The sequence below is a fragment of the Leptosomus discolor genome, chromosome 16 (genome assembly GCF_034619465.1).
Source record: "Leptosomus discolor isolate bLepDis1 chromosome 16, bLepDis1.hap2, whole genome shotgun sequence".
Taxonomy (NCBI): Eukaryota; Metazoa; Chordata; class Aves; order Leptosomiformes; family Leptosomidae; genus Leptosomus; species Leptosomus discolor.
In genome coordinates this window covers 18,089,674-18,159,944 of record NC_141406.1, presented here as the reverse complement: position 1 = coordinate 18,159,944, position 70,271 = coordinate 18,089,674, and positions in this window count along the sequence as shown.

The following is a 70,271-nucleotide window of genomic DNA, read 5'->3' as shown; positions in this document are numbered from 1 at the left end:
TGTTGGGCTCTACATCAGTGTTTAGCTTACTTTCACCTCTACGTCGGGACATGTGTTGGGCTCTACGTCGGGACGTGTGTTGGGCTCTACGTCCGGACGTGTGTTGGGCTCTACGTCGGGACGTGTGTTGGGCTCTACGTCGGGACGTGTGTTGGGCTCTACGTCGGGACGTGTGTTGTGCTCGACATCAGGATTTAGCTTACTTTCAGCTCTACTTCAGGACGTGTGTTGGGCTCTACATCGGGACGTGTGTTGGGCTCTTCGTCGGGACATCTGTTCGGCTCTACGTCGGGATGTAGCTTACTTTCAGCTCTATGTCGGGACGTGTGTTGGGCTCTATGTCGGGACGTGTGTTGGGCTCTACGTCGCGACGTGTGTTGGGCTCTACGTCGCGACGTGTGTTGGGCTCTATGTCGAGACGTATGTTGGGCTCTACATCAGGGTTTACCTTACTTTCAGCTCTACGTCGGGACGTGAGTTTGTGTCTACGTCGGGACGTGTGCTGGGCTCTACGTCGGGACGTGTGCTGGGCTCTACGTCGGGACGTGTTTTGGGCTCTACGTCGCGACTTGTGTTGGAGTCTGGCCCGGGACGTGTGTTGGGCTCTACGTCGGGACGTGTGTTGGGCTCTACGTCGGGACGTCGGTTGGCTCTACGTCGGGACGTGTGATGGGCTCTACGTCGGGACGTGGGTTGGGCTCTACGTCGGGACGTGGGTTGGGCTCTACGTCGGGACGTCTGTCGGGCCCTACGTCGGGACGTGGGTTGGGCTCTACGTCGGGACGTCTGTCGGGCTCTACGTCGGGACATCTGTTGGGCTCTACGTCGTGACATCTGTTGGTCTCTGCGTCGGGACGTGTGTTGGTCTCTACGTCAGGATTTAGCTTACTTTCAGCTCTATGTCGGGACGTGTGTTGGGCTCTTCATCGGGACGTGTGTTGGGCTCTACGTCGGGACGTGTGTTGGGCTCTACATCAGGATTTAGCTTACTTTTAGCTCTACGTCGGGACGTGTGTTGGGCTCTACGTCGGGACATGCGTTGGGCTCTACGTCGGGACGTGTGTTGGGCTCTACGTCGGGACGTGTGTTGGGCTCTACGTCGGGACGTGTGTTGGGCTCTACATCAGGACTTAGCTTACTTTCGGCTCTACGTCGGGACGTGCGTTGGGCTCTACGTCGGGACGTGCGTTGGGCTCTACGTCGGGACGTGTGTTGGGTTCTACGTCTGTAATTAGCTAACGTTCAGCTCTACATCGAGACGTGTGTTGGGCTCTACGTCTGTAGTTAGCTGACTTTCAGCTGTACGTCGGGACGTGTGTTGGGCTCTACATCAGGATTTAGCTTACTTTCAGCTCTACGTCGGGACGTGCGTTGGGCTCTACGTCGGGACGTGCGTTGGGCCCTTCGTCGGGACGTGTGTTGGGTTCTACGTCTGTAGTTAGCTAACGTTCAGCTCTACATCGAGACGTGTGTTGGGCTCTACGTCTGTAGTTAGCTGACTTTCAGCTGTACGTCGGGACGTGTGTTGGGCTCTACATCAGGATTTAGCTTACTTTCAGCTCTACGTCGGGAAGTGTGTTGGGCTCGACATCAGGATTCAGCTTGTTTTCAGCTCTACGTCGGGACGTGTGTTGGGCTCTACGTCGGGACGTGTGTTGGGCTCTACGTCGGGACGTGTGTTGGGCTCTACATCAGGTTTAGCTTTTATTGAGCTCTACGTCGGGACGTGTGTTGGGCTCTACGTCGGGACGTGTGTTGGGCTCTACATCAGTGTTTAGCTTACTTTCACCTCTACGTCGGGACATGTGTTGGGCTCTACGTCGGGACGTGTGTTGGGCTCTACGTCCGGACGTGTGTTGGGCTCTACGTCGGGACGTGTGTTGGGCTCTACGTCGGGACGTGTGTTGGGCTCGACATCAGGATTTAGCTTACTTTCAGCTCTACTTCGGGACGTGTGTTGGGCTCTACGTCGGGACGTGTGTTGGGCTCTTCGTCGGGACATCTGTTCGGCTCTACGTCGGGATGTAGCTTACTTTCAGCTCTATGTCGGGACGTGTGTTGGGCTCTATGTCGGGACGTGTGTTGGGCTCTATGTCCGGACGTGTGTTGGGCTCTACGTCGCGACGTGTGTTGGGCTCTACGTCGAGACGTATGTTGGGCTCTACATCAGGGTTTATCTTACTTTCAGCTCTACGTCGGGACGTGAGTTTGTGTCTACGTCGGGACGTGTGTTGGGCTCTACGTCGGGACGTGTGTTGGGCTCTACGTCGGGACGTCGGTTGGCTCTACATCGGGACGTGTGATGGGCTCTACGTCGGGACGTGGGTTGGGCTCTACGTCGGGACGTGGGTTGGGCTCTACGTCGGGACGTCTGTCGGCCCCTACGTCGGGACGTGGGTTGGGCTCTACGTCGGGACGTCTGTCGGGCTCTACGTCGGGACATCTGTTGGGCTCTACTTCGTGACATGTGTTGGGCTCTGCGTCGGGACGTGTGTTGGTCTCTACGTCAGGATTTAGCTTACTTTCAGCTCTATGTCGGGACGTGTGTTGGGCTCTTCATCGGGACGTGTGTTGGGCTCTACGTCGGGACGTGTGTTGGGCTCTACATCAGGATTTAGCTTACTTTTAGCTCTACGTCGGGACGTGTGTTGGGCTCTACGTCGGGACATGCGTTGGGCTCTACGTCGGGACGTGTGTTGGGCTCTACGTCGGGACGTGTGTTGGGCTCTACGTCGGGACGTGTGTTGGGCTCTACATCAGGACTTAGCTTACTTTCGGCTCTACGTCGGGACGTGCGTTGGGCTCTACGTCGGGACGTGCGTTGGGCTCTACGTCGGGACGTGTGTTGGGTTCTACGTCTGTAGTTAGCTAACGTTCAGCTCTACATCGAGACGTGTGTTGGGCTCTACGTCTGTAGTTAGCTGACTTTCAGCTGTACGTCGGGACGTGTGTTGGGCTCTACATCAGGATTTAGCTTACTTTCAGCTCTACGTCGGGACGTGCGTTGGGCTCTACGTCGGGACGTGCGTTGGGCCCTACGTCGGGACGTGTGTTGGGTTCTACGTCTGTAGTTAGCTAACGTTCAGCTCTACATCGAGACGTGTGTTGGGCTCTACGTCTGTAGTTAGCTGACTTTCAGCTGTACGTCGGGACGTGTGTTGGGCTCTACATCAGGATTTAGCTTACTTTCAGCTCTACGTCGGGAAGTGTGTTGGGCTCGACATCAGGATTTAGCTTGTTTTCAGCTCTACGTCGGGACGTGTGTTGGGCTCTACGTCGGGACGTGTGTTGGGCTCTACGTCGGGACGTGTGTTGGGCTCTACATCAGGTTTAGCTTATATTGAGCTCTACGTCGGGACGTGTGTTGGGCTCTACGTCGGGACGTGTGTTGGGCTCTACATCAGTGTTTAGCTTACTTTCACCTCTACGTCGGGACATGTGTTGGGCTCTACGTCGGGACGTGTGTTGGGCTCTACGTCCGAACGTGTGTTGGGCTCTACGTCGGGACGTGTGTTGGGCTCTACGTCGGGACGTGTGTTGGGCTCTACGTCGGGACGTGTGTTGTGCTCGACATCAGGATTTAGCTTACTTTCAGCTCTACTTCAGGACGTGTGTTGGGCTCTACGTCGGGACGTGTGTTGGGCTCTTCGTCGGGACATCTGTTCGGCTCTACGTCGGGATGTAGCTTACTTTCAGCTCTATGTCGGGACGTGTGTTGGGCTCTATGTCGGGACGTGTGTTGGGCTCTACGTCGCGACGTGTGTTGGGCTCTACGTCGAGACGTATGTTGGGCTCTACATCAGGGTTTACCTTACTTTCAGCTCTACGTCGGGACGTGAGTTTGTGTCTACGTCGGGACGTGTGCTGGGCTCTACGTCGGGACGTGTGCTGGGCTCTACGTCGGGACGTGTTTTGGGCTCTACGTCGCGACTTGTGTTGGAGTCTGGCCCGGGACGTGTGTTGGGCTCTACGTCGGGACGTGTGTTGGGCTCTACGTAGGGACGTCGGTTGGCTCTACGTCGGGACGTGTGATGGGCTCTACGTTGGGACGTGGGTTGGGCTCTACGTCGGGACGTGGGTTGGGCTCTACGTCGGGACGTCTGTCGGGCCCTACGTCGGGACGTGGGTTGGGCTCTACGTCGGGACGTCTGTCGGGCTCTACGTCGGGACATCTGTTGGGCTCTACGTCGTGACATGTGTTGGGCTCTGCGTCGGGACGTGTGTTGGTCTCTACGTCAGGATTTAGCTTACTTTCAGCTCTATGTCGGGACGTGTGTTGGGCTCTTCATCGGGACGTGTGTTGGGCTCTACGTCGGGACGTGTGTTGGGCTCTACATCAGGATTTAGCTTACTTTTAGCTCTACGTCGGGACGTGTGTTGGGCTCTACGTCGGGACATGCATTGGGCTCTACGTCGGGACGTGTGTTGGGCTCTACGTCGGGACGTGTGTTGGGCTCTACGTCGGGACGTGTGTTGGGCTCTACATCAGGACTTAGCTTACTTTCGGCTCTACGTCGGGACGTGCGTTGGGCTCTACGTCGGGACGTGCGTTGGGCTCTACGTCGGGACGTGTGTTGGGCTCTACGTCGGGACGTGCGTTGGGCCCTACGTCGGGACGTGTGTTGGGTTCTACGTCTGTAGTTAGCTAACGTTCAGCTCTACATCGAGACGTGTGTTGGGCTCTACGTCTCTACTTAGCTGACTTTCAGCTGTACGTCGGGACGTGTGTTGGGCTCTACATCAGGATTTAGCTTACTTTCAGCTCTACGTCGGGAAGTGTGTTGGGCTCGACATCAGGATTTAGCTTGTTTTCAGCTCTACGTCGGGACGTGTGTTGGGCTCTACGTCGGGACGTGTGTTGGGCTCTACGTCGGGACGTGTGTTGGGCTCTACATCAGGTTTAGCTTATATTGAGCTCTACGTCGGGGCGTGTGTTGGGCTCTACGTCGGGACGTGTGTTGGGCTCTACATCAGTGTTTAGCTTACTTTCACCTCTACGTCGGGACATGTGTTGGGCTCTACGTCGGGACGTGTGTTGGGCTCTACGTCCGGACGTGTGTTGGGCTCTACGTCGGGACGTGTGTTGGGCTCTACGTCGGGACGTGTGTTGTGCTCGACATCAGGATTTAGCTTACTTTCAGCTCTACTTCAGGACGTGTGTTGGGCTCTACGTCGGGACGTGTGTTGGGCTCTTCGTCGGGACATCTGTTCGGCTCTACGTCGGGATGTAGCTTACTTTCAGCTCTATGTCGGGACGTGTGTTGGGCTCTATGTCGGGACGTGTGTTGGGCTCTACGTCGCGACGTGTGTTGGGCTCTACGTCGCGACGTGTGTTGGGCTCTACGTCGAGACGTATGTTGGGCTCTACATCAGGGTTTACCTTACTTTCAGCTCTACGTCGGGACGTGAGTTTGTGTCTACGTCGGGACGTGTGCTGGGCTCTACGTCGGGACGTGTGCTGGGCTCTACGTCGGGACGTGTTTTGGGCTCTACGTCGCGACTTGTGTTGGAGTCTGGCCCGGGACGTGTGTTGGGCTCTACGTCGGGACGTGTGTTGGGCTCTACGTCGGGACGTCGGTTGGCTCTACGTCGGGACGTGTGATGGGCTCTACGTCGGGACGTGGGTTGGGCTCTACGTCGGGACGTGGGTTGGGCTCTACGTCGGGACGTCTGTCGGGCCCTACGTCGGGACGTGGGTTGGGCTCTACGTCGGGACGTCTGTCGGGCTCTACGTCGGGACATCTGTTGGGCTCTACGTCGTGACATGTGTTGGGCTCTGGGTCGGGACGTGTGTTGGTCTCTACGTCAGGATTTAGCTTACTTTCAGCTCTATGTCGGGACGTGTGTTCGGCTCTTCATCGGGACGTGTGTTGGGCTCTACGTCGGGACGTGTGTTGGGCTCTACATCAGGATTTAACTTACTTTTAGCTCTACGTCGGGACGTGTGTTGGGCTCTACGTCGGGACATGCAGTGGGCTCTACGTCGGGACGTGTGTTGGGCTCTACGTCGGGACGTGTGTTGGGCTCTACGTCGGGACGTGTGTTGGGCTCTACATCAGGACTTAGCGTACTTTCGGCTCTACGTCGGGACGTGCGTTGGGCTCTACGTCGGGACGTGCGTTGGGCTCTACGTCGGGACGTGCGTTGGGCTCTACGTCGGGACGTGCGTTGGGCCCTACGTCGGGACGTGTGTTGGGTTCTACGTCTGTAGTTAGCTAACGTTCAGCACTACATCGAGACGTGTGTTGGGCTCTACGTCTGTAGTTAGCTGACTTTCAGCTGTACGTCGGGACGTGTGTTGGGCTCTACGTCGGGACGTGTGTTGGGCTCTACGTCGGGATGTGTGTTGGGCTCTACATCAGGTTTAGCTTATATTGAGCTCTACGTCGGGACGTGTGTTGGGCTCTACGTCGGGACGTGTGTTGGGCTCTACATCAGTGTTTAGCTTACTTTCACCTCTACGTCGGGACATGTGTTGGGCTCTCCGTCGGGACGTGTGTTGGGCTCTCCGTCGGGACGTGTGTTGGGCTCTACGTGGGGATTTAGCTTACTTCCAGCTCTACGTCGGGACGTGTGTTGGACTCTACGTCGGGACGTGTGTTGGGCTCTACATCGGAACGTGTGTTGGGCTCTACGTCGGGACGTGGGTTGGGCTCTACGTCGGGACGTGTGTTGGGCTCTACGTCGGGACGTCTGTCGGGCCCTACGTCGGGACGTGGGTTGGGCTCTACGTCGGGACGTCTGTCGGGCTCTACGTCGGGACATCTGTTGGGCTCTACGTCGTGACATGTGTTGGGCTCTGCGTCGGGACGTGTGTTGGTCTCTACGTCAGGATTTAGCTTACTTTCAGCTCTATGTCGGGACGTGTGTTGGGCTCTTCATCGGGACGTGTGTTGGGCTCTACGTCGGGACGTGTGTTGGGCTCTACGTCGGGACGTGTGTTGGGCTGTACGTTGGGACGTGTGTTGGGCTCTGCGTCGCGACGAGTGTTGGACTCTGCGTCGGGACGTGTGTTGGGCTCTACGTCAGGACGTGTGTTGGTCTCTACGTCGGGACGTGTGTTGGGCTCTACGTCGGGACTTGTGTTGGTCTCTACGTCGGGACGTGTGTTGTGCTCTACGTCGGGACTTGTGTTGGGCTCTACGTCAGGACGTGTGTTGGGCTCTACTTCGGGACGTGTGTTGGGCTCTACATCAGGATTTAGCTTTTTTTCAGCTCTACGTGGGGACGTGTGTTGGGCTCGACATCAGGGTTTACCTTACTTTCACCTCTACGTCGGGACGTGTGTTGGGTTCTACGTCGGGACGTATGTGGGGCTCTACGTCGGGACGTGTGTTGGGCTCTACATCAGGATTTAGCTTACTTTCAGCTCTACGTCGGGACGTGTGTTGGGCTCTACATCAGGATTTAAATTACTTTCAGCTCTACGTCGGGACGTGTGTTGGGCTCTACATCAGGATTTAGATTACTTTCAGCTCTAAGTCGGAACGTGTGTTGGGCTCTACGTCGGGACGTGTGTTGGGCTCTACATCAGGATTTAGCGTACTTACAGCTCTACGTCGGGACGTGCGTTGGGCTCTACGTCGGGACGTGCGTTGGGCTCTACGTCGGGACGTGTATTGGGCTCTACATCTAGATTTAGCTTATTTTCAGCTCTACGTCGGGACGTGTGTTGGGCTCTACGTCGCGACGTGTGTTGGTCTCTGCTTCGGGACGTGCGTTGGGCTCTACGTCGGGACGTGCGTTGGGCTCTACATCAGGATTTAGCTTACTTTCAGCTCTACGTGGGGACGTGTGTTTGGCTCTACGTCGGGACGTGTGTTGGGCTCTATATCGGGACATGTGTTGGGCTCTACGTCGGGACGTCTGTTGGGATCTACGTCGGGACGTGTGTTGGGGTCTACGTCGGGACGTTTGTTGGGCTCTACGTCGGGACGTGGGTTGGGCTCTACGTCGGGATGTGTGTTGGGCTCTACGTCGGGACGTGGGTTGGGCTCTACGTCGTGACGTGGGTTGGGCTCTTCGTCGGGACGTCTGTTGGGCTCTACGTCGGGATTTACCTTACTTTCAGCTCTACGTCGGGACGTGTGCTGGGCTCTACGTCGCGACGTGTGTTGGGCTCTACGTCGGGATGTGCGTTGGGCTCTACGTCGGGACGTGCGTTGGGCTCTACGTCGGGACGTGTGTTGGGCTCTATGTCGGGACGTGTGTTGGACTCTACGTCGGGATGTGTGTTGGGCTCTACATCAGGATTTAGCTTACTTTCAGCTCTACGTGGGGACGTGTGTTTGGCTCGATATCAGGATTTAGCGTACTTTCAGCTCTACGTCGGGACGTGTGTTGGGCTCTACGTCGGGATGTGTGTTGGGCTCTACATCAGGATTTAGCTTAATTTCAGCTCTACGTGGGGACGTGCGTTTGGCTCGACATTAGGACTTAGCTTACTTTCAGCTCTACTTCGGGACGTGTCTTGGGCTCTACGTCGGGACCTGTGCTGTGCTCTACGTGGGGACGTGTGCTGGGCTCTACGTCGGGACGTGTGCTGGCCTCTACGTCGGGACATGTGTTGGGCTCTTCGTCGGGACGTCTGTTGGGCTCTACGTCGGGACGTGTGTTGGGGTCTACGTCGGGACGTTTGTTGGGCTCTACGTCGGGACGTGGGTTGGGCTCTACGTCGGGATGTGTGTTGGGCTCTACGTCGGGACGTGGGTTGGGCTCTACGTCGTGACGTGGGTTGGGCTCTTCGTCGGGACGTCTGTTGGGCTCTACGTCGGGATTTACCTTACTTTCAGCTCTACGTCGGGACGTGTGCTGGGCTCTACGTCGCGACGTGTGTTGGGCTCTACGTCGGGATGTGCGTTGGGCTCTACGTCGGGACGTGCGTTGGGCTCTACGTCGGGACGTGTGTTGGGCTCTATGTCGGGACGTGTGTTGGACTCTACGTCGGGATGTGTGTTGGGCTCTACATCAGGATTTAGCTTACTTTCAGCTCTACGTGGGGACGTGTGTTTGGCTCGATATCAGGATTTAGCGTACTTTCAGCTCTACGTCGGGACGTGTGTTGGGCTCTACGTCGGGATGTGTGTTGGGCTCTACATCAGGATTTAGCTTAATTTCAGCTCTACGTGGGGACGTGCGTTTGGCTCGACATTAGGACTTAGCTTACTTTCAGCTCTACTTCGGGACGTGTCTTGGGCTCTACGTCGGGACCTGTGCTGTGCTCTACGTGGGGACGTGTGCTGGGCTCTACGTCGGGACGTGTGCTGGCCTCTACGTCGGGACATGTGTTGGGCTCTTCGTCGGGACGTCTGTTGGGCTCTACGTCGGGTTTTAGCTTCCTTTCAGCTCTACGTCGGGACGTGTGTTGGGCTCTATATCAGGATTTAGCTTACTTTCAGCTCTACGTCGGGACGTGTGTTGGGCTCTACATCAGGATTTAGCTTGTTTTCAGCTCTACGTAGGGAGGTGTGTTGGGCTCTACGTCGGGACGTGTGTTGGGCTCTACCTCGGGACGTGTGTTGGGCTCTACGTCGGGACGTGTGTTGGGCTCTAGATCAGGATTTAGCTTACTTTCAGCTCTACGAGGGGATGTGTGTTGGGCTCGACATTAGGATTTAGCTTATTATCAGCTGTACGTTGGGACGCGTGTTGGGCTCTACATCGGGAAGTGTGTTGGGCTCTAGATCAGGATTTAGCTTACTTTCAGCTCTACGAGGGGACGTGTGTTGGGCTCGACATCAGGATTTAGCTTACTTTCAGCTCTACGTCGGGACATATGTTGGGCTCTACATCGGGACGTATGTCACGCTCTACGTCGGGACGTGTGTTGGGCTCTACGTCTGGACCAGTGTTGGGCTCTACGTCGGGACGAGTGTTGGGCCCTACGTCGGGACGAGTGTTGGGCTCTACGTCGGGAGGAGTGTTGGGCTCTACATAACCATTTAGCTTACTTTCAGCTGTACGTCGGGATGTGTGTTGGGCTCTACGTCGGGACGTGTGTTGGGCTCTACGTCGGGACGTGTGTTGGGCTCTACATCAGGATCTAGCTTGTTTTCAGCTCTACTTCGGGACACGTGTTATGCTCTAAGTTGGGACGTGTGTTGGGCTCTAATTCGGGACGTGTGTTGGGCTCTACGTCGGGACGTATGTTGGGCTCTACATCAGGATCTAGCATACTTTCAGTTCTACGTCGGGACACGTGTTATGCTCTAAGTCGGGACGTGTGTTGGGCTCTACATCAGATTTAGCTTCCTTTCAGCTGTACGTTGGGACGTGTGTTGGGCTCTACGTCGGAATGTGTGTTGGGCTCGACATCAGGATTTAGCTTACTTTCAGCTCTACGTCGGGACGTGTGTTGGGCTCTACGTCGGGACGTGTGTTGGGCTCTACATCAGGATTTAGCGTACTTTCAGCTCTACTTCGGGACGTGTGTTGGGCTCTACGTCGGGACGTGTGTTGGGCTCTATGTTGGGACGTGTGTTGGGCTCTACGTCGGGATTTAGCTTACTTTGAGCTCTACGTCGGGACGTGTGTTGGGCTCTATGTCGGGACGTGTGTTGGGCTCTACGTCGCGACGTGTGTTGGGCTCTACGTCGAGACGTATGTTGGGCTCTACATCAGGGTTCAGCTTACTTTCAGGTCTACGTCGGGACGTGAGTTCGGGTCTACGTCGGGACGTGTGCTGGGCTCCACGTCGGGACTTCTGTTGGGTTCTACGTTGCACTGTGTGTTGGGCTCTACGTCGAGACGTATGTTGGGCTCTACATCAGGATTTAGCGTACTTTCAGCTCTACTTCTGGACGTGTGTTGGGCTCTACGTTGGGACGTGTGTTGGGCTCTACATCAGGATTTAGCTTACTTTCAGCTCTACGTCGGGACATGTGTTGGGCTCTACGTTGGGACGTGTGTTGGGCTCTACATCAGGATTTAGCTTACTTTCAGCTCTACGTCTGGGCGAGTGTTGGGCTCTAAGTCAGGACGTTTGTTGGGCTCTACATCAGGATTTAGCTTACTTTCAGCTCTACGTGGGGACGTGTGTTTGGCTCTACGTCGGGACGTCTGTTGGGCTCTACGTTGGGACGTGTGTTGGGCTCTACGTCGGGACGTTTGTTGGGCTCTACGTCGGGACTTGTGTTGGCCTCTACGTCGGGACGTGTGTTGGGCTCTACGTCAGGACGTGGGTTGGGCTCTACGTCGGGACGTGGGTTGGGCTCTACGTCGGGACGTGGGTTGGGCTCTACGTCGGGACGTGGGTTGGGTTCTACGTCGGGACGTGTGTTGGGCTCTGCGTCGGGACGTGTGTTGAGCTCTACGTTGGGACGTCTGTTGGGCTCTACGTCGGGACGTTTGTTGGGCTCTATGTGGGGGTTTAGCATACATTCAGCTCTACGTCGGGACGTGTGTTGGGCTCCACGTCGGGACGTGTGTTGGGCTCCATGTCGGGACGTGTGTTGGGCTCTACGTCGGAACGTGTGTTGGGCTCTATGTCTGTAGTTAGCTAACTTTCATCTCTACGTCGGGACGTGTGTTGGGCTCTACGTCGGGACGTGTGTTGGGCTCTACGTCGGGACGTTTGTTGGGCTCTACGTGGGGGTTTAGCATACATTCAGCTCTACGTCGGGACGTGTGTTGGGCTCCACGTCGGGACGTGTGTTGGGCTCCATGTCGGGACGTGTGTTGGGCTCCATGTCGGGACGTGTGTTGGGCTCTATGTCTGTAGTTAGCTAACTTTCATCTCTACGTCGGGACTTGTGTTGGGCTCTACGTCGGGACGTGTGTTGGGCTCTACGTCGGGACGTGTGTTTGGCTCTACGTCGCGACGTGTGTTGGGCTCTACATCAGGATTTAGCTTCCTTTCAGCTCTACGTCGGGACGTGTGTTGGGCTCTACGTCGGGACGTGTGTTGGGCTCCACGTCGGGACGTGCGTTGGGCTCTACCTCGGGACGTGTGTTGGGCTCTACGTCGGGACGTGTGTTGGGCTCTACGTCGGGACGTGTATCGGGCTCTGCGTCTGTAGTTAGCTAAATTTCAACTCTACGTCGGGACGTGCGTTGGGCTCTACGTCGGGACGTGCGTTGGTCTCTACGTCGGGACGTGCGTTGGGCTCTCCGTCGGGACGTGTGTTGGGCTCTATATCAGGATTTAGCTTACTTTCGGCTCTACGTCGGGACGTGTGTTGGGCTCTACGTCGGGAAGTGTGTTGGGCTCTACGTCGGGAAGTGTGTTGGGCTCTACATCGGGAAGTGTGTTGGGCTCTAAGTCGGGACATGTGTTGGGCTCCACATCAGGATTTAGCTTACTTTCAGCTCTACGTCGGGACGTGTGTTGGGCTCTACGTCGGGACGTGTGTTGGGCTCTACATCAGGATTTAGCTTACTTTCAGCTCTACGTCGGGACGTGTGTTGGGCTCTACGTCGGGAAGTGTGTTGGGCTCTACGTCGGGACGTGTGTTGGGCTCCACGTCGGGACGTGCGTTGGGCTCTACCTCGGGACGTGTGTTGGGCTCTACGTCGAGACGTGTGTTGGGCTCTACGTCGGGACGTGTGTTGGGCTCTACGTCGGGACGTGTGTTGGGCTCTACATCAGGATTTAGCTTACTTTCAGCTCTACGTCGGGACGTGTGTTGGGCTCTACGTCGGGACATGTGTTGGGCTCTACGTCGGGACGTGTGTTGGGCTATACGTCGGGACATGTGTTGGGCTCTACATCAGGATTTAGCATACTTTCAGCTCTACGTCGGGACGTGTGCTGGGCTCTACGTCGGGACGTGTGCTGGGCTCTACGTCGGGACGTGTGCTGGGGTCTACGTCGGGGTTTAGCTTACATTCAGCGCTACGTCGGGACGTGTGTTGGGCTCTGCGTCGGGACGTGTGTTGAGCTCTACGTTGGGACGTCTGTCGGGCTCTACGTCGGGACGTTTGTTGGGCTCTACGTGGTGGTTTAGCATACATTCAGCTCTACGTCGGGACGTGTGTTGGGCTCCATGTCGGGACGTGTGTTGGGCTCTACGTCGGAACGTGTGTTGGGCTCTATGTCTGTAGTTAGCTAACTTTCATCTCTACGTCGGGACGTGTGTTGGGCTCTACGTCGGGACGTGTGTTGGGCTCTACGTCGGGACATGTGTTGGGCTATACGTCGGGACGTGTGTGGGGCTCTACATCACGATTTAGCTTACTTTCTGCTCTACGTCGGGACGTGGGTTCGGTTCCACGTAGGGACGTGTGTTGGGCTCTACGTCGGGACGTGTGTTGGGCTCTACTTCGGGACTTGTGTTGGGCTCTACATCAGGATTTAGCTTACTTTCTGCTCTACGTCGGGACGTGGGTTGGGTTCTACGTAGGGACGTGTGTTGGGCTCTACGTCGGGACGTGTGTTGGGCTCTACGTCGGGAAGTGTGTTGGGCTCTACGTCGGGAAGTGTGTTGGGCTCTACGTCGGGAAGTCTGTTGGGCTCTACTTCAGGATTTAGCTTCCTTTCAGCTCTACGTCGGGACGTGTGTTGGGCTCTACGTCGGGACGTGTGTTGGGCTCTACTTCGGGACTTGTGTTGGGCTCTACATCACGATTTAGCTTACTTTCTACTCTACGTTGGGACGTGGGTTCGGTTCCACGTAGGGACGTGTGTTGGGCTCTACGTCGGGACGTGTGTTGGGCTCTACTTCGGGACTTGTGTTGGGCTCTACATCAGGATTTAGCTTACTTTCTGCTCTACGTTGGGACGTGGGTTGGGTTCTACGTAGGGACGTGTGTTGGGCTCTACGTCGGGACGTGTGTTGGGCTCTACGTCGGGAAGTGTGTTGGGCTCTACGTCGGGAAGTGTGTTGGGCTCTACATCAAGATTTAGCTTCCTTTCAGCTCTACGTCGGGACGTGTGTTGGGCTCCACGTCGGGACGTGTGTTGGGCTCTACGTTGGGACGTGTGTTGGGCTCTACGTCTAGACGTGTGTTGGGCTCTACATCAGGATTTAGCTTACTTTGAGCTCTATGTCGGGACGTGTGTTGGGCTCTACGTCGGGACGTGCGTTGGGCTCTACGTCGGGACGTGCGTTGGGCTCTACGTCGGGATTTAGCTTACTTTCAGCTCTACGTCGGGACGTGCGTTGGGCTCTACGTCGGGACGTGCGTTGGGCTCTACGTCGGGACGTGCGTTGGGCTCTACGTCTGTAGTTAGCTAACTTTCGGCTCTACGTCGGGACGTGCGTTGGGCTCTACGTCGGGACATGTGTTTCTAAGCAGAGAATAGAAACGCTTCCGCAAGTCTATTAAGATTCCTGATAAGATGGTAAAAGGAAAAGCAAAGAAAGAAGTCTGTCTTATTTGATGGGGACAGGAAATAACACCGTATTACATAACCCATTAAATGTTCCAAGCTTTACTTCACACTAAAGCTCAATGCCAATGGTTTTATATATGTGTGTGTGTGTTTTTGTAAAAACCTGTGTAGCTGTTCTGGCAGATCTGCACTGATCCATTGCCATAATTTTTTTTTCCCAGTGGTTCAAATCTCTGACACCAACCCAGTGCTCTAGTACAAAAATACTAGAGTACAATAGTTCAATTTCTAGTGCTAAGGTCTAAATTGTTTTCCCTGTGGTTTGAGAGTGAAAATTTGGCACATCAAACAGGCCACAAGATCATCCAAATTAAACTTCATCCAAACAATTGAACCCACTCCTGTAAACACAGTAAGCAAATTTATATCCAAGCATTTGGCTTTACATTGTTTCGAATTATTTGCTAGCATATATGGAATGTGATAAAACAGGTGATTACTCAATCACTGGCATAAAATGCACCAAAAATAAATATAAGCTAATATTAGTTGGCAAGTTCTGAATGATCCAGAGGTTCCCTTTAACATGCGCATTTGAGCTTCAGATTTGGGAAAGAAAAAGTTTTCTTTTAGTCTTGAGTGTTCACGGATTACGTCCACTGCATAGTAAACTGCTTTTCATGGTATTTTAATAGCACTGTGGTGTTAAAAATACGCGCGTAACTATAGTATCATTTTGCCAGAATGCATTTAAAGAGTATGCTGAAAGATGTATTTCAATGGCAAATGGTGACAGAACAAGAATATATTGGGGGTGCTTTCTTTGGAGATTTAATGGGTCACTTCTTAAATATACATGAAGTGGTAAAGCCGCAAAGGACCGGCTACATTGAATGAGGGTCTCACTCCAAAATCACTGAGGGAATTTTTTAACACTTTGGATCTGATCTAAATGTTCACTTGGTGTAAACATCTGGAAGATGTTTACTTTCTACAGTTACAGCCCAGGCCAACCGAGGAGAGAGGAGTGATGGCCTGTAGTGAGTTATGTGCTCAGCATTGTTGCCCAAAGGCCAGTGTAGTTGAAGGGACACCGGCCTAACTGCATCTGTGCTGAGGAGTAGCCAGAGAAGGCGTGCCGTTTAAGTAGGTCTTTAATTTGAAGGAGCCCAACTGAAAGGCATCCTGTCTCTGGATGCAGCCATTGACTGTTCCCTGCTGCAAGGCATTGGCATACACATGCATGGCCCTGTTACACAGTCTGACGCATGGCTTCTCATAGGATAGGACCCAGAAATGCTTGAGCTGCCTGCCTTTTCTCAAAGGGGCTCTACGCACACAGATGCTAGCATACCTCCATGGAGCTCCCCCTAAGAAGTCTGTGGCAATGCTGCATACAGCAATTGCCTGTGATTTTCTCGTGGTTCTTCCCTTTAGTTGCAAAAGGATTTGAGCAAAGCTAGTTTGTTCCTTCCAGCATGGGCCACGTTCTCTGTGCAGGTGCACCACTGTAATTAAAACTGGAGTAACTCTAATGACTCCCATTTACTCAGGTTACTGCAAGCTGGTCCTGAGATGAAGCATAGATCTTGCTGCCTCCTCCTCCTAACATAATTGTTAAGGACATAAACTACAACTGCGTTCACTGTGACTACTGAACTAGAGGGTAAACAGGCTTAGCACAGTAATATAGAGGATTTAAAGTCATGGGTTCTTATGCCTGTTAACAGTCTAGTTCCAAAGATCTGATCCAGGTTCTGTTTATCTGTGGTGTAAATCTAGACTAATTCGATGTGCTCAGTGGAATTGTGGCTGTATAAAGCTGAATGAGAAGAGAATCAGCATGTAGGTATCAAACGTGGTGGACAGATGTCCCCTTCAGGATTCTTCTGTTTCAGTGGTAGGGGATATCACCTCCAGCTTTTCTTCAGTCACCTGCAACAATCTGGCAAACTCGACTGCAGAAAAAGCAGTCTTTCTGCTACCTAGGAGAGATATTCTACCGTTATACTTCAACCCTGTGTGAAGAAGGGACATCCGTTCATTGCTTGAAAATAGGACTTGGAGGCAGCTCCTCAGTAAAATTTAAGCCAAATATAGTTTCTGCCCTTCTGAAATATTTTGAAGGGAAGGAAAGAAGCGGAGGACTGTCATACTAAGAACTTCTACCTTCATGTTTTTATAAAACTCGTGGGTCACTGCCCTTGTTTTTCACCTGGACAGCTGCATCTAAAGGCCTGTAAGGCTCGAGAGATTAAATGCATTGCAAGTATAAGAGCGGAAAGACACCTAAAGACAGCATAACCTGGATTCCATCTTTCAGTTTTTAAGAAATGCTGAATTTTGGTAATGACATTACATAAGGTAAATTAGGAGTTATTTTTTGGTATCCATCCAAACCTTCCTGGGTAAGATGTGATTTGACCTAAAGAGGAGACAGGCTCAAGAAGAAAACCAGACATGCAAAATTGTTTGGCTGTTCTTGCTTGCTCTGATAAATACCACGGCCGGAGCTAGGGTAGCTTCTCTGAAAAGATGACTGTATTTATCATGCTATCAGATGTTTACTAAAAAGAATTATGCTCTTACTCAGTGGTATTGTAATAGAGGACATAAATTAACACAGTGTTTTGGAACTATGCATATTTTTTTCAGCCAAACATTTGGCCTGCGGCCCAGATAACAATGAGGTTTAGGGCAAAGCTGTGCACTCTGAGTAACCCATGGGATCAACAGCTCCCTTTCCCAACACACATTTTATTTTTACCTTTCCATTCTGTCTCTTCCTTCCCAATTGGAAAAGCAAAATTGAGACAGTAATGAAAACAATGAGACACAATACATTGATTCAAGGATTCCAAGTGCTCCTTGCCCATATACATCTTCCGTGTCCTTTTTGGTCATCAAAATGCCTTTGAATTAAGGAGGAACTTAGAGCAATGCTCTCAGGCAAGAGAAAGAGAGACCATGTGAGGTGGAAAGATGGGTCTGCAAGACAGGGACAACTTGGAAAGCCATACTCTAAGACTGCAAAACCTCTTTCTTCAGTGAAAAGATACATACTGATCATTTCCTCATTGGTTACTGCCATCACACACAAGGCAACTCGCTTCTCCTGTTCCGGCGTAAAACTGGCCAGTTTTTTTTTCCTTCTCTTTTAGGGCTCAAACTGGCAAAGTGCATGTTAGGGTTCAAGGCCTTGAGAAACTCTGGAGCAACTGGAAAGTTCTCCTGGGTTATAGTATCATTTACTGATAGAGCTTTACCTCTGCTGATGCCCCTATTACTGTCCACAAAGTCAGACTCCTCTGCTTACGGATTTGTTAAGAGCAGTCTTCTAAAGGACACACTCCCTTGGCCTTTAGGGACCAGCATAAAACTCGCATACAGTGCCCGTGTTTTCAGGAGACTAAGACTCTGGCTGGTTGCCAACACAAGTGAGAAAAGGATAATGGATCTTATCCCTTTGAAGAACAGACACAATATAGCAGCCTTTCTCCTCCATCCCCTTTGAAGTACACGACAACACAGAGGAGACAATGAAAAAGACGGAAATTTAATGTGAATGCACCTAGGAGTAATCAAAAAAAGATCCTCTTCTGCAATTTGACCAGAAAAGCACACCCTTCTCGAAGGAAGGAACTCCCATCTAAAAGGAAGTTCATTCAGAGTGAGGGAGGTCATGAATGTGCAGCATACGGCATATGCTACACCTGTTCCTTATACAGACACTCATGGGGTTAAGAGAGATGATATGGTTGATCTAATCTAATGGTACACTGTGGCCAAGACGGAAAGCCAAGTCTCCTGTTACCATCCTCACTCCCACTGTTTGTGTCATGCCATTTCTGGGTTCATCAGAACACTTCATGAGGCAATTCAATCATTCAACCCAACAGAAAACCAGTCCAAGCAAAAAAGAAATGGATTTGCCCTCTTCTGGGCTAGTAAGCTCAGTCAGCAACGGACAGAGCAGGAAAGAACTGGTAGCACTGAGAGTGACACTGAGAGTGGCGACTGGAAAGGAAGAAGACCACTCTCACTGGGCAGCAGTGTGTGGCTAGTCTGGTTCTTGGCATGCAGTAAGACTACCCTTGAATGGAATCAGTTCCTCAGTCTCACTCTTCACAAAGCATGCTGATTAATTAGTGCACAGCAAATTTGTATCATACCTTATTGCGCAGTAACTTCCAATGGCAGACATAGCTCTTCTCACGCTGGCAAAGCTTCATAAACCAATAGGGCAGCAGGGATCAATGCCAGCAGGGAAGCTGTCTCTGCTTTGACAGGGAAAAAAAAAAATCTAAGAAGAGATGCTTTCCTTCCAGAAAGGCAGTGAGACACAACTGCTGTATTCTCTCATAGGTACCCACTGGGGTGGAAAATGTTTTCCCTGTGGGAATGCTGCTTTCAGCAAGGTGTCAGAGAACAATGCTGTCACCAGCCCCAGCCACATATGATTTCCATGTCTCTTTCTATCTTTTCTTCTCACATAGTTACTTGTGCGCTTTATCTGGCTGGAGCAGGGCCATTTATCTCCTATGGTACATTGCTTCCCAGGTCAAGTCTGCCTCTCCCTTCCCCCTTCTCTCCTCAACAGCTTGAAAAACATACCTTAAATTCTGTAAAGTAATCGAAGGCCTTGTTCTCTGCCATCAAAAGAGTCTAAAGGGCTTGCTGTGAAAGATGCTGGACAGTTCTGGTACTGGCAACCTCCGTACTCCTGCCAGCCAAAATTCTGCTCGTGACGAGACTAAGACTATATCTCTCCACTACCGCTCTCTTCTGCCACTGCCAAAAGAGGAGTGAGAATAAAGCAGGATCCTCAGGGTCTCTGTACTGAAAGCAACTAAGGAGCAAAGAAGTGAGAATAGAAGCTGAAATGAAGGACTGAAGAGCACGCAGTAGGAAGAATGGATATGTGTGATTTGTGGTGTTGTATGAGCACCTGGAGTTTCAGTATGCCTGGGTCTATCCCATCTACACTCCACTTACTCTTAAACTGGGCTGTGAGAATAAATTTAGTGTTGCCTGCAGATGTGTAACCACTTCTCATACTGTACCTTTTCCGCTTGGCAAGAAAGCACTATCTCTAGCTAAAAGCTGAAAGTAAAGCTGTCTCTGTTTTTTGTGCACAGACTGACAGGTCAGTCTGTGTTGCTTCCCTCTGGTGAGGAAACTCCTGAGAGTATTGAGTCATTGGTTTCCTGCCATTGCTGGGGCAGAGCAGAAGCACAGTGTCTGACCTCAAAGAGGACTCAGTTCAGGGCTCCTACTTCTGCAACATTAATGACTGAATTTTGCAGATACTGACATTTCACCTCAGCAAATGGTAGTCTGACAAGGACTGGCAAATAGGGAAGCTCAGAGAGGAGCCAACACATACCTGATTCCCACAGAGTCTGTTGTCTTCCTGCAAACAGATGACCTTCACAGACAGCCAGGTGGCAAGCATGTGGGAACACTTGGAATTTTTAGAGGAAAAATGTGGCAGGCTTTTTTTTGCAGCAGGTATTTGCTCATCCTCTTGCTGACTCTCCATTTCCCAATTACCTGCAAAATGCCTTCTTTTAGAGAAGACTCCCATAGAAAGGTTTACTGCACGAGTGTTTACTGTTTAAGAGTTTCAGTCCAGAGCAAGTATGTCACAAATTCTGTCCCTTCTGGCAATTGGCCCTTAGCAAAAGATTTCTCTAAGGTTTAAACTGAATGGCGGCATGCGTGTGCATTTCGTACTGACAAGTAAGAGGTTACGGCTGTCGGGGGCAGTTTGTTCATGAGCCAGCCAATTTTGTAGCAAGGATGCATTGGATCTGCGATGGAGGAACATTATGGTTTCTATTCCTCTGACAAACGTGCACGCTTCAAATGATGCCAGTCCTTCCTCAGCTTATCCTAGTGCTCACTGCAATTTATATGCCAAAACCATTGCTATTCCTCTCCCTGGCATCCCAGCTGGGAGAGCTCTGGGAAGGGAGAGAATCAATTTTCCTGGCAAGCAGTAGGTCACATGGCAGCATGTTTTGCCCATTTTTTCTCTGCCAAGCCCCATCCTAACATACCCTTGTCCTCTGCCGATTCTGATAGGCTGGTCTTTTTCCAGAGTGGACTGGGAAACTAGCTAAAAAAATAAAACAATCAACCAGCTTCTGCTCAATGCCAGATGCTGTGCTTTGTAAAAATGGCTCAGGTGAGATCCTGCTGGCCAAGTCAGTAGGAGATTTGCCAGTGGTGTACAGGATGCCACATCAGGCTTTTCCAGCAAGAAGCAGTCTTGGAATTTATTACAGAAAGTATCCTTTCATACTAACAACAACCACCCGCAAGATTTGGTTCCAAAGGAGTCCAAAATGCAGTGTACAGACTGGATGTAGAGGTGTAATGGATTAAGGATGGGAAATGTTTCTTTCGGATTCATTTTCAAGACAGCAGTTTTCCTATTTTTTTATGCCAGGCCAGACACTTCAAAAACTACAGGCATAACTGCTTCATGCTGTAGCCTGAATCGCTTCAACCATTCTGTCAGAGACATCCTCCCTGCACTAGTAATTTTCATCCCTCCTCTACCTCAGTTCACCTATATGCAGAATACAGCTAATAACATCCCCTCAAGTAAAGCACCTTCCATTGACTGTCTTGCTGAATATCGTGGTCAGCTGTTTTGGTCGTGGACTATTTTTTACCCCATGAATTACTGGGCAGCATCCAGCATAACTGGGAACTCTCAGTACTCCTATAATAAAAGAAGTACTTGTAACACTGGCACCATTCATAAGGCAGCATGCCATCCTAACCACCAGCTTAACCCATCAGCTCTCGGCACATTCCCAGGTTTAGGCTTGGAATCTTGATGACTATGACAGACCACCAGGATACATGTCCAGCTGTTAGGATGTGCTTCTTTCCCCTTCCTCTGACAGGTACCAGGCTACCAGAGTCTAAGCAGCAACCTGCAAGATGGCTCAAGGCTTCCACTGGGAGACCATTTCCTATGCCAGCAAGCAGTGCCTGGCATCTTCCATGGCTCACTCCTGCTCACTGTCATTTGTATTCCAAAATTAAGCCTCAAAATTAATGAGGAGATTAAGTTAGAGAATAAGATTCAAAGTTCTAGGTTGCTGCAAACAAGACACCTTGGATTAATCAGCATACATGTTTAAAACAGATTATAATGACTGGTGGTGTCAAAGTGGAGCTGAAAAATACAGTTTATAAAAGCGCTGGATTAAGCAGGCAGCTTCATGGCATCAGGCAAAGCAGAGGGAATAACTGCATCACTGAAAAGCATACACGTCTGCTTAACTCTGACTCAAAAAGATGCATATGCCTGTGTCCAAATTTGCATCTGATTGGCTTTGTTCTTAAAAAAGATACTCGAGTGTTTTGCTGTACTTCAGCATGACACAAGAAACAGGCGTGCAGTACCAAAGCAAGCACAAGCCACATCAATGCACGTGCAAAAGACCAAAGGCTTTGCACTTATTGTGTGAAATATGATTATTACCAAAAGGCAAGTGCACATGCAAAAAGATTTCTAGTGCACTCAATGTGATTTGCCAGTGTGTCGCATGCTGATCAACACAGCACACTGCAGTCCTAATTCTGGAGTCCTTAAAATCAACTGTGCACTACAGCTGCATATGATAAGTGCTTCACTGTCGGATTTTCCTTACTTCAGATTTGTTCCTCTTTGGACATCTTTCTAAGTTGGTTTTATTTTATGAACTGTTTTAGTTGCTTGAGTCTCTTTTCATTCATGTTAGCAGACCAGTCAGAGCAGGGACTAGCAATGGGGCTCTGGTCTTCCCTATGACACTGACTTTCCAGCAATCATTGGGCAAGCTCCTGAAACTCTGGGACTACTGAGGATTAAAGGTCCTTTATGCTCTCCTGCCAAAACTGGGGTGACAGGAAGTGGATGTGACTTCAGTTTGCTGTAAAGTTTCTTTTGCTTGTGAAAAGGGCATTTCTAGGTCTCCCTCTCTCCCTGCCTCCATTTATCCAGGTCCCTGTTGATTGTGGGAAGTGTGGTGGGTTTCCACTGGCGCTTTTGTTGTATTTTCTTCCTCTGGTTGAGGAAAGGAAGTGATGGAGCACCTTGGTGGGCACTCAACAGCCAGCCAAGGTCAACCCATGGCAGTTTGCTTCTACTGGGCTCTCTGTTCCTGTTTTTTCCTTCTTGCATGTTTCTTGTACCCCATCGCTTTTGAAAGTTTCTACCTCTCCGTTCCTGTCTTTTAACTTCTCACTTAAGTCTCTTGAACCCAGTCGCTTTTTAAATTTTCTTGCAACCTCTCTCTTGCTCTCCCCCTCCCTGACCTAATTTTAATTTCTTGCCTATGTTTCTCGTCTCCTGTTGTTTTTCACATTTTTGCCTGCATCCCTTTACGCAGGTCCATATACCTATTCTTTTAATTCTTGTACCCTTTCACATTTAAAATATTCTTTCTGCTTTTCCCTCTGTCCATCTCCCTGTCTCTAGTTCTTAATTCTTCCCTCTGTGTCCTCTACCCAACCACTTCTTCAGTTTTGCTTCTTCCATCTGTCACCCTGCCCCCATGTGTTATTTCTTGCCTGTGTTTCCCGTACTCCATCGCTTTTTGAAATATTTGTTCTACATGTGTTTCTATTTGGCTCCCTGTTTCTATTTTTAATTTCTTGCCTATGTTTCTTTTCCCCTGTTGCTTTAGAATTTGTCCCTGGCCCTTGTTTTGCCTCTGTCTCGTCAGTCCCTTCTGCCTCACTCCCCATCTCTCCCATTTGTCTCTCAGTCCCTATTTTCTGGTGCAATCTCTCAGCTCTCCTCTCTACACCCTTGTCCCCCTCTCCATCCCTCTCTTGTTCATGGTGTCCCATTTTCTGGCTCCCTCTCCCAATTTCTTAATGCTTTCCCGTGTTTCTTGTGCCTCACTGCATTGCAATTTCTCTTTCTCATTTTCCCTCCCTCTGGCACCCTGTCCCTCCTTTTTTAATTCCTCTCTCTGTCCTGTATGCTCTCACTTAAAAAAAAAAAAAAATTCTTCCTCAATTTTCTTCTATCCACCTCCCCAACCCTATTTTTAAATTATTTCTGTTTCTTGTACCCTGTTGCTCTTAAAGATTTCTATCTACTTTTATCCCACATCCTGTCTTTATTTTTTAATTATGCCTTATCTTTCCTTACCACCATCCTTTTAAATTTTTCTTTCTCTGTCTCCATTTTTGTTGGCTGTCACTTTCTGTATTTTTATATCTTTCCCCTTTATTTCCCTAATCCCTATTGCTTACACTGTATTTTCTACATCTACTCTTTGCTTTTTGATATCTTAAGTTTTAACTTTTTCTTTTTCTTCAGTGCCTTTGCTTTATAGATTTTTCTTTCTACTTCTCCATTACTATTTTTATTTTTTTCCCTTATTTCCTTAATCCCCATCACTTTTAAAAGTTTCTGTCTACAGACTTGCTTGTCTGTGTTTCACTGTCACGGTTTGGCTGGTCCAGAATCACAGCCCAGCAATGCTCAGCAGGCTGTTAGCAGTTTGAGTCAGCTACAGGTGTAGCCCGGACCATTGTGTCATGCTCAGTATAAAGCGGGAAGGTTTGCTGAGGAAGGGGATCTCCCGCGGGGCTCCTGCAGGGCTCTCTCCTTTCCCTGCTTCTCCTTGCTCCCGAGGACCCCTCTCCTGTCGATCGTGGCTGCTGCACGTTCATTTGGCCCAGTGTAACTTTGCATGCCTCTGTTGGTAGTGGTGCTGTCTCGTTAAACCCGATTTCACTTCGACCCGCAGGTCTCCTCCCCTTTTCTCGACGCCCCTCCCTGGCTAGTGAGGGGTCATCGGGGGACAGGGCAGCTGTTGCCGTGTAGCCCCGGACACGGGCTGGAGGGGCACGTTCGCTGCCTTTTCTGTCCATCGCCCCCGGATTTCCTCAGAGCCCGCGCTTCTTAAATGGGCTTTCTGCGCGTTTCAGTTCGCTTTGCGGCGCTCTGCTGCCACCATGCGGCCAAGGGCAGGTACTGCAGCCCCGACCCGCGCATGCGCGGTGTCGCTCGCTGTTTCCACGCTGCCGTTCGCCCGCAGCGGCCATGCGAGACCGCGGGGGCTGCCTGGCGCCGTCTGCTGCCTCCCGGTAAGGCAGCCCCGCTGCCGCTCCGCGGGCGCGGGGCCGGCGCTGCCGTTCTGCCCCTCGCCCTCTGCCCGTTCGCGCGCCGGCTCCGGCCCCTCCGGCGCGTCGGTGGTGGGCGGGGCAAGCGCGTGCCGGGCAAACGCGTGCCCGGCAGCAGCACGGCGGCGCGCCGGGGGAGGGCCGAGGCCACCGGTGAGGCGAGCGAGTCATCCCTTTCGGCGGGTGCGCGGGGTCTCCTGGTCGGCGGCGGCCCGGAGGTGCCGTCCCGCTCCCTTCTCCCGCCCCTGGTGCGCGTGCTTTGGCGCTGCCCAGCGGTGCTCCCGCCCGCCCAGGGGTGTGTCTTCCATGCTCCCCCCGCCCGGCAGGGGGCGCGCTTTGCCGCATCCCCCCGTCCTGGTGGGCGCGTGTTCCTGCATCCTGTCGCGCCGCCGGAAGCGTCACTTCCGCCTCTCTCCCCGCCCCTCCGGGGCGCGTGGCTTCCTGCACTCTCCGGTGCACCGCCCGGCAGTGCGAGTCGCGGCAGGAGCGGCGCGGTCACCGAACGTTGCGGGGCTGGGGCTGCGGCTGGGGCTCTTCTGGCTCGGGCTCCGCCGGGGGAGCGGGTGAGTGGGGAGCGGGCGATCGACCGGTGGGTCCCGGGGAAAGCCGTGAGGCGGGCGGCCAGGCCGGCGGGGCCCGTGTCGGAGGCGCGGAGCGGGGGGGGGCTGCGGGCGGAGCCGCGCCGTGTGGGAAGGAGCGGGGGGGAGCCGCGCCGTGGGGGGGAGGGTGGGGAGGGCGATGTCCCCGCAGGGCCGGAAGCCGGGCAGGCGCCTCTCGCGACACGGCGGGAGCGGCGGTCCCGGGGCGCGGCGCTGCCGGGCTGCCCTGCCGGTGCGCCGGAGCGGGCCGGGCGGTGCTCGCCGGTGTCTGGGGCGGGGCGGCGGGGCCTGCTCGGTGCCGGGCAAAGGGGACGGAAAGGGGCCGGCTGGGGCTCCAGGGGGCCCTGCCCGGCCCCTCGGGCAGAACCTTGCTCGGTCTTCTCGCCGCTGGCCGGGCGACCTGACCAAGAGGTTCCTGTTCCGCCGCCTCTTCCCGGCGTCGCGTTCCGCGTCCCACGAGGGAGATCCCGCGCGGGCGGATGCGGTCGGTGCTTGGGCGATGGCCCACGTGGGGCTGGGGGAGCGCGGAGGGGCCAGGGCGAGTGGAAGGGCCCCGCCGCCCCTCCCCACCCAAGCCCGGGGCAGAGAAGCTGGAGACAAAACGCCGTTAATGGAGCACGGTTCGTTCCCCGGGAGGTCTCTTGGGAGTCGAGAGTGGTTTTTTTTTCCGGGCCGAGGAACAGACTTTCCTCCGTGGTAAGTGCAGAGCTGCCTGTTGCCGCCTTGAGAGTTTCTCTTCTCGTGGTTCACCCTGATTTTATGGGTGGGGTGGAGATGGCTTTTTATTTTTAGATGCCCGAGTACATTGTCAGTAACCTGTGGTGTGAGGACAGTGAACTCTTGAGCACCTAGATGCCGGTAGAAATGTAACCAAAGACACAGGATGGACAGTGATGTTTAAACTTGGTTTATAGTCGATTTGGTTTTTTCATTAGAGTGTTGATGACTGCTTGTCCTGTGGTTCAGTCCACATGCTATTCCGTGGAGCCCTCAGTCTGGGACTTTTATGTGTTAAAAAAAAAAAAGCTTGTCCTTCAAAAAAAAGAACTAGTCCTTCGTAGGACTGAGGTATAGACTTGGGGAGTCTCTTAAAGACGTGATCAGAATTAAAGCTGGATTTCACTTAACGTTGCTGCTGTTTGTCTTTGCTTTTGTTACTGTCCCCACCGCTCCGTCATGATTGGGAGCTCCGAATCATGCCCTTTTTTTTTTTTCCAATTTGTAACGCCTTTCTCCCCCCTGCCCCTCTCCTAGGACTGTAGCGTACAGACCCTTCATTTAAACGTTAGTTTGTTTCCTCACAATTGAGTTCTGATGATTGAAATCACAGAAATGACACCTGTCTGTCTTACAGATTCGGAGTATTTCTGAACATGTACCCTCACAGACAAATGCTGTGGGGATACGCATCTTCTGCACTTCATCCTCCAGCAGGACAATCCGCCGAGACGGGGACGAGCTGTGAAGGGGCAGTTTCTGCAAGGAGGCGGTTGACAAGGACAGGTGGGTCGCTGTACATTTTAAGGATAGTATTCGATTTGGGATGTCTAGGGTGAGGAAACCCTGGCTCTGTGTAGGCTTGAGAAAAGGTGCGTAGTTATCTGTGTCGATCTAAGGAAGGGAGTTCTGGTGAGACTGAAGCTGCCAATGAGTCAGAAGGAGGAAAAAAAAGAAAAAAAAAAAAAAGGCAGAAAGCACCCAGTTTTCTATGAAAACCAAAATCTCTAGTGGCCTGTCTCAACAGCTGTACCAAAGATGATGCAAAATGCTTTTTCCTCCACTCGGTTGTAGTCATTGCAAACCTTCGCCGAAATAGGAAGCTTTTGATTCCTAGCCCGCTTTGTGCTAAAAGGTGGCTTGTTTTTTTTTTTTTTCCTCTCTCAGCAGACTATCAACTGGCATCATTTCACCATGGTGACCCTTTCTTCTGCCCTGGAGGTACAAGACTGGCCCAGAGGATCCCGAGTGGCCTGCAAGGACAAGGTACATCTGCCCCGTGCGTCTGCATTTTTCCCCAGGTACTTGTAGTACGGACTTTAAAGTGAACGTGAAGAACGTGCCAGCTCTCCTTCTCTAGTTTTGATAGGAAGTGCTTCAGCAGAAACACTCAAAATAAGATCTGTTCTGGAGCACGTTGTGCCTGTGTGAAGTGTACTCCCCTCCGTTTATTTGCTCTTCCTGAGAGCGTGCGTAGCTTTCTGTTTTGTGTGCTTGCTGAGAAACGATTCTGTGAGAATCGTGTGGTGCTGAAAGGGGAAAGAAACTGTGTGTCAGAGTTTGGATGTTCTGAAGAAATGGACTGTGTTCCAGATAAAAGCTTTCTCCTTTTTCAGTCCTTAAGTGTTTAAAATATCTCATAGGGGTACGTGAAAACCTGACTGAGATACTGACATCTGTACTAAGAGCAATCAAGGTCGTGGGTTGGGGTTTTTTTTGTGTTGTGTTGTTTTGTTTTGTTGTTTGGGGTTTTTTTGCTTGTTTGGTGGGTTTTTTCCCCCCACCTCTCTCTGGCAAATCTTCCAGTCCTGTTTGGTAGCCTTAAGCATTGCAGAACTGGGTAGTTGATTTCTGCATTGTGTCGTCATCCCTGTCCGTCATCGTCCCGTCCGTGTGTGTGTCGTGTGTGTGTGTGTCCCCCAAAGTAAAATAGTATGGGGATCTCTTATCTTACTAATTTTTTATAAGTTTCATTTCTGATAGGAAAAAACCCCAAACAGTTCATGTTGTGTAATATACAAATGAACTTGCCTTGTTTAAACTGTAACCGCCCGCGAGCTTCAGGGTACGATTGAAGAGGGTGTTTAAGCAATTCGGTATTTCTTCTATGTGTTTAAAAAGAGAGGCTGCTGAATGTTATGGGTGGTTTTCCCCATATTTGGAGGGAGCACTCCAAAGTACTTTATTTCTGTCTGGCTTTCGGTGGTGCATTTCCCTGGCCATTTGGTGGCATCTCTCCTGGGCGGTGCAGCTGCCCAGATGTCCCTCCTAATGGTGTAATGCACAAGAAACCCCCCAGTCGGATGGGAACGGTGTATTTTGGAGACAGGTGATTTAATGGTATCTGCTTGCAGCTGGGTGAGTGCAGTTAACGCAAACATCAAATCAAATACTTTGGTAGTGTAAGCGTTTTTGTTGGATGTACATGAACATCCACGTGCTTTTTCGGTATAAAGTGAACGACTGAGATTTGTTCTTTCTTTAAAGAACGTTTTAAACATGACTTTGTTATGTTTATTTAGAGTTTTACACTTCACTCTGCAGATTTATTGACTGAGCAAGCGAGACATGCAGCAGCAGCGGCGGTGGCGCAAGGGCTGTAGCTGTTATGGTGAGTCCGAGGATGGTACGAGGTCTTCATGCGGTCTCACGGGCGGGGGGGGGGGGGGGGGGGGGTGTATCTCCCCCCAGGGGTGCTGTGAGAAAGGGACGAGACGTTTTCCAGCACTATCAAGGGTGTTTGCTTTTATGCTGAGAATGCTTTCAAAATTGTATTGATGAGTCTTAGTATTGATTTTTTTTTTTAAATTTTTTTTTAAGCGTACCGATGGCTCTGGCTTTGAACAGATGTGTTGTAGTTTGAGCTGACCTCCTTTAGCTCAACTGCTATCCTATCCCTCATTCTCACTGAATTCTTCTGCTTTCTCCTGTGTTACTTTTCTCATATGCTGAGACATAACTTGGGATTTTTGTTCTTGAGCTGCCGTGTTGTGTCTGGTGCTGCTCGGCAGCTCCCCCTGCCCAGGTTTGCCTGCCGGCCGTTCAGCGTGCTCGCCCGGCGGCGCCAGCCCTGCGGCCGGAGGCTCCTGGCTCTGTCTCCAGCGGGGACCTGCGGGTGCTGCAGCCGGGGCTGTCCGGTGGGGAGAGTCCGGGGCCCAGAGGGTCTCCTCCCCGCTGTTCTGCCCGCCCCCGCCCCCCCCATCCCTGTCGTCCGTCGTGTCGTCCCGTCCCGTCCCCCCCCCCCCCCCCCCCCAAGGCCCCTTCCCCGCTCCCGCCCCGCCGGGGGCGTGTCCTCCCGCCCCAGGGGCGCGGGGCCGGCGGGCGCTCGGCGCGCAACGCGCGGGGCTGCAGCGTCGGGGCCGCCCCGGGCACGCGCCGCCCGGCGGGCGCTGCTGCCGCGCGGCCAAAGCGCGGTCCCGCAGCGCGGCGGTCGCGCGCCGGGCGTGGACCTTCCGGCGCGCCGGCGGCGGCTCGCGCATGCGCGGTGCGCGAGAGCAGCATGGCGGCGGGTGAGGGGCGAGGCCGGCGGTGAGGCGAGCTCGCTCCTTCGGCTGGTGCGGGAGTCTCTGCTGGCCGCTGGCCGCCGGGGGTGGCGGGACGGGAAGCCTCAAGGCCCGTGCTGCGGCGGGCAGCCCCGGGGAGCTCCCGGGAGCTGGTGGGAGGGAAGAGGGGAAGGAGGCGGACGCCCCTCCAGGCGCCGGGTGCCTTCCCAACTCGCCAGAGCTCCCCTTGAGCCTTCCCCGGCCCCGCTGGCCCCGCGCAGCTGCCTCCAGCTCCAGCACCTCCCCTGCAGCCTGTCTCCCCAGGTCATCCTGTTGTGATGGCAGCAAGCTGGCCCTCGGATGCACTTGATTCTGCCTTAACGTGGATGCCATTAGCTGCAGTGCAGGGAAAAAGTGGCATCTCCAGAAGCTGCTGTGGAAGGAGGCGATTTGGCCGGGGATGATCTACGATCATAATGGTCACTGATTCTCCTTGTCTCCCAGAGGCTGCACTGAGGGCACAGGTGTCTCTTCCTCCCCTGAGGATGCTGTTGTCTGCACCCGCCTCGGTCTTGCCTGGGTTGTCTCTGCCTGACCTCGCTCTCGTCGCGGCGTGGGGGCAAAAAGGGGCGGGCGGAGCGCTTGCTGGCTGTGGGCAGTGGACAGGAGCTGCTGCGGCTGAAGCTGGAGAGGCCAGAGAAAGGTAAAGAAGAAGGAATCAGAGGCCGGCCGGCCGGCAGCTGCCTCCCACCGCAGGCAAGCGGAGAGTCCATGTGCGTAACCCACGGCGTGGTACGGCCGTGTGACGCATGAACGAGCGAGGCTACATGTCTAGGAAGCCTTGTCTCGCAAGAGTTGAGACAGCCATGTAATCTTTTAGGTGGAGAACCACCATGTGACCGGAGCTGCAGAAGAGGAAGGGAGGAGAGGAAGAGAAGGAAGCGTCTGAACGGGCAAATTCTCCTGGCAGCACTGAGAACAAGGGATGCGGTGAGTCCTGGGCCCTCGGGGCCCCATCGCCCCACTTGTGTGTCCCAGGCCCTCCCTATCCCCCTCCCCTGGCCCCCTGTCTTTCACATGGTGCTGTGATTTCCCCCTTGCCCGCCCCCGTCTTTTTTTTTTTTTTTTTTTTATCCCTCCCCTGTCTCAGTCTCTCTCTGTCCAGCTCCTGGTCTCTAATTTTAAATTCCCCTCTCTCTCTGGAAGCCTGTCAGGACTTTTCTCTGTCTGGCGCTCTGTCCCTGTTGTTTAATTCCTTCCTGTGTGCCCTTTTAGGCCTCACCATTTTTATTTGCTCGGTCTCTCTTGGTCCAGCACAAGATCCGGATTTTTTAAAATTCCTCCCTCTCTGCCCTGCAGCCTGTCGCTTTCGAAGTTCGTGTTGCGATTTCATTCCTTTTGCCGTCTCTCCCTGCTGGGATTTTTCAATTCCTCCCTGTCTGTCTCGCAGTCCGTTGTTGCTTTCTTGTTCTCTCTGTCTCTGTTGGGCTCCCTGTCCCTGTCTTGACCCACTTCTAAAAATGCCTTCCTCTCTGCCTCGTATGCATTGTTCTTGAAACTTCCGTTTCCCGACGTCTCTCTGTAGGTTGCTCCTGGTCCCAGATGTTTATTTCTTCCCTCTCTGTCCTGTGGCCTGTTGCGATTTGGTGTTTCTGCGTGTCTCCTGTTCCCGGCTCTCGGTCCCCGTTTTTCAGTTTCTCTCTCTCAGCCCTGTAGCCCACTGCTGTTATCTGTCTGTCCTCATCTCTCTCTGGCCAGTTGCCTCTCCCCACATATGTGGTTCCTCCCTCTGCCCTGTGGCCCGTCACTGGTTTTCCGTTCTCTGTCCTGCTCCTTTTCCCCGAGTCTTCAGTTGCTCCCTCTCTGTCCTGTAGCCCATCAAGGGGCTTTGTTTCTTTCTCCATCGCTCCCTGTCCGTCTCCCTGCCCCATCTTTTTAATCCTTCCCTTGCTGCCGTGTGGCGGCTCCCCGCTATCTTCCCTTTCTTCATATCTCTCTCTGGACGGCTCCCGCTTCCCTGTTTTTCAGTTTCTTCCTTCTGGGCCCTGTAGCCTGTGGTGATTGTGCTGCTTTCTCCTTCTCTCTGTCCGGCTGTGGATCCCATTTCTTTAATTCCTCCTGCTTCTCCCTGTAGCCTGTCTTTCTGTCTGCCCTCTCCCCCTTTATCTGTCTCCCCACTCCACCTCTGGCGCCCTGTACCTGTGTTTTAATTCTTCCCTTTCTGCCCTCCAGCTGTTGCTGTGCTTCCTGCGTGTGTCACACTGGGTCCGGCCCCTCATCTCTGTCTTTTCATTCCTCCCGCTCCTCCCTGGAGCTTGTCGCTGTCATTTTCTTTTGCTGTTGCTCTGTCTGGCTCCAGATCCTCGCAGCTTCCCCCCACCCCTGCCCTGCCTCGTTGCTCCTGGCTGTTTTTTCTGTCTCGATCTCTCTGTGCCTGGCTCTGGCTCCCTGTTGTTTCACTCCTCCCTCTCTGTCCTGTAGCCCATCGGCACATTTTCTTTCGTTGGGCTCTCTTTGGCCGTTTCCCTGTCCCTGTTGTTCAGTTTCTTCCTTCTCAGCCCTGTAGTGTGCCGTGATTCTTTTTCTTTCTCCCCCTCTCCCAGCTCCCAGTCCCTCCCTTTTAATTCCTCCCTCTCTGTCCTGTTGCCTGTCAGGAGTCGTGTGTCCTGGAGTCCCCGGCCCACCCCCCCCCCCCAGCCCCTTCTCACTTTCGCACTTCCTGTCCGTGTTTTTTAATTCCTCCTCCTTTGCTGTGTAGCCTGTTGCTTTTTTCTTTTCTCCATCTCTGTGTCTCAGTGCCCCCATTTTTTAATTCTTACTCTCTGCCCTCTACCCTACCCCTATTTTCACCTTTCTCTGACCCTCTGTATCCAGCTCCCTGTCCCTATCGATTATTTTCTCCCTCTTACTCCTGCACCCGCTGCTATTCCCTGCTGTCGCCATCCCTCTCTGTTCAGCTCTCTGTCCCCAGATTTTAATTCCTTCTTCTGCCCCTCCGTAGCCTGTCTGGGTTTTCCCCCTGCTCTCTGTCTGGCTCCCTCTCTCTGCCTTTTCATTCCACATTCTCTGTCCCATAGCCCCAGGCTATTTGTCTGTGTTTCTCAGTCTCTTCTGTCTGGCTCCCTGCTGCTGTTTTTTCTTTCCTCCTTATTTGTCTCATAGCCCATCACTGTTTCGTGGTTTGTTTTTTTTTTTTCTGTCTCTTTGTCCAGCTCCCAGTCCCTGCTCTTGAATTCCTCTTCCCTGTAGCCCGCTGCTGTTTTTTTCTGTTCTCGATCACGCTCTGTCTGGTCCCCTGTCCCTGTTGGTCAATTCTTCCTTCTCTGCCCTGCAGCCCCTGCAGTCTTGTACTTTTTTCTGTCTCTCTCTGGCCGGAGCTCTGTTGCTGCTCATGAGTTCCTCCCTCTCTGCCCTGTAGCCTGTTGCTTTTGTCCTTTCTCCGTCTCGCTTTCTCTGGCTCCCTGATGACGCTATTTTAATATTCCCTCCCTTTTTGTATGAATCGCTATACTTTTTGCTCTCCAGCTTTTTTTTTTTCCTGGCTCCCCGGCTCTATTTTTTAATTCTTCCACCTGTAGTGTGTAGCTCTGTGGTTTGTACCGTGTTGTTGTTCCCCCCACCCCCGCCCCTCCCCTCCATCGTTGGCTGTCTTGGCTCCCTGTCCCTGTTGTTTCATCCTCCCTCTCTGCCCTGTTCTTTGTTGTCTTTCTCCATGTGTCTCGGTCCAGCTTCCTGCCCCTGTTCTTCTTTCCTTCCTCTCTGTCGTGCTGCCTGTCCCAGTTTTGTCCTGCGTCTCCGTCCTCCTTTGTCGGTCTCTGCCCTGCTCCCTTCTCCCTCTATCTGCTGCCTCTCTTCTTCTCTCCCTGCTGCTTCTTTCTCCACCTGTCGGGCTCCCTGTCCCTGTCTTTCTCTCGCCATCCTGTTCCCTGCCTCAGGCGCTCTCGCTGCATCCGCTACCTGCGTGACTGAAGAAACGTTCGCAGTCTCCTTTGCCCTCCCAGCTGCGTTTGCAGTCCCTTCACAGCAGGCGAGGGGCTGTGAGGGAGCCCAGGGGAGGAGGTGCTGCGCTGCGGGGGTCGAGTGATGGCCCCCCGCTCCTGCAGCACGGCCCAGCCCTCGCCACAGCCGCCGCACGAGCTGTGGGCTCGTTGCCAGGGCCGCATGGCTGCCTGCGGGCGTCCGGCTCGGGCACCATGCTCAGCGCTGCATCCGGCGAGCAGCAGGCTGTCCTGCCGGCGGGCGCCGCCGGTAACGGCCGCGCGATGCTGCAGGGCCTGTGGGATGGGGCCGCCGTGCCCGCTGCCACTTCCCCGTGAGGAAAGGCCGCTGCTGCCCCCTGGGCACAGGGCTGGTGGGCGTGCTCTTTTCACCCGCCTGGCTCCCTGACCCCGTTTTCCTTCCACAGACCAGGACTCTGTGTCCTTTCTTTATCTGTGTCTCCCCCTCTCTGTTCTTTTCCCGGTACCTCTCTTTCTCTGCTCCTCAGTTCCTCTCCCTCACCTTATTTTTCTCTTTCTGTTCCTCTGCCCAGCTCCCCATGGCTGTGTTTTCGTTCTCCGTACCTGCTGCCCCAGCGTGGACTGCCGAGCGGTCCCAGGGAAGGGTGAGTGGACGGGCTCTGAGCCCCAGAGCAGGCGTGTTCCTCGCACTTAGATGGGTTTGCAAATAAACCCTCGCTCTGTCTCCTTTGTACTTGCTGAGCAGCGGTCAGAGAGTCCAGGGGAGCAGGTACACAGCGGGGGTAAGGGGCCATGGCTGCAGCTGCGGGCTGGTGCCGGAGGAGCCCCGGAGGGAGCCAGCGAGGCTGATGGCGATGGCCGCTCTGTGTCATGGGGCCGCAGCCCCAGGGGATGGTGCTGCTAGGGCACGCCTGCCCGAGAGTGCCGACAGCAGACGTCGGGCCCCGTCAGGGCAGCTCCCAGGGGTTTTGTGAGCTGGTGGAGAGGAAGGAGGAAGAGGGGCAGATGGCTGCCTCCGGGCACCTGGAGGCCTTCCCACCCCCTGGAAAAGTGCTCCAGCCTGCGCGCCCCATGCAGCTGCCCACAGCTCCAGCACCTGTCCCGTAGCCCCTGACCACCCCAGACCCTGCCCTCGCAGCAGCAAGCTGACCCGTGAACGTGCTTTATTGCCCCATAAGCACGGGTGCCGTTGGCAATGGTCTGGGGCAGGAGGGGGCGTCTCCAGGAGCTCCTGCAGAAGGAGGGGTTCCTGCCTGGGGAAAGGGGTGGCCGTCGCTGTGGACAACAGTTGGCCGTTCTTTGTGTCTCCCAGGGGCAGCGCTGAGGACTTGGTTGCCGGTTCCTCCCCGGGGATGTTGCTGACTGCACCTGGCTCAGGTTTGTGTCCTTATTCTCCCAGTTAAAGCGGTTCCGTTAGTTTAATTCCCTGCCCGGTCACGTTGCTGGTGCCGCAGATACCTGCAGTAGAAGAGCAGGTGTCGGCCTTTGCGGTACGGGTCGCTGTCTTTGCTCAGTGCTTTGTACCCCGTGACACGGAGGCAGGTGAGGAAACTCCCCGCTGCTCCTCCGGCCGCCCTTGTGTCTGCTGGGGGTCGCCCCAGCCCCTTTCCCAGGGGATTGCAGGAAGGGTGGTGAGCAGGGCCCCGGGTGTACGAGCCCTGGCCTCTGCACAGGGAGCCCGTTCTGCTCCGGGGCTGCTGCGGTGCGGGCGCTCCGCTGGTCTGGTCGCTGGCGGCAGCTCTTGGAGCCGGCTGGGCTGCGCAGGCGTCGGGGGTTTGCTCACGGCAAGAAGCGGAGGCGTCGGTGTGAGGGAAGAGTTTCGAGACCGGCCGAGGTTCGGCTGTAGGCATAGTAGGAAGTACCCTTTTATGCAGTTGTTTTTGTTGTTTCAGGCTGGCGGTTTTCCGCTGAGGGTTTGGGGGTGGCAAAATGGTTTAATAGCCTGCCATTTTTTTTTTTTAAATTTTAGATGCATTGCATTTTTTTGGAATTCCTGACTATGGGAGATGGAACCTTGTTTTTTTTCCCCACCGTTTTTACTGTGTGCTGTGTAAGTTGCTGATGTCTTGATCTATGCTCTTTTTTCTCTCTTAATAGGACTGATGGTGAAATTGTCCAGCGAGGGTTAGGGTGAGCATCTTGTACTCGCCTGTATACGGAGCTTGAGAGTTTCTCGAGAAGGCATCTTCCCCAGAACTTCTCAGAGAAGAGGGTCTGCGTTCTTTGCGCTGGTAACAGTCTCCAGCCAGGGTCTGTCTTCTGTCGTAGGCCCGGGCACGCGAGCCTTCCCATTACTCCGTTTCTGACTTTTTCATGACGCGCCTGATGAGACGTGTCGTAGTGCCGGTCACAGCAGTTACGTTTCCGTGTAGTTTTTCACCTGTTGTGTGTTTAGCACCGGTTTCTGTGGTTGTAAGGTGCCTGTGTTAGATCTTTCAGCCGCCGTGGTTTTTCCGTCAGCTGACCGCCGCTGTGATTCCTTGAGGGGTTCAGTGGTAAGGAGGCGGTCGGTGGTGCTTGTTCCGTGTGCGCTATACTGCACATTAATGAGGTCTCGATGCTCCGGAGGTTTATTCTTTTGCGGTAGGCGGGCGCATCGGTAGCCGCACCGAGGGTCTCGTGCTCCTCGACTCACCGGGGTACCGCCGACCGAGCGCTCCCCGTCTCGCGCGAGAAGCTCCACACACAGATCTGTCCAGCACGTCTCGTGTCCGAGAAGGTGACGAGTGGTCCAGGATGCGCTGGGGTATCCGCTGTCGAGCGGTCTGTTCTCACGGAGCCCTCTTCTGGGACGACGACTTCTCCGCGTCCTGTGGATGTTGGGTCTTGGGGCCCGGCTTCTCGCGCGTCCACCGTTGCGGTTGCGGCCGCGGCCGTATCTTTTCGTCAGGGGCCGTGGCATTTGACTTCCGGGGTGGAAGGTGCTAAGGGTCGTACGCGTAGGGCCAGGTGTTGCTTTGGCTTTGGTTTTCTGTGATGGCTGGCTGGCTGTTGTTGGAGTCTAGAGGGTATTCCTACATGGAAAGGAGATCTCCGGAACCGTTAAGCTGTTGCTCCGCAGCCGGGTGACTCGTTCGATGCCGTTTTCAGATGCAGTGAGACGAGCCGTGCACCAAAGGGTTAGAGGAGGGGCGGGGGAGCGGCCATAAGAAGGTGGGTTGGCACGCAGTGTCAGCGGGCAGATGCGGCCGATGGCTGTGTGAGCAGCTGACAGGTCTTGGTAGGTTTGTTGTATTCCAAAGGCACGAAGTAGCGAGCGAAGCAGGGTATCGGCACTGCGGGTGGCTGGGGCGAGGTGAGCTGGGACTGGTGGGCTGCAGCAGAGAAGTTACTTTTCAGGCGTTGTGTCGTTTGTGAAGTTTATAAGCATCCCTTATGGGTTGTGTTTTACAGGTGGTACCGGAGCCTCAACGCGGCAGCTGGCAGAGGTAGGGTGGGTGGGCGGCCGAGGTAGAGGAGGAGGAGAGGGGAATGGGCACGGGCAGGCTGTGGTTTCGGGCGGTATCTCAGCACGTGCCTTTTGTTTTGGCTTTCGCAGGTCACGCACGTAGCCTCGGAGGGGCGAAGCTGCGCGCCGACCAGCGGCCTGAGGAGGCGAGGCGGTTGTCAGCCGGGCCGGCGTCCAAGAGCGGAGCATCCTGCGGCAGCTCGGTCAAGCGTTTCTGTGCGTTTGTGCAGGTGTTACGCAGCTGCCTTTGGAGTTGGGTGAGCTTTTGAGGTGGTGAGCTAAGGAGCAGCAAGGAGGAGCGTGGGGCTGGTGATTTCTCCCAAGCGTGACGGTATTTCTCTGTCTGTTGCTACCTTAGGGGGGCCGCAAGCGATGACAGCTGCAGCGTCCAACACGGGAATTGGTGCGGAGCAGTTGAGCGGAAGACCACGTTCCTTTTGAGGAGGAGGGTGTTTCGAGGAGGTCTGTGGTGACCCGTGTGACAGCTACCACTGTCAGCGGTGTGTGTGTTTTTTTTTTTTTCTTTTCTGTAGGCGATGAGGAGGAACGTGGCAACTGCAGGAGTAATCAGGTTAGTTGATGTGGTTTCTGCTGAGGATGGACGCGGATCCCCAGCCCTCTGGAAGCGAAGCTGAGGGACCAGGGACCGTTGTCCTGCAGTGCGTAACTTTGATTTCAGTTGGAAAAGGGATTTTCCTGGAATGGAAATCTTTCTCCTTCAAAGAAATTGCGTTGTACGAACTGCCTGTCGGACTCTGTGTGCTTGGCTGTAGAAGTCATGAGCAGTGAGACTTTTTGCCCTCTTTTGAAAAACAAAACAACAGCAAAGTCAATTTGTTTCCAAAGACTGAAGCACAGCAAGTGTTCCAAAAGTGGATGGCGTCGCTGGTCTTTACATTCTTGGTTGCAACGGTCGAGATACGATTAAAAAATGTTCCTCTGCGTGCTTTGGTACAGCCAGAAGCCTTAGTGCATCTGCCAGTCCTGTTCGGTGGCCTTACCTGTTGCAGCCCTGGGGATTTGAATTTCTTTTTTTTTTTTTTTCTTTTTAATGAGTAAAACCATGTGGGGGATCTATTATTTCACTGATCTTTTCCTGTCATATATGAAACTCTAGAGAAAGTTAAAATTGTATAATTGGCAGAATGACTAACGCGGTTTAAACTCGCTGCCGAATCAGTACAGCATGTAATGTATGAGGTGTACTTAAGCGGTCAGGGGTTTCTCTAACTCTTTCCAAGCCAGAGGCAGCTGCATGTTACTGAGTTTCTTCCCTGTGTTTTGACAGAGCGCTCTGAAGTACTTGGTTTCTAATCATGTGACATGATAGAACAAGGTGGGGCAGGAGCAGAGTCAATTAACAACTGTGTATTTTGGAGACAGGTGTAAGCATAGATCTAGATGGGGGTGTACAGCCTTGTTCTGCAGCAGCGCTCTAAGGAAGGGCATCAAACATGAGCAAGAGCAGTTGCTTTTCTGCTAAGAAGGGGTTGGAAATCGTATCTGTTTGTCTTTCTATGGAGTGTTAAGTATTCAAATCACTCTGGTTTGTAGAGGATGTGTCTGTATTTCGGGCTGGTCTCCTTCAGTTCGACTGCTCTCCTGTCCCTCGTTCTATTGAATTCCTCTCCTTGCTTCTGTGTTGTTCTTCTAATGTGCTGAACTATGGCTGGGGCCTTTTGTTTCCCGATGTCTTGCTGTGAGTGTCCGGTGCTGCGCAGCAGCTCGCCCCCCCCCCCAGGTTTGCCTGCCGGTGGCTCAGCACTCTCGCCCCGCGGGGCCAGCTCTGTCTCTGTCCAAGCTTTCTGCCACGGCTGTCCGGTGGGGAAAGGGGCAGTTGTTGCTCTGGGGAGCCCGTCCGGGCGTGGTCCGAGACGGGGAACGTGGCAGAGCCGAGTGCGAGCAAGAGCCATGGCACCGTCCTTTGGCGGACGCCCTGCCACCCCTCTGCTGTGCGGCAGCCGGCGTCGATGATCTGGCGGGGGGCAGGCATCGAGCATGGATTCTGTCTCGTGGGCTGTGGCAGGTGAGTGCTCGTCTGTGGGTTATGCCGGGGAGAGCCGTTGGTGTCGGTCATCCCCCACCCCTCTCCGGGTCCCCCTGTACCCCCAGTGTCAGAGAAAGACGCAGGTGCTGCTGCGCCGCTGTGACCGCACGGGGGTGCTGCGTGAAACGGCGCTTTGTGCTGCCTGCGCGTGGGGGGTGTGCGGTACTGCAGGCCGGGGTACGCGCATGCGCGCTGGCGGCCGCCCGCGGCGCGCTCTGCTACCACGATTTGACTAGGGTTGGGTACTGGGGCGTGGTACACGCGCGTGTGCGGTGACACCGATTTGTGGCGCTCTCTGCTGCCACCCTGTGACCAAAAAGCAGTACTGCAGCCCCGAAGGCGCTGCCGCGCTCCCTGCTGCCACCCTGTGACCGAAAGTCGGTACTGCAGGCCCAGCGGAGCTTTCCGCGCTCCCTGCTGCCACCCTATGACCAAAAAGCGGTTATGCAGCCCCGGCGGCGCTGCCGCGCACCCTGCTGCCACCCTGTGACCAAAAGACGGTACTGCAGCTCCGGGTGCGCGCTGCCGCGCTCTCTCCTGCTACCGCCTACAGTGAGTGGGCTACGCACCGGACGCTCTCACCTTTGTGCCCCGCGGCGGCCCCTTCCCCTGGGGATGTTTGGAAAGGCAGTGGGCGGGGCCTGGGGTAGATGAGTCCCGGGCTCTGCCCAGGGAGCTCCTTCTGTGCGAGGTGAGAGCTGTGGGATTGGGCAAGCTCCAGCAGCACCCACAGTAGAGAGAGCCCTGGGATGCAGCTTGGGCTTTTTTTTTTTATTATTTGTCAGCAGTTTCATACGGAGTGTTAAGGGGTGATGAGAGGGTTCTAAAACACACAGCTTTTTTAACTGACAGTTTTGCTGTGGTTTTGTTCTAGGTTGTCCTGGGTTACAGTGCAAAATGTGCCAAAAGAAAAAAATATTCTATTACCATCTTCAGGAGCTGTTGAGACCAGGTGGGGCGGTGCTCTCTGCCTCCCCCCCCCCCCCCCGGACTATCTCCTGTTACTGGGCACAACAATGCCTTATCGCCTGACTCATCGATAACTCGCTCCTGGACTATCTCCTGTTAATGGCCCATCAAGGAACTGCCTCACGACTCCCCATCCCATTGTGAGATGCTCCGCCCGGGGGGGGGGGGGGGGGGGGGGGGGCGGGGGGCGGGGGGGAAGGAGCCAAGCAGTCCATGCCAAATAAAAACAGAGATTTTGAACACCCTAGCAGCCTTCTTCCAGTGGATTCCCAGAGGAGCTTTTCCCCCCACTGGAGTTCCAGAGGACAAGAGCTACCTACCTACCACTGGACCTTCGGAGGAAGACCAGACTCTTTTACCTGATTGCTGCTTCCACAGAACTACATCCATCGCTTCAGGAGGACTGCAGCCAGCATCTTATTGGACTGCTACTGCCACCCTAACAGGGTGTCAGGTTGTATTCCTGACTCTGTCAGTGTAAACCAGTGGGTTGTTTGTTTTTTCCCTGCCTTGTGTTATATATATATATATATATATATATATATTTATATATATATATATTAGTAAAGAACTGTTATTCCTATTCCCCATATCTTTGCCTGAACGCCCGTTAATTTCAAAATTATAATAATTTGGAGGGAAGGGGGTTGCACTTTCCATTTCAAGGGAGGCTCCTGCCTTCCTCCACAGACACCTGTCTTTCAAACCAAGACATAGGTGCACTGGATTTTCCTGGAATTCTGAACTTCCTGCAGGATGGCAACTTGTTTTTTGTGACAAGGGTTTGTGATCCCATTTCCTTTCCTAGGACTGAAGGTGAGATTATCGAGTAGCATGAGGATGTGCACCACATCTGCACCTGTCTATGCCCCCCCATACCCCTGTCTCTGCCTTCAGGTGGGGTTTTTCCCATGCCACCCCGATCTTTGTGGCCTTGACTCCCGTGTGTGTGCCTGGCCCTACTTGTCATGTCCCTGCCTCCCATGGGCCTGCCTTGCCTGCTTTTTTTCATGGTAGGGATGGACAACGACAAGAGTATATGTAAGAAGGCAGTCTTTATTAAGTTGCAAAAACCAAGATGGCTGAGATGGTGCAGCAGAAAAAGCGTACCCTTTTATAACCTTTCTTATCTGTCCACCTGTTCATGCACTAAGGCTGCTAAAATGATTCGCTCAATAGCTTTGTCCATTCACCTCCATTCACATAATGATTGGCTGGAGCTCCTACTGTATTTCTCACTGTACCTACTGTTCTCTTGCCAAGTTTCTGCTCTGTGGTATTACTTGCTCAGTCTCTTCTTGCTCAATCTCTTATAACTTCCTCAAACTTGTTTACAACATTCTTCATCCACTTCTTCTGTCTTTTCAAGGGTATACTGGAATGCTGTCAAGGTCAACTTTATCTTCCTCAATCAGGTTATCCCTGACAGATTTTTGTACCCACTTTATGGGTGTGCATAGCTCACACCCTATCCTCCCCCTGTGCACCTGCCTTCCTCCCCCCCCCCGCCCCCCCACCATGGGTGTGCCTTGCACCTGCCTCCCATTACCATGTTTTGTGTCCCCCCCCCCCTTGTCCCTGCTCCATGCACCTGCCTTGCCCCCACCGCTACAAGAAGTGCTGCTCCAGATGCAAACTGTTTTAAACAAACTGTTTGCATTCCAAACTTCGCTCTGGCACTTCCTTGGGCCCAAAATGCCATCACCAGTAGATATCAGGGGGAATGAGGGGCACCCAGCAGGGACACCCTGAAGTCTCATGGTTTCCATCAGGCTTTCCCAAGGGCAGGGGTGGGTGGGAGAGTGGAAAAGCAGTATTGCTTTTTACATTTTCTTCCTACATCTCCCTCTTCAGAGCTCCTTGTCCCTGGGTGCTTGTTCTTGCCTGTGGCCCCTGTTCCTGATGGGCTCCAGGTGTGGCCAGTGGGGCTAATAACAGGGCCGGCCCTCCTGTGGGCTATAAAGGGGCTGCCTGAGGGAGCTGATAAAGGGGAACTGGCTGAGGAGGTAGCTGGAGGTACCTCCAGAATGGAATGGCTGGTCCCTGTGGTAAGGAAGGATCCCCCTGAGCTGTCCATGATGGAGCAGACCACCAGCACACATTGCTGGCAGCTTGGTGCCTGCATCGGCTGTGTGTGTGAGCCGCTGGCCAGCCTGGCGGTGGAGGGGAGTTGAGAGAAAAGTGTTGGGGTGCTGAAGATCTGAGCTGGTGCCAGGAGCTGGGGTGAGTCACACGTTCTCCTGTGTGTGTCCCAGTCCACCTCTGCTGCCCTGCCTGCCGCTCCTTCTGCTGCCTGGGAAAGGGCTGCCCAGGGATGGGGAGGGCCAGCAATGGCTTTCTGTCCTGGCCCCTTTGCTGTGGGAGCCTGATGGACAGCCTAACACCTTCCTGACTGCACTGGGGCTTCCCCTCAAGCCAGGGGGAGAGGCAGGGCTGGAAGAAAGTGGAGGCTGAGATGGGGTGCGAAGTCAGGGAAAATGTGGAAGTCAAGATGGGGGTGGAAATGGTGTCACTTTTTACATTGTCTTTGTAAGGCTCCCTCTTTTTGTCTTCCTGACCCTATGTGTTAGTTCTTGCCTCTGTTTCTTTTCCCCTATTGCTTTACAATATTCCGCTGTCCCTTGTCTTGTCCCTGCTTTGTGGTCCTGCTGGTCCCTTTGGCCTCTCTCTCCTGCTCCTCCTCGCTCTTATGTATTCCTCCATCTCTCCCTGGGTTTTTTGCTCAGTGTCCCAGTACTCCTCTCTCTATGCTACTGTCCTGCTCCCTGTCCCTCTCCTGTTTGCAGCATCCCGTTTACTGGCTGCCTGTCCCCCACCTCTTCTCTACCTTCCTCCTGCTTTTTCCCTTCTCTCCTGCTGCGTTTGTTGTGTTTGCACATCGAGCCTTGTAGCCAGCTAAGTGCCAGGATTTGTTCTGGGCAGAGGTGAGTAAACTTTTCCTGCCTCCTCTGTGCCCCTGGATGGTATTCAAGCCCCTGGGTGCAGAGCTCGTGGCTGTGGGCAGGTGCCGGGGAGGGGGCCATGTGCTGTGGGGCTTTGCCCAGGCCCCTGTTCCTGATGGGCTCCAGCTGGGGCAGGTGTGGCCAGTGAGGCTAATGATGGGGCTGGCCCTACTTTGGGCTATGAAGGGGGCTGCCTGGGCATGCCTGCCTGCAGGAGCTGGCTGAGGAGTCAAACCAAGGGGCTTCCACAGGCAACTGTCTCCAGCTGGTCCCTGTGGCAAGGAATGATCCCTCCCACCCATCCACAACAGAGAATGCCACCATAACACAGCACCAGGACCTTGGCGCCTCTGTTGGCTGCACACGTGTGAGCTGCTGCATGTCCAGGAAACCTCGTGAGAGAAGTGCATTGAGTCACCCACCGCCTGCTCCTAAGGTCAGGCAGCTGGCACTGTGGAGGAGGAAGGGGCAGAGACAGAGAGAAAAGCCTCGGGGCGGTGAAGGTCTGCCGTTGTCACCAGGAGCCACGTGTCCCCTCGTGTGTGTCCAGGGCCATCCCTGCCCTGGTTCTCTGGATCTCTGCCTGCCTCCTTGCCTGTCCCTGCCTCTGTCTGCCTTTCAGGCTGTCTAGTTCCCCAAAGCTTTTTGCTCTTTTGCTAGCATTGCCCTGTAAAGTGTCACCTTCTACCTTTCCTTTCTATGTCGTTTCCTTTCTGGCACCCCACCAGCTCTGATTTCATTCTTCCTCATTGCTTGTGAAACTGGCATTTCTAGGTCCCCTCTCTCCGTGTCTCAGTTTACCCAGTTGCCTATGATTGTGGGAAGGGTGGTGGTTGGGGCCTGGGGTAGATGAGCCCTGAGCTCTCCCAGGAAGCTCCTTCTTACGTGTGAAGCAAGAACTCTGGGACTAGGCAGGGTCCAGCAGCACCCACAGTAGAAAGTGCCCTGGGATGAAGCTTGGGGTTTTTTTTTTTCTTGTTTTTATGTCAGCAGTTTCCTAGGGGGTGTTCAGGGGTGACAGGAGGGTTTTAAAACACACAGCCTTTTTTTTAACTGATAGTTTTGGTGCTGTTTTGTTCTAGGTGCACTGGATTTTCCCGGAATTCTGAACTTCCTGCAGGATGGCAACTTGTTTTTTGCGAGGAGTGTTTGTGACCGCATTTCCCTTCCTCGGACTTGAAGGTGAGAATATCGAGCAGCCGTTAGGATGCGCACGTCTGCACCTGTCTATGCCCCCCCATACCCCTGTCTCTGCCTTCAGGTGGGGTTTTTCCCATGCCACCCCCAACTCGGTGGCCTTGCTAAGGGTGGGTGTGCCTGGCCCCAAATCCACCCGGCGCCTCCCCCCCGCCGTAAGCGTGCCTTGCTGCTGTTCTTCGGCACTGGCCACTGTAGGCGTGCCCTGCTTGCCCCCCCCCCGACCCCCCCCCCCGGTGTGCCTTTTCTGCCCCGGCACCACCCCCCCCGTGGGCGTGCCCTGCTTCCCCGCGCCCTGCCCCGGCACTGATCCCCCCCCCGGTGGGTGTGCCTTGCTTTTCCGCGCCCCGCCCCGTCACCGCCCCCCCGTGGGCGTGCCCTGCTTCCCCGCGCCCCGCCCCGGCACCGCTCCCCCCGTGGGAGTGCCTTGCTGCTTTGCACCTCGCCCCAGCACCGCCCCCCCCATGGCCTCGCCGACAGTGGCCGTGCCCTGCCCGGCCCCCACCCCCTTCCCCTTCCCGGGTTTGCCTTTGTTATTCTGCACCCCACCCCAGCACCGCCCCCCCCCCGGGCGTGACTTTTTTGCCCCATGCCCCACCCTCCCGTTGGCGTGCCTTGCTGCCCACCCCCCCCCCCTCACCGGCACCGCCCCCCCTTGTGTCCCATCCCCACCACTTGCCCGGGGGCGGGGCCTGGGGTATATGAGCCTCGGCCTCTGCTCAGGGAGCTCATTCTGCTCTGGGGCTGCTGGCGCTGGCAGCTCCAGACCCAGCTGCCTCTGCGGGCATGGGGCTTCGGGCGCGGACAGGAGCGCAGGCGGCTGCGGCAGGGAAGAGCTGCGGCCGGGGACACCAGGCCACCCCTGTACTCCTCAGGCCCCTATCGGCTCCAGCCCCTCAGCGAGGACCAGATGTGCTCCTGGGCCTGGCCAGGCCCTGCCGGGACGCGTTCCCCCCCGTCGGGCCCCCTGCCACCAGCTACGCCGAGCGCTGCTGCCTCTGCCCGGCCCCGGGGGCGCCGGGGCCAGAGGTTGTCGTCCCCAAGTGGGGTCACAGCATCTTTTGGGGGGGGTCGATGGCACCGACGCCGAGCCATCCTGCAGCCCGGCTTTGCACTGCAGGCATCTCCGTAAGCTGTCCGAGTTCCTCCCTCCCCTTCGTGCGCCCCTCAGTCCCCTCCATTTCCCATCCAGGCACCAGAATCAATCTGCGTGACAAGCGGCCTTCTCAGAACCACAGGCCTTCAAAGGGCCTTCTCTCACCTGCCTAGTCCTCTCAGAAGGACACGGGCGTTGCTCTGTGTGGACTCATTTGTCTTTCCTGGCACCTCTCCTGAGGTGCTTTGTCACTTGTTTTGGTTCGAGTCGCTTCAGTGTTACTTAAGGTGCTTGGTACAGTTCCTGATGCTTTGGGGTTCTTTTCCCCGACGGTTTTTCCTTGGTTTTGGTTTTTGGTTTGGGTTCCGTTTGATTTCAACCCGATCCTGGGGTTTTCTGTCCTTTGGGACTTATTTCTGTTGAGGGAGGCAGATGGAGAAAAGTAGGAGTCTCAGTGTCTTACAACTGCTGGTGATCTACAATATTCCCTTTGCAACCAGAGAGCTCTGAGAGGAGGATTCTTGCAGGCTGTCATTCGGCTTTGTCATTCGGTCCCGTCCAGAATGTAGCGCTGGTACAAGTTCTGCAACAGACAGGAACGGGTCTAGCCTTGTTACGCGGGCTTTCTTTTTCCTTGCAGGTCGGACTTGAGACTTGCAATGGCCTTTTCCTTCGCTAAAAAAACACGCCCCGGACTCGCCGCAGACTCGGCAGCGTCGCGGATTTCGCCGGACCGCGCCGCTGGCAGAGCCGGCGGCCGACGGGGTCGCGGGCGCTCGGCACTGCGTCGGCCGGAGGCTCCCGTTGGCGCAGCAGCGACGGTCGGGGGCGGCGCAGCTGGACAGCCGGAGGTTTGGTGTCGCGGCATATCTGCTGTGCGCGGGTTCGCTTCCCCGGGATTTTGGGCTGCTCTGGAAAAACGGGTGGCGGAGCCGGAGAGAAGAGCGGGCGGTGGCTACAGGCCGAGTCGCCGCTCGGGGAGGTTGCGCTCCGCGGAGCTTCAAGCTTTGGAGACGGAGTGCAAAACCGTCGAGCGTCCCAAGTGGACCGCGGCAGGCGTCCTGGCTCCGGTCGCGTCGAGGCGCTCCGGTGGTTTTTCCTGGGGAATTCCAAAGTGGTCAGTTTCTATTAGTTTAATTTTTACCGCTCGTTTACGTCAAAACGTTTAAAATAAAAATGTCCGTCACAGTAACCAGAATAGTCTTTGGGAGCAAATACTGCCCGTCGTCCGCTCTAGCTATTGCTTCCCGCTTTGCAGACAGTACTTACTCCCCATTGATGTAATCAAAGGGCAAGCAGCAGAATATCAACAACAGAGCACTAACTGGAAGTAATAGCTGTAGCGAAACAACTCTAACAGGAAAAGAAAAAAATCACGCGTCCTAGTTAATCCACTTCGTGGTAAAGTCACAAAATATTAGAGCGCGCCTAAAGAGAAGAAATATTACCTAGGGTTGAGTAATGACTAAATTTAGTGGCAGATGTTACTTAATGAACCGGGCAGTAATGATTCCCGGTCCGTATTGCAATTCAAAAAATGAATAGTTTAGAGACCCTCTTGAAGTGATAAAGACAGAAAACTAATTGGGAGTCGTTAACAGCTCCATTTAAACATAACCACTGCTAAACCAATTGAACTGGAAACTAATTGGGAGGCTCTAACGCTTAAACGAGCACACCGCTGTAAGCAAGCTGGGAGGCAACAGTGACTCCTGCTTAGAACCAAAAGAGTAATCGAAGCTTTAGATCTTTAGATAAAGAGAAATAAAAAAAGGAATCGTTCAATAACGGCTACGTTTAAACGTAGGTACTAAAAGAATTCCCGGGCGGTGGTGAACTAACATAACGCTAAAAGATTTAGATTTAAAATAAAAGGAAGATTAGAAAACCAACAGGGAGTCACGACTGCCAAAATTTAAACATAGCCGTTGGGGGGGGAGGAGGGGACGGGTACCAATTCCTTCCAAGTAGAGCTAAAAGAAAAAACCGACGCCCATTAAATCCGACGAACAAAAACTTAGATTTCATTTTAGAAACAGATCGAACGCTAACTGGGCATCATGAATGCCCGTTTAACAATACTAGCCATCTTAAACTGATGCATTAAAGATACCCCTGCAGCACCATCAGGTGAAAATTTTCTCCTTGGGAAGCAGAAATAGAATACCAATTGGGAGCAGTTTAGGGTAACGGTCGTCGTGAACGTACCCCTAATTCGAGTCCTAATTCACAATCCGAAACCGTGATTTCCAACGGTAATGAACCTTTTCCTCTTGTGTCAGTCGGGTGCCTGCGCTTTGCTCCTGCTCCCTTCAGCAGCGGTACACGGAGCGCTCGCCGGCTGTGAGCCGTTCGTTCACCGGCTTTTTGTACCAGTCAACTCTTCAATCGGGCCGTTTAAATAACAGACTATTCTCTCAAATTCCAGCTCAAACGCGTGGCACGAATTAACGGCGCCCGAGGACCACGCCATTTACTAGTGCCGCCCCGGAGCTGAGCCTGCTTATTGTGAGGCTCTTCTCGCAAGAGCCCCTCACGCACGCCCGCAGGTCCCGTCACCGGTGCTCCGCGCCGGCCTAACCGCGGACCGGCAGGGCGGGCGGAGAAACTGCCCGGAAGCCGTGGAGAGCGAGACGGATTTGAGAGCGAGACGGATTCAACAGCGATTCCTGCCGAAACACGCAAGGAACGCAGCTCTGCACGGCGGGGCGGCGGCCTGTCCCCTCCTGGCCGCGCGGCCCCATCCCCGCCGCGGGCAGCCTTAGCCTTCAGAAGATGGCGGCGCCATACCCCCCCCCCCCCCCCGCCCCCCTCCAAGCACCGGCCGCAGCTCCGGAGAGAAACGACGCGGATGCGGCCCCGAGACAGCGGCGCCGCCACCGCGGCCGCCGTCGGCACTCGTTTCGCGGGGGACTCACCGGCTCCTCCGGGGCTCCGGCAGGCTCCCGCCGCTTCCCCGCGGTCCTCCATGATGCCGGAAGTGCCCCTCAGTCCTCCGAACTTGCGCTCTATGGGCCCGCAGTCCTCCAGGATGCCCAAGTGCCGGTTCGGTGCGGGGGGCCCTGGAGTAGATGAGCCCCGGGCTCTGCCCAGGGAGCTCCTTCTGGGCGAGAGCTGTGGGACTGGGCAGGGTCCAGCGGCACCCACAGGAGAGAGTGCCCTGGGCTGCAGCTTGGGTTTTGGTGGGGTTTTTTTGGTTTGTTTTTTTTTTTTTTTTTTACGTCGGCAGTTTCCTACGGGGTGTTCAGGGGTGACAGGAGGGTTTTAAAACACACAGCCTTTTTTTAACTGATAGTTTTGGTGCTGTTTTGTTCTAGGTGCACTGGATTCTCCCAGAATTCTGAACTTCCTGCAGGATGGCAACTTGTTTTTTGCGAGGAGTGTTTGTGACCGCATTTCCCTTCCTCGGACTTGAAGGTGAGAATATCGAGCAGCCGTGAGGATGCGCACCACGTCCGCACCTGTCTATGCCCCCCCATCCCTCTGTCCGTGGCTGCAGGTGGGATTTTTCCCATGCCACCCCCAACTCGGTGGCCTTGCCAAGGGTGGGTGTGCCTGGCCCTACTTCTCGTGTCCCTGCCTCCAATGGGTGTGCTTTGCCTGCTTTGTGTTCCCTCTTTATGGGTGTGCATAGCTCACACTGTTGTCCTCGCCCTGTGCTTCTGCCTTGCACCTGCCTCCCATGGGCATGCATTGTCCCCCCCTTGTCTCTGCTCCATGCAGCTGCCTTGCCCCCACCTCTCCAAGTATTGCTGCTCCAGGTTTACAGCACGAATAAACTGTTAGCATTCCGAACTTTGCTCTGGCACTTCCTTGGGCCCCAAATCCCTAAGACTACCGCAAAATGCCATCACCAGTAGATGTCAGGGGGAATGAGGGGCACCCAGCAGGGACACCCTGAAGTCTCATGGTTTCCATCAGGCTTTCCCAAGGGCAGAGGTAGGTGGGAGAGTGGAAAAGCAGCATTACTTTTTACGTTTTCTTCCTACATCTCCCTCTTCTGAGCTCCTTGTCCCTGGGTGTTTGTTCTTGCCTGTGGCCCCTGTTCCTGATGGGCTCCAGGTGTGGCCAGTGGGGCTAATGGCATGACTGGCCCTGCTGTGGACTATAAAGGGGCTGCCTGAGGGAGCTGGTAAAGGGGAACTGGCTGAGGAGGAGCTGGAGGTGCCTCCAGCATGGAATGGCTGGTCCCTGTGGTGAAGAAGGGTTCCTCTGAGCTGTCCGTGATGGAGCAGACCACCAGCATGTGTTGCCAAGAGCTTGGTGCCTGCATCGGCTGTGTGTGAGCCGCTGGCCAGCCTGGCAGTGGAGGGGAGTTGAGAGAAAAGTGTTGGGGCACTGAAGGTCTGAGCCGGTGCTGGGAGCTGGGGTGAGTCACATGTTCTCCCATGCACATCCTGGTCCATCTCTGCTGCCCTGCCTGTCGCTCCTTCCGCTGCCTGGGAAAGGGCTGCCCAGGGATGGGGAGGGCCAACGATGGCTTTCTGTCCTGGCCACTTTGCTGTGGAAGCCTGCCAGGCACCCTGCTGCCATTCCGATGGCACTGGGGCTTCCCCTCAAGCCAGGGGGAGGTGGCAGGGCTGGAAGAAAGTGGAGGCTGAGATGGGGTGCGAAGTCAGGGAAAATGTGGAAATCAAGAGTGGGTGGAAATGGTGTCACTTTTTACATTGTCTTTGTAAGGCTCCCTCTTTTTGTCTTCCTGACCCTATGTGTTAGTTCTTGCCTCTGTTTCTTTTCCCCTATTGCTTTACAATATTTGCCTGTCCCTCGTCTTGTCCTTGCCTTGTGGTCCTGCTGGTGCCTTTGGACTCTTTCTCCTGCTCCTCCTCTCTCTTATGTATTCCTCCACCTCTCCCTGGGTTTTTTGCTCAGTGTCCCAGTACTCCTCTCTCTATGCTACTGTCCTGCTCCCTGTCCCTCCCCTGTTTGCAGCATCCCGTTTACTGGCTGCCTGTCCCCCACCTCTTCTCTATCTTCCTCCTGTTTTTTCCCTTCTCTCCTGCTGTCCTGCTGCGTTTGAGCACTGAGCCTTGTAGCCAGCTCAGTGCCAGGATTTGTTCTGGGCAGAGGTGAGTAAACTTTTCCTGCCTCCTCTGTGCCCCTGGATGGTATTCAAGCCCCTGGGTGCAGAGCTCGTGGCTGTGAGCAGGTGCCAGGGAGGGGGCCATGTGCTGTGGGGATTTGGCCAGGCCCCTGTTCCTGACGGGCTCCAGCTGGGGCAGGTGTGGCCAGTGAGGCTAATGATGGGGCTGGCCCTGCTTTGGGCTAGGAAGGGGGCTGCCTGGGCATGCCTGCCTGCAGGAGGTGGCTGAGGAGTCAAACCAAGGGGCTTCCACAGGCAGCTGTCTCTAGCCGGTCCCTGTGGCAAGGAAGGATCCCTCCCAGCCGTCCCCAACAGAGCACGCCACCAGCACACGACACCAGGACCCTGGCGGCTCTGTTGGCCACACGTGTGAGCTGCTGCATGTCCAGGAAACCTCGTGAGAGAAGTGCATTGAGTCACGCACCGCTTACTCCTAAGGTCAGGCAGCTGGCACTGTGGAGGAGGAAGGGGCAGAAGCAGAGAGAAAAGCCTCGGGGCGGTGAAGGTCTGCCGTTGGCACCAGGAGCCACGTGTCCCCTCGTGTGTGTCCGGGCCCATCCCTGCCCTGGTTCTGCAGGTCTCTGCCTGCCTCCTTGCCTGTCCCTGCTTCTGTCTGCCTTTCAGGCTGTCTAGTTCCCCAAAGCTTTTTGCTCTTCTGCTAGCATTGCCCTGTAAAGTATCACCTTCTACCTTTCCTTTCTATGTCTCTTCCTTTCTGGCACCCCACCAGCTCTGATTTCATTCTTCCTCGTTGCTTGTGACAATGGCATTTCTAGGTCTCCCTCTCTCGGTGTCTCCGTTTATTCAGTTCCCTGTGATTGTGGGAAGGGTGGTGGTCGGGGTCTGGGTCTCTGCTCAGGGAGCTCATTCTGCTCTGAGGTTGCTGTGGTGTGGGTGCTCTGTTGGTGCTATCAGCGGTGGCAGTTTGGGAGCTGGCTGGGCTGTGTGGGTATTGCGGTTTGGACACGGAGAGAAGCAGAAGCATCTGAGGTAAGAGTTGTGGGACTGGGCAAGGTCCAGCAGCACATAGAGAGTGCCATTGGATGCCGGTTTGTTGGTTTTGATGTCAGCAATTTTATACTGAGTGTTCAGGGGTGGCAAGATACTTTAAAAACACAGAATTTTTTTTAACTGAATTTTTTTTGTTCTAGCTGCACTGGATTTTCCTGGAACTCTGGACTTCATGCAGGATGTAACCTTGTTTTTTTCCCTAGTTTGGCTGACAGCTTTTCCCTTAATAGGACTGAAGGTGAGATTATTAGGTATTAGAATGTGCAACATGTATGCACCTGTATATGCCACTCCCTATCCACCTGTCCATGCCTCATTCAGAAGATGGCGGCGCCATACCCCCCCCCCCCCCCCCCCCCCCCTCCAAGCACCGTCCGCAGCTCCGGAGAGAAATGACGCGGATGCGGCCCCGAGACGGCGGTGCCGCCACCGCGGCCGCCGTCGGCACTCGTTTCGCGGGGGACTCACCGGCTCCTCCAGGGCTCCGGCAGGCTCCCGCCGCTTCCCCGCGGTCCTCCATGATGCCGGAAGTGCCCCTCAGTCCTCCGAACTTGCGCTCTATGGGCCCGCAGTCCTCCAGGATGCCCAAGTGCCGGTTCGGTGCGGGGGGCCCTGGAGTAGATGAGCCCCGGGCTCTGCCCAGGGAGCTCCTTCTGGGCAAGGCGAGAGCTGTGGGACTGGGCAGGGTCCAGCGGCATCCACAGGAGAGAGCGCCCTGGGATGCAGCTTGGGTTTTGGGTGTGGTTTTTTTTTTTTTGTTTTTTTTTTTTTTTTTTTTTTTTTACGTCGGCAGTTTCCTAGGGGGTGTTCAGGGGTGACAGGAGGGTTTTAAAACACATAGCCTTTTTTTTAACTGATAGTTTTGGTGCTGTTTTGTTCTAGGTGCACTGGTTTTTCCCGGAATTCTGAACTTCCTGCAGGATGGCAACTTGGTTTTTGTGAGGAGTGTTTGTGACCGCATTTCCCTTCCTGGGACTTGAAGGTGAGACTATCGAGCAGCCGTGAGGATGCGCACCACGTCTGCACCTGTCTATGCCCCCCCATCCCTCCGTCTTGCGGCTATACGTCGGGTCATCTTCTGAGCTATACGTCGGGACGTCTGTTGGTCTCTACGTCGGAACGTATGTTGGTTTCTACGTCTGGCTTGACGTTAATTTCAGCTCTACTTCGGAATGTCTTTTGGGATATACGTCGGGACGTGTGTTGGGCTCTATGTCGGGACATCTCTCGGGCTCTACGTCAGGACGTCTTTTAGGCTCTACGTCCGGCTGTAGCTCACTTTTGGCTCTACGTCGGAACGTCTGTTGGTCTCTACTTCGATATGTCTGGCTTGAGCTCGCTTTCGGCTCTATGTCGGGACGTATGTTGAGTTCTACAACTGGACATGTGTTGGGCTCTGCGTCGGGACGTCTGTTAGGCTCTACGTCGGGACATCTCTTGGGCTCTACGTCGGGACATCTGTTGGGATCAACGTCGGGACGTTTGTTGGGTTGTAGGTCGGGAAGTCTGGCTTGAGCTTGCTTTCGCCTCTAAGTCGGGACGTCTGTTGGGCTCTACATCTGGTTTAGCTTACTTTCAGCTCTGCGTCGGGACGTGCGTTGGGCTCTGCGTCGGGATTTAGCTTACTTTCAGCTCTGCGTCGGGACGTGCGTTGGGCTCTGCGTCGGGATTTAGCTTACTTTCAGCTCTGCGTCGGGACGTGCGTTGGGCTCTGCGTCGGGATTTAGCTTACTTTCAGCTCTGCGTCGGGACGTGCGTTGGGCTCTGCGTCGGGACGTGCGTTGGGCTCTGCGTCGGGACGTGCGTTGGGCTCTGCGTCGGGACGTGCGTTGGGCTCTGCGTCGGGACGTGCGTTGGGCTCTGCGTCGGGACGTGCGTTGGGCTCTGCGTCGGGACGTGCGTTGGGCTCTGCGTCGGGACGTGCGTTGGGCTCTGCGTCGGGACGTGCGTTGGGCTCTGCGTCGGGACGTGCGTTGGGCTCTGCGTCGGGACGTGCGTTGGGCTCTGCGTCGGGACGTGCGTTGGGCTCTGCGTCGGGACGTGCGTTGGGCTCTGCGTCGGGATTTAGCTTACTTTCAGCTCTGCGTCGGGACGTGCGTTGGGCTCTGCGTCGGGACGTGCGTTGGGCTCTGCGTCGGGACGTGCGTTGGGCTCTGCGTCGGGACGTGCGTTGGGCTCTGCGTCGGGACGTGCGTTGGGCTCTGCGTCGGGACGTGCGTTGGGCTCTGCGTCGGGACGTGCGTTGGGCTCTGCGTCGGGACGTGCGTTGGGCTCTGCGTCGGGACGTGCGTTGGGCTCTGCGTCGGGACGTGCGTTGGGCTCTGCGTCGGGACGTGCGTTGGGCTCTGCGTCTGTAGTTAGCTAACTTTCAGCTCTACGTCGGGACGTGCGTTGGGCTCTGCGTCTGTAGTTAGCTAACTTTCAGCTCTACGTCGGGACGTGCGTTGGGCTCTACGTCTGTAGTTAGCTAACTTTCAGCTCTACGTCGGGACGTGCGTTGGGCTCTACGTCTGTAGTTAGCTAACTTTCAGCTCTACGTCGGGACGTGCGTTGGGCTCTGCGTCGGGACGTGCGTTGGGCTCTGCGTCGGGATTTAGCTTACTTTCAGCTCTGCGTCGGGAAGTGCGTTGGGCTCTGCGTCGGGATTTAGCTTACTTTCAGCTCTGCGTCGGGACGTGCGTTGGGCGCTGCGTCGGGACGTGCGTTGGGCGCTGCGTCGGGACGTGCGTTGGGCGCTGCGTCGGGACGTGCGTTGGGCGCTGCGTCGGGACGTGCGTTGGGCGCTGCGTCGGGACGTGCGTTGGGCGCTGCGTCGGGACGTGCGTTGGGCGCTGCGTCGGGACGTGCGTTGGGCGCTGCGTCGGGACGTGCGTTGGGCGCTGCGTCGGGACGTGCGTTGGGCGCTGCGTCGGGACGTGCGTTGGGCGCTGCGTCGGGACGTGCGTTGGGCGCTGCGTCGGGACGTGCGTTGGGCGCTGCGTCGGGACGTGCGTTGGGCGCTGCGTCGGGACGTGCGTTGGGCGCTGCGTCGGGACGTGCGTTGGGCGCTGCGTCGGGACGTGCGTTGGGCGCTGCGTCGGGACGTGCGTTGGGCGCTGCGTCGGGACGTGCGTTGGGCGCTGCGTCGGGATTTAGCTTACTTTCAGCTCTACGTCGGGACGTGCGTTGGGCTCTACGTCGGGACGTGCGTTGGGCTCTACGTCGGCATTTAACTTACTTTCAGCTCTACGTCGGGACGTGCGTTGGCCTCTGCGTCGGGACGTGCGTTGGCCTCTGCGTCGGGACGTGCGTTGGCCTCTGCGTCGGGACGTGCGTTGGCCTCTGCGTCGGGACGTGCGTTGGCCTCTGCGTCGGGACGTGCGTTGGCCTCTGCGTCGGGATTTAACTTACTTTCAGCTCTACGTCGGGACGTGCGTTGGCCTCTGCGTCGGGACGTGCGTTGGCCTCTGCGTCGGGACGTGCGTTGGCCTCTGCGTCGGGACGTGCGTTGGCCTCTGCGTCGGGACGTGCGTTGGCCTCTGCGTCGGGACGTGCGTTGGCCTCTGCGTCGGGACGTGCGTTGGCCTCTGCGTCGGGACGTGCGTTGGCCTCTGCGTCGGGACGTGCGTTGGCCTCTGCGTCGGGACGTGCGTTGGCCTCTGCGTCGGGACGTGCGTTGGCCTCTGCGTCGGGATTTAACTTACTTTCAGCTCTACGTCGGGACGTGCGTTGGCCTCTGCGTCGGGACGTGCGTTGGCCTCTGCGTCGGGACGTGCGTTGGCCTCTGCGTCGGGACGTGCGTTGGCCTCTGCGTCGGGACGTGCGTTGGCCTCTGCGTCGGGACGTGCGTTGGCCTCTGCGTCGGGACGTGCGTTGGCCTCTGCGTCGGCATTTAACTTACTTTCAGCTCTACGTCGGGACGTGCGTTGGCCTCTGCGTCGGGACGTGCGTTGGCCTCTGCGTCGGGACGTGCGTTGGCCTCTGCGTCGGGACGTGCGTTGGCCTCTGCGTCGGGACGTGCGTTGGCCTCTGCGTCGGGACGTGCGTTGGCCTCTGCGTCGGGACGTGCGTTGGCCTCTGCGTCGGGACGTGCGTTGGCCTCTGCGTCGGGACGTGCGTTGGCCTCTGCGTCGGGACGTGCGTTGGCCTCTGCGTCGGGACGTGCGTTGGCCTCTGCGTCGGGACGTGCGTTGGCCTCTGCGTCGGCATTTAACTTACTTTCAGCTCTACGTCGGGACGTGCGTTGGCCTCTGCGTCGGGACGTGCGTTGGCCTCTGCGTCGGGACGTGCGTTGGCCTCTGCGTCGGGACGTGCGTTGGCCTCTGCGTCGGGACGTGCGTTGGCCTCTGCGTCGGGACGTGCGTTGGCCTCTGCGTCGGGACGTGCGTTGGCCTCTGCGTCGGGACGTGCGTTGGCCTCTGCGTCGGGACGTGCGTTGGCCTCTGCGTCGGGACGTGCGTTGGCCTCTGCGTCGGGACGTGCGTTGGCCTCTGCGTCGGGACGTGCGTTGGCCTCTGCGTCGGGATTTAGCTTACTTTCAGGTCTACGTCGGGACGTGCGTTGGCCTCTGCGTCGGGACGTGCGTTGGCCTCTGCGTCGGGATTTAGCTTACTTTCAGGTCTACGTCGGGACGTGCGTTGGCCTCTGCGTCGGGACGTGCGTTGGCCTCTGCGTCGGGATTTAGCTTACTTTCAGCTCTACGTCGGGACGTGCGTTGGCCTCTACGTCGGGACGTGCGTTGGCCTCTACGTCGGGACGTGCGTTGGCCTCTACGTCGGGACGTGCGTTGGCCTCTACGTCGGGACGTGCGTTGGCCTCTACGTCGGGACGTGCGTTGGCCTCTACGTCGGGACGTGCGTTGGCCTCTACGTCGGGACGTGCGTTGGCCTCTACGTCGGGACGTGCGTTGGCCTCTACGTCGGGATTTAGCTTACTTTCAGCTCTACGTCGGGACGTGCGTTGGCCTCTACGTCGGGACGTGCGTTGGCCTCTACGTCGGGATTTAGCTTACTTTCAGCTCTACGTCGGGACGTGCGTTGGCCTCTACGTCGGGACGTGCGTTGGCCTCTACGTCGGGACGTGCGTTGGCCTCTACGTCGGGACGTGCGTTGGCCTCTACGTCGGGACGTGCGTTGGCCTCTACGTCGGGACGTGCGTTGGCCTCTACGTCGGGACGTGCGTTGGCCTCTACGTCGGGACGTGCGTTGGCCTCTACGTCGGGATTTAGCTTACTTTCAGCTCTACGTCGGGACGTGCGTTGGCCTCTACGTCGGGACGTGCGTTGGCCTCTACGTCGGGACGTGCGTTGGCCTCTACGTCGGGACGTGCGTTGGCCTCTACGTCGGGACGTGCGTTGGGCTCTACGTCGGGATTTAGCTTACTTTCAGCTCTACGTCGGGACGTGCGTTGGGCTCTACGTCGGGATTTAGCTTACTTTCAGCTCTACGTCGGGACGTGCGTTGGGCTCTACGTCGGGATTTAGCTTACTTTCAGCTCTACGTCGGGACGTGCGTTGGGCTCTACGTCGGGATTTAGCTTACTTTCAGCTCTACGTCGGGACGTGCGTTGGCCTCTACGTCGGGACGTGCGTTGGCCTCTACGTCGGGATTTAGCTTACTTTCAGCTCTACGTCGGGACGTGCGTTGGGCGCTACGTCGGGACGTGCGTTGGGCGCTACGTCGGGACGTGCGTTGGGCGCTACGTCGGGACGTGCGTTGGGCGCTACGTCGGGACGTGCGTTGGGCGCTACGTCGGGACGTGCGTTGGGCGCTACGTCGGGACGTGCGTTGGGCTCTACGTCGGGATTTAATTTACATTCAGCTCTACGTCGGGACGTGCGTTGGCCTCTACGTCGGGACGTGCGTTGGCCTCTACGTCGGGACGTGCGTTGGCCTCTACGTCGGGACGTGCGTTGGCCTCTACGTCGGGACGTGCGTTGGCCTCTACGTCGGGACGTGCGTTGGCCACTACGTCGGGACGTGCGTTGGGCTCTACGTCGGGACGTGCGTTGGCCTCTACATCGGGATTTAGCTTACTTTCAGCTCTACGTCGGGACGTGCGTTGGGCTCTACGTCGGGACGTGCGTTGGGCTCTACGTCGGGATTTAGCTTACTTTCAGCTCTACGTCGGGACGTGCGTTGGCCTCTACGTCGGGACGTGCGTTGGCCTCTACGTCGGGATTTAGCTTACTTTCAGCTCTACGTCGGGACGTGCGTTGGGCTCTACGTCGGGTTTTAGCTTACTTTCAGCTCTACGTCGGGAAGTGCGTTGGGCTCTACGTCGGGACGTGCGTTGGGCTCTACTTCGGGACGTGCGTTGGGCTCTATGTCTGTAGTTAGCTAACTTTCTGCTCTACGTCGGGACGTGCGTTGGGCGCTACGTCGGGACGTGCGTTGGGCGCTACGTCGGGACGTGCGTTGGGCGCTACGTCGGGATTTAGCTTACTTTCAGCTCTACGTCGGGACGTGCGTTGGCCTCTAGGTCGGGACGTGCGTTGGCCTCTAGGTCGGGACGTGCGTTGGCCTCTAGGTCGGGACGTGCGTTGGCCTCTAGGTCGGGACGTGCGTTGGCCTCTAGGTCGGGACGTGCGTTGGCCTCTACGTCGGGATTTAGCTTACTTTCAGTTCTACGTCGGGATTTAGCTTACTTTCAGTTCTACGTCGGGACGTGCGTTGGGCGCTACGTCGGGATTTAGCTTACTTTCAGCTCTAAGTCGGGACGTGCGGTGGGCTCTACGTCGGGACGTGCGGTGGGCTCTACGTCGGGACGTGCGGTGGGCTCTACGTCGGGACGTGCGGTGGGCTCTACGTCGGGACGTGCGGTGGGCTCTACGTCGGGACGTGCGGTGGGCTCTACGTCGGGAGTTAGCTTACTTTCAGCTCTACGTCGGGACGTGCGTTGGCCTCTACGTCGGGACGTGCGTTGGCCTCTACGTCGGGACGTGCGTTGGCCTCTACGTCGGGACGTGCGTTGGCCTCTACGTCGGGACGTGCGTTGGCCTCTACGTCGGGACGTGCGTTGCCCTCTACGTCGGGACGTGCGTTGCCCTCTACGTCGGGATTTAGCTTACTTTCAGCTCTACGTCGGGACGTGCGTTGGCCTCTACGTCGGGACGTGCGTTGGCCTCTACGTCGGGACGTGCGTTGGCCTCTACGTCGGGATTTATCTTACTTTCAGCTCTACGTCGGGACGTGCGTTGGGCTCTACGTCGGGATTTAGCTTACTTTTAGCACTACGTCGGGACGTGCGTTGGGCTCTACGTCGGGACGTGCGTTGGGCTCTACGTCGGGACGTGCGTTGGGCTCTACGTCTGTAGTTAGCTAACTTTCAGCTCTACGTCGGGACGTGCGTTGGGCTCTACGTCGGGACGTGCGTTGGGCTCTACGTCGGGACGTGCGTTGGGCTCTACGTCGGGACGTGCGTTGGGCTCTACGACGGGACGTGCGTTGGGCTCTACGTCAGGATTTAGCTAACTTTCAGCTCTACGTCGGGACATGCGTTGGGCTCTACGTCGGGACGTGCGTTGGGCTCTACGTCGGGACGTGCGTTGGGCTCTACGTCGGGACGTGCGTTGGGCTCTACGTCAGGATTTAGCTAACTTTCAGCTCTACGTCGGGACATGCGTTGGGCTCTACGTCGGGACGTGCGTTGGGCTCTACGTCAGGATTTAGCTAACTTTCAGCTCTACGTCGGGACATGCGTTGGGCTCTACGTTGGGACATGCGTTGGGCTCTACGTCGGGACGTGCGTTGGGCTCTACGTCGGGATTTAGCTTACTTTCAGCTCTACGTCGGGACGTGCGTTGGACTCTACGTCGGGATTTAGCTTACTTTCAGCTCTAAGTCGGGACGTGCGTTGGGCTCTAAGTCGGGACGTGCGTTGGGCTCTAAGTCGGGACGTGCGTTGGCCTCTAAGTCGGGACGTGCGTTGGCCTCTAAGTCGGGACGTGCGTTGGCCTCTAAGTCGGGACGTGCGTTGGCCTCTAAGTCGGGACGTGCGTTGGCCTCTAAGTCGGGACGTGCGTTGGCCTCTACGTCGGGATTTAGCTTACTTTCAGCTCTACGTCGGGACGTGCGTTGGACTCTACGTCGGGACGTGCGTTGGGCTCTACGTCGGGATTTAGCTTACTTTCAGCTCTACGTCGGGACGTGCGTTGGCCTCTACGTCGGGACGTGCGTTGGCCTCTACGTCGGGATTTAGCTTACTTTCAGCTCTACGTCGGGACGTGCGTTGGCCTCTACGTCGGGATTTAGCTTACTTTCAGCTCTACGTCGGGACGTGCGTTGGGCTCTACGTCGGGACGTGCGTTGGGCTCTACGTCGGGACGTGCGTTGGGCTCTACGTCGGGATTTAGCTTACTTTCAGCTCTACGTCGGGACGTGCGTTGGCCTCTACGTCGGGTTTTAGCTTACTTTCAGCTCTACGTCGGGACGTGCGTTGGGCTCTACGTCGGGACGTGCGTTGGGCTCTACGTCGGGACGTGCGTTGGGCTCTACGTCGGGACGTGCGTTGGGCTCTACGTCGGGACGTGCGTTGGGCTCTACGTCGGGACGTGCGTTGGGCTCTACGTCTGTAGTTAGGTAACTTTCAGCTCTACGTCGGGACGTGCGTTGGGCTCTACGTCTGTAGTTAGCTAACTTTCAGCTCTACGTCGGGACGTGCGTTGGGCGCTACGTCGGGACGTGCGTTGGGCGCTACGTCGGGACGTGCGTTGGGCTCTACGTCGGGACGTGCGTTGGGCTCTACGTCGGGATTTAGCTTACTTTCAGCTCTACGTCGGGACGTGCGTTGGGCTCTACGTGGGGACGTGCGTTGGGCTCTACGTCGGGACGTGCGTTGGGCTCTACGTCGGGACGTGCGTTGGGCTCTACGTCGGGACGTGCGTTGGCCTTTACGTCGGGATTTAGCTTACTTTCAGCTCTACGTCGGGACGTGCGTTGGGCTCTACGTCGGGACGTGCGTTGGGCTCTACGTCGGGATTTAGCTTACTTTCAGCTCTACGTCGGGACGTGCGTTGGCCTCTACGTCGGGACGTGCGTTGGCCTCTACGTCGGGACGTGCGTTGGCCTCTACGTCGGGACGTGCGTTGGCCTCTACGTCGGGACGTGCGTTGGCCTCTACGTCGGGACGTGCGTTGGCCTCTACGTCGGGATTTAACTTACTTTCAGCTCTACGTCGGGACGTGCGTTGGGCGCTACGTCGGGACGTGCGTTGGGCGCTACGTCGGGACGTGCGTTGGGCGCTACGTCGGGACGTGCGTTGGGCGCTACGTCGGGACGTGCGTTGGGCGCTACGTCGGGATTTAACTTACTTTCAGCTCTACGTCGGGACGTGCGTTGGCCTCTACGTCGGGACGTGCGTTGGCCTCTACGTCGGGACGTGCGTTGGCCTCTACGTCGGGACGTGCGTTGGCCTCTACGTCGGGACGTGCGTTGGCCTCTACGTCGGGACGTGCGTTGGCCTCTACGTCGGGACGTGCGTTGGCCTCTACGTCGGAACGTGCGTTGGCCACTACGTCGGGACGTGCGTTGGCCTCTACGTCGGGATTTAGCTTACTTTCAGCTCTACGTCGGGACGTGCGTTGGGCTCTACGTCGGGACGTGCGTTGGGCTCTACGTCGGGACGTGCGTTGGGCTCTACGTCGGGACGTGCGTTGGGCTCTACGTCGGGACGTGCGTTGGGCTCTACGTCGGGACGTGCGTTGGGCTCTACGTCGGGACGTGCGTTGGGCTCTACGTCGGGATTTAGCTTACTTTCAGCTCTACGTCGGGACGTGCGTTGGCCTCTACGTCGGGACGTGCGTTGGCCTCTACGTCGGGATTTAGCTTACTTTCAGCTCTACGTCGGGACGTGCGTTGGGCTCTACGTCGGGTTTTAGCTTACTTTCAGCTCTACGTCGGGAAGTGCGTTGGGCTCTACGTCGGGACGTGCGTTGGGCTCTACTTCGGGACGTGCGTTGGGCTCTATGTCTGTAGTTAGCTAACTTTCTGCTCTACGTCGGGACGTGCGTTGGGCTCTACGTCGGGACGTGCGTTGGCCTCTACGTCGGGACGTGCGTTGGCCTCTACGTCGGGACGTGCGTTGGCCTCTACGTCGGGACGTGCGTTAGCCTCTACGTCGGGATTTAGCTTACTTTCAGCTCTACGTCGGGACGTGCGTTGGGCTCTACGTCGGGACGTGCGTTGGGCTCTACGTCGGGACGTGCGTTGGGCTCTACGTCGGGACGTGCGTTGGGCTCTACGTCGGGACGTGCGTTGGGCTCTACGTCGGGATTTAGCTTACTTTCAGCTCCACGTCGGGACGTGCGTTGGCCTCTACGTCGGGACGTGCGTTGGCCTCTACTTCGGGATTTAGCTTAATTTCAGCTCTACGTCGGGGTCGTGCGTTGGCCTCTACGTCGGGACGTGCGTTGGCCTCTACGTCGGGACGTGCGTTGGCCTCTACGTCGGGACGTGCGTTGGCCTCTACGTCGGGACGTGCGTTGGCCTCTACGTCGGGACGTGCGTTGGCCTCTACGTCGGGACGTGCGTTGGCCTCTACGTCGGGACGTGCGTTGGCCTCTACGTCGGGACGTGCGTTGGCCTCTACGTCGGGACGTGCGTTGGCCTCTACGTCGGGACGTGCGTTGGCCTCTACGTCGGGACGTGCGTTGGCCTCTACGTCGGGACGTGCGTTGGCCTCTACGTCGGGACGTGCGTTGGCCTCTACGTCGGGACGTGCGTTGGCCTCTACGTCGGGACGTGCGTTGGCCTCTACGTCGGGACGTGCGTTGGCCTCTACGTCGGGACGTGCGTTGGCCTCTACGTCGGGACGTGCGTTGGCCTCTACGTCGGGACGTGCGTTGGCCTCTACGTCGGGACGTGCGTTGGCCTCTACGTCGGGACGTGCGTTGGCCTCTACGTCGGGACGTGCGTTGGCCTCTACGTCGGGACGTGCGTTGGCCTCTACGTCGGGACGTGCGTTGGCCTCTACGTCGGGACGTGCGTTGGCCTCTACGTCGGGACGTGCGTTGGCCTCTAAGTCGGGACGTGCGTTGGCCTCTAAGTCGGGACGTGCGTTGGCCTCTAAGTCGGGACGTGCGTTGGCCTCTAAGTCGGGACGTGCGTTGGGCTCTACGTCGGGATTTAGCTTACTTTCAGCTCTACGTCGGGACGTGCGTTGGGCTCTACGTCGGGACGTGCGTTGGGCTCTACGTCGGGATTTAGCTTACTTTCAGCTCTACGTCGGGACGTGCGTTGGGCTCTACGTCGGGACGTGCATTGGGCTCTACGTCGGGATTTAGCTTACTTTCAGCTCTACGTCGGGACGTGCGTTGGCCTCTACTTCGGGATTTAGCTTACTTTCAGCTCTACGTCGGGACGTGCGTTGGCCTCTACGTCGGGACGTGCGTTGGCCTCTACGTCGGGACGTGCGTTGGCCTCTACGTCGGGACGTGCGTTGGCCTCTACGTCGGGACGTGCGTTGGCCTCTACGTCGGGACGTGCGTTGGCCTCTACGTCGGGATTTAGCTTACTTTCAGTTCTACGTCGGGACGTGCGTTGGGCTCTACGTCGGGTTTTAGCTTACTTTCAGCTCTACGTCGGGACGTGCGTTGGGCTCTACGTCAGGACGTGCGTTGGGCTCTGTCTGTAGTTAGCTAACTTTCTGCTCTACGTCGGGACGTGCGTTGGGCGCTACGTCGGGACCTGCGTTGGGCTCTACGTCGGGATTTAGCTTACTTTCAGCTCTACGTCGGGACGTGCGTTGGCCTCTAAGTCGGGACGTGCGTTGGCCTCTAAGTCGGGACGTGCGTTGGCCTCTAAGTCGGGACGTGCGTTGGCCTCTACGTCGGGACGTGCGTTGGCCTCTACGTCGGGACGTGCGTTGGCCTCTACGTCGGGACGTGCGTTGGCCTCTACGTCGGGACGTGCGTTGGCCTCTACGTCGGGACGTGCGTTGGCCTCTACGTCGGGATTTAGCTTACTTTCAGTTCTACGTCGGGACGTGCGTTGGGCTCTACGTCGGGTTTTAGCTTACTTTCAGCTCTACGTCGGGACGTGCGTTGGGCTCTACGTCAGGACGTGCGTTGGGCTCTGTCTGTAGTTAGCTAACTTTCTGCTCTACGTCGGGACGTGCGTTGGGCGCTACGTCGGGACCTGCGTTGGGCTCTACGTCGGGATTTAGCTTACTTTCAGCTCTACGTCGGGACGTGCGTTGGCCTCTAAGTCGGGACGTGCGTTGGCCTCTAAGTCGGGACGTGCGTTGGCCTCTAAGTCGGGACGTGCGTTGGCCTCTAAGTCGGGACGTGCGTTGGCCTCTAAGTCGGGACGTGCGTTGGGCTCTACGTCGGGACGTGCGTTGGGCTCTACGTCGGGACGTGCGTTGGGCTCTACGTCGGGACGTGCGTTGGGCTCTACGTCGGGACGTGCGTTGGGCTCTACGTCGGGACGTGCGTTGGGCTCTACGTCTGTAGTTAGGTAACTTTCAGCTCTACGTCGGGACGTGCGTTGGGCGCTACGTCGGGACGTGCGTTGGGCTCTACGTCGGGACGTGCGTTGGACTCTACGTCGGGATTTAGCTTACTTTCAGCTCTACGTCGGGACGTGCGTTGGGCTCTACGTCGGGACGTGCGTTGGCCTTTACGTCGGGATTTAGCTTACTTTCAGCTCTACGTCGGGACGTGCGTTGGGCTCTACGTCGGGACGTGCGTTGGGCTCTACGTCGGGATTTAGCTTACTTTCAGCTCTACGTCGGGACGTGCGTTGGCCTCTACGTCGGGACGTGCGTTGGCCTCTACGTCGGGACGTGCGTTGGCCTCTACGTCGGGATGTAACTTACTTTCAGCTCTACGTCGGGACGTGCGTTGGGCGCTACGTCGGGACGTGCGTTGGGCGCTACGTCGGGATTTAGCTTACTTTCAGCTCTACGTCGGGACGTGCGTTGGGCTCTACGTCGGGACGTGCGTTGGGCTCTACGTCGGCATTTAACTTACTTTCAGCTCTACGTCGGGACGTGCGTTGGCCTCTGCGTCGGGACGTGCGTTGGCCTCTGCGTCGGGACGTGCGTTGGCCTCTGCGTCGGGACGTGCGTTGGCCTCTGCGTCGGGACGTGCGTTGGCCTCTGCGTCGGGACGTGCGTTGGCCTCTGCGTCGGGACGTGCGTTGGCCTCTACGTCGGCATTTAACTTACTTTCAGCTCTACGTCGGGACGTGCGTTGGCCTCTGCGTCGGGACGTGCGTTGGCCTCTGCGTCGGGACGTGCGTTGGCCTCTGCGTCGGGACGTGCGTTGGCCTCTGCGTCGGGACGTGCGTTGGCCTCTGCGTCGGGACGTGCGTTGGCCTCTGCGTCGGGACGTCTGTTGGCCTCTGCGTCGGGACGTGCGTTGGCCTCTGCGTCGGGACGTGCGTTGGCCTCTGCGTCGGGACGTGCGTTGGCCTCTGCGTCGGGACGTGCGTTGGCCTCTGCGTCGGGACGTGCGTTGGCCTCTGCGTCGGGATTTAGCTTACTTTCAGCTCTACGTCGGGACGTGCGTTGGCCTCTGCGTCGGGACGTGCGTTGGCCTCTGCGTCGGGACGTGCGTTGGCCTCTGCGTCGGGATTTAGCTTACTTTCAGCTCTACGTCGGGACGTGCGTTGGCCTCTACGTCGGGACGTGCGTTGGCCTCTACGTCGGGACGTGCGTTGGCCTCTACGTCGGGACGTGCGTTGGCCTCTACGTCGGGACGTGCGTTGGCCTCTACGTCGGGACGTGCGTTGGCCTCTACGTCGGGACGTGCGTTGGCCTCTACGTCGGGACGTGCGTTGGCCTCTACGTCGGGACGTGCGTTGGCCTCTACGTCGGGACGTGCGTTGGCCTCTACGTCGGGACGTGCGTTGGCCTCTACGTCGGGATTTAGCTTACTTTCAGCTCTACGTCGGGACGTGCGTTGGCCTCTACGTCGGGACATGCGTTGGCCTCTACGTCGGGACGTGCGTTGGCCTCTACGTCGGGACGTGCGTTGGCCTCTACGTCGGGACGTGCGTTGGGCTCTACGTCGGGATTTAGCTTACTTTCAGCTCTACGTCGGGACGTGCGTTGGGCTCTACGTCGGGATTTAGCTTACTTTCAGCTCTACGTCGGGACGTGCGTTGGGCTCTACGTCGGGATTTAGCTTACTTTCAGCTCTACGTCGGGACGTGCGTTGGCCTCTACGTCGGGACGTGCGTTGGCCTCTACGTCGGGATTTAGCTTACTTTCAGCTCTACGTCGGGACGTGCGTTGGGCGCTACGTCGGGACGTGCGTTGGGCGCTACGTCGGGACGTGCGTTGGGCGCTACGTCGGGACGTGCGTTGGGCGCTACGTCGGGACGTGCGTTGGGCGCTACGTCGGGACGTGCGTTGGGCTCTACGTCGGGATTTAATTTACATTCAGCTCTACGTCGGGACGTGCGTTGGCCTCTACGTCGGGACGTGCGTTGGCCTCTACGTCGGGACGTGCGTTGGCCTCTACGTCGGGACGTGCGTTGGCCACTACGTCGGGACGTGCGTTGGGCTCTACGTCGGGACGTGCGTTGGCCTCTACATCGGGATTTAGCTTACTTTCAGCTCTACGTCGGGACGTGCGTTGGGCTCTACGTCGGGACGTGCGTTGGGCTCTACGTCGGGATTTAGCTTACTTTCAGCTCTACGTCGGGACGTGCGTTGGCCTCTACGTCGGGACGTGCGTTGGCCTCTACGTCGGGATTTAGCTTACTTTCAGCTCTACGTCGGGACGTGCGTTGGGCTCTACGTCGGGTTTTAGCTTACTTTCAGCTCTACGTCGGGAAGTGCGTTGGGCTCTACGTCGGGACGTGCGTTGGGCTCTACTTCGGGACGTGCGTTGGGCTCTATGTCTGTAGTTAGCTAACTTTCTGCTCTACGTCGGGACGTGCGTTGGGCGCTACGTCGGGACGTGCGTTGGGCGCTACGTCGGGACGTGCGTTGGGCGCTACGTCGGGATTTAGCTTACTTTCAGCTCTACGTCGGGACGTGCGTTGGCCTCTAGGTCGGGACGTGCGTTGGCCTCTAGGTCGGGACGTGCGTTGGCCTCTAGGTCGGGACGTGCGTTGGCCTCTAGGTCGGGACGTGCGTTGGCCTCTAGGTCGGGTCGTGCGTTGGCCTCTACGTCGGGATTTAGCTTACTTTCAGTTCTACGTCGGGATTTAGCTTACTTTCAGTTCTACGTCGGGACGTGCGTTGGGCGCTACGTCGGGATTTAGCTTACTTTCAGCTCTAAGTCGGGACGTGCGGTGGGCTCTACGTCGGGACGTGCGGTGGGCTCTACGTCGGGACGTGCGGTGGGCTCTACGTCGGGACGTGCGGTGGGCTCTACGTCGGGACGTGCGGTGGGCTCTACGTCGGGACGTGCGGTGGGCTCTACGTCGGGAGTTAGCTTACTTTCAGCTCTACGTCGGGACGTGCGTTGGCCTCTACGTCGGGACGTGCGTTGGCCTCTACGTCGGGACGTGCGTTGGCCTCTACGTCGGGACGTGCGTTGGCCTCTACGTCGGGACGTGCGTTGGCCTCTACGTCGGGACGTGCGTTGCCCTCTACGTCGGGATTTAGCTTACTTTCAGCTCTACGTCGGGACGTGCGTTGGCCTCTACGTCGGGACGTGCGTTGGCCTCTACGTCGGGACGTGCGTTGGCCTCTACGTCGGGATTTATCTTACTTTCAGCTCTACGTCGGGACGTGCGTTGGGCTCTACGTCGGGATTTAGCTTACTTTTAGCACTACGTCGGGACGTGCGTTGGGCTCTACGTCGGGACGTGCGTTGGGCTCTACGTCGGGACGTGCGTTGGGCTCTACGTCTGTAGTTAGCTAACTTTCAGCTCTACGTCGGGACGTGCGTTGGGCTCTACGTCGGGACGTGCGTTGGGCTCTACGTCGGGACGTGCGTTGGGCTCTACGACGGGACGTGCGTTGGGCTCTACGTCAGGATTTAGCTAACTTTCAGCTCTACGTCGGGACATGCGTTGGGCTCTACGTCGGGACGTGCGTTGGGCTCTACGTCGGGACGTGCGTTGGGCTCTACGTCAGGATTTAGCTAACTTTCAGCTCTACGTCGGGACATGCGTTGGGCTCTACGTCGGGACGTGCGTTGGGCTCTACGTCAGGATTTAGCTAACTTTCAGCTCTACGTCGGGACATGCGTTGGGCTCTACGTTGGGACATGCGTTGGGCTCTACGTCGGGACGTGCGTTGGGCTCTACGTCGGGATTTAGCTTACTTTCAGCTCTACGTCGGGACGTGCGTTGGACTCTACGTCGGGATTTAGCTTACTTTCAGCTCTAAGTCGGGACGTGCGTTGGGCTCTAAGTCGGGACGTGCGTTGGGCTCTAAGTCGGGACGTGCGTTGGGCTCTAAGTCGGGACGTGCGTTGGGCTCTAAGTCGGGACGTGCGTTGGCCTCTAAGTCGGGACGTGCGTTGGCCTCTAAGTCGGGACGTGCGTTGGCCTCTAAGTCGGGACGTGCGTTGGCCTCTAAGTCGGGACGTGCGTTGGCCTCTAAGTCGGGATTTAGCTTACTTTCAGCTCTACGTCGGGACGTGCGTTGGACTCTACGTCGGGACGTGCGTTGGGCTCTACGTCGGGATTTAGCTTACTTTCAGCTCTACGTCGGGACGTGCGTTGGCCTCTACGTCGGGACGTGCGTTGGCCTCTACGTCGGGATTTAGCTTACTTTCAGCTCTACGTCGGGACGTGCGTTGGCCTCTACGTCGGGATTTAGCTTACTTTCAGCTCTACGTCGGGACGTGCGTTGGGCTCTACGTCGGGACGTGCGTTGGGCTCTACGTCGGGACGTGCGTTGGGCTCTACGTCGGGACGTGCGTTGGGCTCTACGTCGGGATTTAGCTTACTTTCAGCTCTACGTCGGGACGTGCGTTGGCCTCTACGTCGGGTTTTAGCTTACTTTCAGCTCTACGTCGGGACGTGCGTTGGGCTCTACGTCGGGACGTGCGTTGGGCTCTACGTCGGGACGTGCGTTGGGCTCTACGTCGGGACGTGCGTTGGGCTCTACGTCGGGACGTGCGTTGGGCTCTACGTCGGGACGTGCGTTGGGCTCTACGTCGGGACGTGCGTTGGGCTCTACGTCTGTAGTTAGGTAACTTTCAGCTCTACGTCGGGACGTGCGTTGGGCTCTACGTCTGTAGTTAGCTAACTTTCAGCTCTACGTCGGGACGTGCGTTGGGCGCTACGTCGGGACGTGCGTTGGGCGCTACGTCGGGACGTGCGTTGGGCTCTACGTCGGGACGTGCGTTGGGCTCTACGTCGGGATTTAGCTTACTTTCAGCTCTACGTCGGGACGTGCGTTGGGCTCTACGTCGGGACGTGCGTTGGGCTCTACGTCGGGACGTGCGTTGGGCTCTACGTCGGGACGTGCGTTGGGCTCTACGTCGGGACGTGCGTTGGCCTTTACGTCGGGATTTAGCTTACTTTCAGCTCTACGTCGGGACGTGCGTTGGGCTCTACGTCGGGACGTGCGTTGGGCTCTACGTCGGGACGTGCGTTGGGCTCTACGTCGGGATTTAGCTTACTTTCAGCTCTACGTCGGGACGTGCGTTGGCCTCTACGTCGGGACGTGCGTTGGCCTCTACGTCGGGACGTGCGTTGGCCTCTACGTCGGGACGTGCGTTGGCCTCTACGTCGGGACGTGCGTTGGCCTCTACGTCGGGACGTGCGTTGGCCTCTACGTCGGGATTTAACTTACTTTCAGCTCTACGTCGGGACGTGCGTTGGACTCTACGTCGGGACGTGCGTTGGGCGCTACGTCGGGACGTGCGTTGGGCGCTACGTCGGGACGTGCGTTGGGCGCTACGTCGGGACGTGCGTTGGGCGCTACGTCGGGACGTGCGTTGGGCGCTACGTCGGGATTTAACTTACTTTCAGCTCTACGTCGGGACGTGCGTTGGCCTCTACGTCGGGACGTGCGTTGGCCTCTACGTCGGGACGTGCGTTGGCCTCTACGTCGGGACGTGCGTTGGCCTCTACGTCGGGACGTGCGTTGGCCTCTACGTCGGGACGTGCGTTGGCCTCTACGTCGGAACGTGCGTTGGCCACTACGTCGGGACGTGCGTTGGCCTCTACGTCGGGATTTAGCTTACTTTCAGCTCTACGTCGGGACGTGCGTTGGGCTCTACGTCGGGACGTGCGTTGGGCTCTACGTCGGGACGTGCGTTGGGCTCTACGTCGGGACGTGCGTTGGGCTCTACGTCGGGACGTGCGTTGGGCTCTACGTCGGGACGTGCGTTGGGCTCTACGTCGGGACGTGCGTTGGGCTCTACGTCGGGATTTAGCTTACTTTCAGCTCTACGTCGGGACGTGCGTTGGCCTCTACGTCGGGACGTGCGTTGGCCTCTACGTCGGGATTTAGCTTACTTTCAGCTCTACGTCGGGACGTGCGTTGGGCTCTACGTCGGGTTTTAGCTTACTTTCAGCTCTACGTCGGGAAGTGCGTTGGGCTCTACGTCGGGACGTGCGTTGGGCTCTACTTCGGGACGTGCGTTGGGCTCTATGTCTGTAGTTAGCTAACTTTCTGCTCTACGTCGGGACGTGCGTTGGGCTCTACGTCGGGACGTGCGTTGGCCTCTACGTCGGGACGTGCGTTGGCCTCTACGTCGGGACGTGCGTTGGCCTCTACGTCGGGATTTAGCTTACTTTCAGCTCTACGTCGGGACGTGCGTTGGGCTCTACGTCGGGACGTGCGTTGGGCTCTACGTCGGGACGTGCGTTGGGCTCTACGTCGGGACGTGCGTTGGGCTCTACGTCGGGACGTGCGTTGGGCTCTACGTCGGGATTTAGCTTACTTTCAGCTCCACGTCGGGACGTGCGTTGGCCTCTACGTCGGGACGTGCGTTGGCCTCTACTTCGGGATTTAGCTTACTTTCAGCTCTACGTCGGGGTCGTGCGTTGGCCTCTACGTCGGGACGTGCGTTGGCCTCTACGTCGGGACGTGCGTTGGCCTCTACGTCGGGACGTGCGTTGGCCTCTACGTCGGGACGTGCGTTGGCCTCTACGTCGGGACGTGCGTTGGCCTCTACGTCGGGACGTGCGTTGGCCTCTACGTCGGGACGTGCGTTGGCCTCTACGTCGGGACGTGCGTTGGCCTCTACGTCGGGACGTGCGTTGGCCTCTACGTCGGGACGTGCGTTGGCCTCTACGTCGGGACGTGCGTTGGCCTCTACGTCGGGACGTGCGTTGGCCTCTACGTCGGGACGTGCGTTGGCCTCTACGTCGGGACGTGCGTTGGCCTCTACGTCGGGACGTGCGTTGGCCTCTACGTCGGGACGTGCGTTGGCCTCTACGTCGGGACGTGCGTTGGCCTCTACGTC